The 72,089-nt window shown below is 37.3% G+C and overlaps 2 protein-coding genes and 2 long non-coding RNA genes across 6 annotated transcripts in view; 3 read left to right on the top strand and 1 right to left on the bottom strand.

Annotated features, from left to right (window-relative positions):
* The window catches only part of LOC131530546 (uncharacterized), an 18,950-nt gene extending 1,800 nt beyond the window's left edge, over nt 1-17,150 (top strand). For both annotated transcript variants that reach the window (XR_009268417.1, XR_009268416.1), the window contains exon 3: nt 16,633-17,150. This is a non-coding gene — a long non-coding RNA (uncharacterized LOC131530546). The remainder of the gene's footprint in view (nt 1-16,632) is intronic.
* A 15,484-nt stretch (nt 17,151-32,634) lies between these two features.
* On the bottom strand, nt 32,635-65,512 carry LOC131530543 (uncharacterized). The gene is made up of 3 exons (XR_009268413.1): nt 65,414-65,512; nt 65,254-65,309; nt 32,635-33,224 (listed from the first exon to the last, which is right to left on the bottom strand). It is a non-coding gene; the product is annotated as an uncharacterized LOC131530543 (long non-coding RNA).
* On the top strand, nt 37,754-42,912 carry LOC131530542 (CD276 antigen homolog). Its single transcript, XM_058760872.1, has 4 exons — nt 37,754-38,998; nt 39,974-40,014; nt 40,106-40,432; nt 41,646-42,912. The coding sequence occupies exons 1-4, from the start codon at nt 38,988-38,990 to the stop codon at nt 41,825-41,827; spliced, it is 561 nt and encodes a 186-aa protein (XP_058616855.1). The 5' UTR covers nt 37,754-38,987; the 3' UTR covers nt 41,828-42,912.
* On the top strand, nt 54,277-59,494 carry LOC131530539 (uncharacterized). Of its 2 annotated transcripts, none has more exons than XM_058760868.1 (5): nt 54,277-54,358; nt 54,482-54,805; nt 56,612-56,734; nt 56,929-57,010; nt 57,166-59,494. In XM_058760868.1, exons 1-5 carry the CDS (start codon nt 54,307-54,309, stop codon nt 57,176-57,178), a joined length of 594 nt encoding a protein of 197 aa, XP_058616851.1. In that variant the 5' UTR covers nt 54,277-54,306; the 3' UTR covers nt 57,179-59,494. The 2 variants fall into 2 exon arrangements, with proteins under 2 accessions (XP_058616851.1, XP_058616850.1); XM_058760867.1 differs by having other exon boundaries at nt 56,898-57,010.
* Nucleotides 65,513-72,089: the final 6,577 nt, after the last annotated feature.

Raw genomic sequence — 72,089 nt, 5'->3', positions numbered from 1 at the left:
TCTCATTAATACATTCTATGAAACCTTACAAAAAGAAAAATAATTGCAGAATTAAATTAATCTGCAGAATTCAACAGAAAATCGTTCACCCATGGAAACGTGCATGTGATATTTTATAATATTAACAAATACATAGAAATAAAAAATACATTTATTCTGGCCAACACACATGTTCCTGTTTGAGTGTTTCACAATCTCATTGTTATACAGTAAGAACAAGCAGTGCACAATGATTGGTGTCAGCAAGAGCATAACGGCACAAAACGGTGTAATGCTTGTTTCACACTGCAAGGTTTTTCACTTCCAGCCTTCATGGACAATTATATATCATTTATAAATGATTAAATACAAAATGAATAGTAGTTATTAAGATTGATGTGGTTTGGAATTGGTAAAATGTGCTTGAAAAAAAAAAAAAAAAAAGATCAATATCAATGTGCCTAATAATTATGCATGCACTGTGCTCAATTTACACAGAGTGCACGTGATCGCAAAATCGAAAGTGAAAAGCGAGAGCTCATTAAAATGCGATTTCAATATCCTGCATTTTGATAGCGGCTCCCTGATGTGCGAAAATTATATACAATATTAGAATGTTTGCAGGAGTGGGCGGTAATGGTCAGAAATTCAGCGGGAGCAAGCTTAAGAAAACTGTGCCTTGCAGGGATCTAGGCTGCGCATCAATACACACTAAGTTTTTTCGTACAACCCAATCTCCACCCGCAATCATTAGTGCAGTTTCTTTCTGTCTTTAAGGACAATTTTTGAAATAGTGCCATAAACCAAATTTAATTCAAGCACTTCCAAGGACCTATGTTTGTTTTCAAGTAGCGTGGGAACCCTGAGTTTGCCACGGTTCCTTCTATATGGGAGCTTGAGTTCTTTTTCTCTGCTTACATTTGAAATAGGCTAGAGGCAAAATTATTACAAGTAAAAGGCAAACACAGATCAGTAATATCATCCACCAGTCTAATTGTGTTTTTGGTACTCTTTTTCTTCTTCAGTGGATTGGTTTTCATTTTTTGCTGTTGTTTCTGCAACAAAACAAGATCAGAAAAAAAAAAAAAACATTACTACGCTGTGTAAAACAGTAACAAAACAATTCATATTGTATACAGAAAGATTCAAGCTGTTTTTAATTTAAAACTTCAAACATAAATTAACTATTTTTACCCACCTTTGATGATCAGGTGTACAGACTCCTGTTCATTTGAGGGTGTGATATAGCAGTTGAAGTCTCCTGCATCAGCGTGAGTGAGGTTGATGAGTTTGATGGAGAAATTTCCCCTCTTATACTCGTCAGGGAAAGATTGCGCTCTATTCTTATACCGTGGGTCCTGTGACTCTAAATTATCTGTACCTTTAATTAAATTATAAATAATCTCACTGTCTTTGTCTCTCCAAAACACATCAATGTCTTGAAGTTTAAGATCATGTTCAGCTGAAGAACACGGCAGGACAACAGAACCGCCATTATCAGCCTCAACTGTGACATCCAGAGACACTGAAATGATACAAACTGTAATTGTAAACACATAATCCAGCATTTATACATGAGGCATGGATTTATCATTCAAATTTAGTTCAGATGCTCACCTTTGTTTATAAGCACTGCAAGCACACAGATGAAACAGCAACTGTAGAAACACACACAAAAAGTTATGTTAACTTCCTTAATCTTAGCCAGTACAGCTTGACATTGGAAAAAGGCTTGTTTGAGATGCGCAGAACTGATCACTGTCTGACTAGCTGTGATGTCAATATAAATCACAAGAACAAGGTAGGCAAAATTTGTTTACAAGTTGAACAAACTAAAAGTATGATGGAAAGTCACTAATTGCCATTAAAACTTATAATATCAGTTTTGTGGTTAATTTGCCTGATATACATTGACAAATTGTGTCACAGAAATTGTGTTCATTCCAAGTAATGAAACCCTGCATAGACTTGAAACACTTGTCAAATAATTACTCTTATTCAACCTTGACTTAGTACAAATATAATTTTTATGTGGAAAATTAAATTTCTTCTTTTTATATATATTAATATATAATATTTATAAAATAGACATTAAATGGGTTGTAAATGTTAACTAAAATTTCAAAATGCACACAATTACAACTAAATTAACAAATGCTTCCATTTATGTCCCGTAACACTATACTGGATGTTGTATAGGCCTAATTATTCTGTAGATGCTAAATATGATTTAACAGTAAATGTTGTTGTTCATAAGGGAGCATCTTCACCTGTCTTACCCTCCTGGTAAAATCTTTAATATTTTGAATGCACTGTAAGACTCAGTCAATCGAATTACTATCAAATAAAAATAACAGCACATGCACCACGACACAAAAACAATACAACATGCTAATGCTAATGGCTAAAACAGATAACCTGCAACTCGCTAATGGCTAATTAATCAAACCATAATTAATGCATTAAAGACCTTGAAAGGATTTGTTTGTTTGTTAATGCTAGTTTAAGTGAGGATAGAAATAAACTAGGCCAAATACGAGCGAGCAAACTTTCACTTTTTGTACATATCGCGGCAGATCAGATCTGAAATGTATGGGATGAACGGCTCGTGTGAAAACCGAATATCAAGAAGAAATTATGAACATACCCGATGATCATGTTGCCCCTATATAATTAATTTAGCTTGTACATAATTTCCACGATACTACTTTTCTTTGGAAACAGAAAGTACTTAACTCTGTTACCGTTTCCGGGTAGCGGAAATCGTCATACAGACATGGGTTTAAAAAAAAACAAGAAAAAACTTTTAGATTAGCAAATATAATTTTTTTTGTATCTATTCGCATCAACAACAAAATAAAAAGTCACGACTGATTTTTTTTTTTCACGAAGAGTGGGGAAAAAAAACAAAAAACAAAATGTCAATATACAGTCGCTCCCACAGCCACTGTTTTACCTCTGGTTAGTCGCTGCTGGTAGATGCTGGAACTACACCCGACGGCATGTTTCTCCATAGATAGCCTTTCAAAAATAGACATGATTTCTGATGAAATAAAAAGTCTTTCCTTGTTAGAAATATCATTAGAAAAATCATTAAACTGTAACGCAAAGTAAAATATTAGGCTATAACATAAAAAAGTGCAAGTTTTGAGCTACTCGGACAAGACGTTCATTCGATCTATCTCTCTCACTTTAAATTTAATTTTGAAAAACATTTTTTGAAATTATTTAACCCACAAACCCATCTTAAAATCCGTGTGAACTGGAAGTGTGGATTGAGGGAGCATAGCATAGCACTCGCAAGCACACTTATGAATGCTAAAATGACGAATGGGCCATTAGATGGTCTTGTGGACTTAACGGACACGAGCACGTGGTGGCCATTGTATGTCAGTAAGAGTCGACCAGAAGTGTTCCATTTGGGACAGGGCCCATGTCGCCAGGTTGGACAATTTGTGCTTTCCATGTGCTGAACCAACGTCATTAATGGCTTTTATATTTTACGTGCAACACACGTCGTCCTTGTCATCATCACAGAATCTGACCAATGAGGAAAAAGTGCGTCGTCATCAAGGCTTTCACAGCCAATTTTGAGCAACTGCAGCGCCAGACCTCGGCGGCTGGTCTCGTTTGGCTCTCACAGTACTTTGATGTGATGTGATCATAAGGAGGCTGCAGCACTGATCAAAGTCGGACAAATTTTCTAACCAGAATGCATTGCTTTTGTCAGGTGGCAGCCGTTTTTTTGCGGCGCCGCATTGAAGGCGCGGTCACACTGCACTTTTTGTTCCACTGACTTACATTCAATATGCATGTGAAATGCATCAGACCGGAAATGCAAGCCCATGTGAAAAGTTTTCGCATTTCGCTGCGTTCCAAAGTTCGAGCTTGGTGATCTCTGCCATGCGAATTCGCATCACGTGACACCGTGTGACCAATGGCAGATCGATACGTCACAGCATGACCTTGTAGCTAATTTAAAAGAACATAAATTTAAAACTGCAGTGCTGCGGGAAAGTGTAGTAGATTGTATGCTTTTACATTTTAGATGTATTATTATTTGTCATGTTGAATTTAACTTTTTAAAAAGACGCTGCAGAGCATGACGTCATATAACGACCGTTGCAGCATCTGAGGGAATTTTGCATGCTCAAAGTCTAGTGTGACCGGGGCTTAAAGGGTTACTCCACCCCAAAATAAAAATTTTGTCATTAATCACTTACCTCCATGTCGTTCCAAACCCGTAAAAGCTTTGTTCGTCTTCGGAACAAAATTTAAGATATTTTAGATGAAAAACGGGAGGCTTGTGACTGTCCCGTTGACTGCCAAACGATTTTCACTGTCGAGGTCCAGAAAAGTATGAAAGACATCATCAGAATACTCCATCTGCCATCAGTGGTTCAACCATAACGTTATGAAGCTACAAGAATAACATTACCGTAGCGCCATTTTGGAGAGAATCCGCTGGACACACATAGCGTACGCAGTTCTGTGCCGCAATGCAGCGATACACTGTTTTTGTACAAAGCGTAAATACGTGTAGAAGACGTATCCTTGCATTGCGGCGGACACAGAACTGCGTACGCTAGGTGCATCCAGCGGATTCTCTCTAAAATGGCGCTGCGGTGATGTTCCACTGAAGAAAAAAAAAAAATGTTTGTCTTGGTAATCCTTAACCAAAATCTAATCATTTACTTCCGTTCTGGAATAACATTCCTTCTCTGACGACGTCAGTTTGACGGCTTGGGCAGAATATGCTTAACCACACCCCTCCAACCATTAAATTGCTGCAAGTGAAAGATGAGAGGAGGAGCGCAAAAATAAAACCTTGCTCTCTATTAAATATTCCGTTTCAGTTGGAAATACGCCACTACACTAAAATAAAGTTGGCAGCAACTTCCGGTTCACGTGGACTTTAAGTATATAATACCCACGCCGTCAAACTCACGTAATCGGAGAAGGAATGCCATTGAAAACCAGAGTTGCGACATGTTTTGATCTTGCCACCACATGGTTAAGTGGTTCATGGAGCTCTCAATAGTTCCAAACATCTCTGACCACGCGTTACAGCATTTTATTCTGATAAAGAGACAACATTACGTGTTCTTACACTCCTTTGCAGTCGAATATCGAATGGAATTTTATAAATTAAATATATTAATTATATTTTAATTCAGTAATATTTACTTAATATTTTGAGGAGATTATTTGTACTGAATGACAAATTATAATATTATATTTTCTAATATATTTATTCATTTATAATACTTATAGTATTTAAGGTTAAAAAAGAGAAACCATTTTTAAATTCCAATGCAAAGAAGCAAATTAGAGGCATTTGGTAACCAGAAAAATAATATTCATATGTATAATGCCATGGCGTAACCACTAGATGCCTGTATGGCTATTTAATCAATTATACATAGTACAGCTCTAGTCCAATTGCTCAAAAGAGTATTGCTGGTCATAATTGTTTACTGAATTGTTTTAGGTTCTGCATTTTAATATACATTTAGACATTATCAAACACTCAATTTTGATAAGTTTTGATTTTTCTTTTTTTTTTTGAAGTTACATTTAAAAAGGTTTAATTACTCACAACCTAATGTTATTTTATGATATTCACATACACAAGGGATAATGAATGCAAGCAAATATATAATTTAACCCAAAAAGACGTTTAAAATAGTGTTTAAAATAAACAAGTCAACCAATTGCATTTAGCGAAAGTCTTTATTATTTAAAATATCTAGTGAGGCACTATTTAAGTTACATCAAAGTTATTCTTTGAATGGGCAGTCTTCACAGAAACTCATTCGACCTCCTACAATGAGAGAAGGTAGTAGAAACACTAAAAACTGTTACTGCAATTATAGTCTAACTACCTATTATCTAACAACAAACATTAACTATAACATGCTACATAAAATACCACTACAGGCTAGATTCCCGGGAGGTCAACAAATGCGTTAAAATGTCTAAAAATGCAGTAATTTCTTCAATCTACCAGCGAGTGTCTTTGAGAAGCACTGAAATGAATGGGGTTCAATGCTGGAATTATTGGTTGTTTGGAACTATTGGCTGCACCATGACACGCTTTACTTACACATTCCTCAGTTCTCGTCAAAGTCTATGGGAGTGCTGCAACTCTGATTTTCAACAGCTTTGCACCATAGACTCGGTCGGTGTCTCATCATAGCTGGGGTCATTTCGTGGGGGAAAACAATCCTTTCTCCTGCCTAGAAAAGCATGGTTAACCTAGTATGGCCTGCGTAGAATCAATTCTGCCACTCGACAGAGCAAGATACATAGAAAAAACTGAGCTGTATTGGGTTGGATTGTTTGCAAAGTAATGGACAAACGACCCAATGGAATGGGCAGAGGTGTCGTTTCCTGACAACAATATGGCACCTCAATCCAAAGCTGGTGAACTTGCATGGACAGCAAAGCCCAGTGCCACCAAAGATTCTGCCACAGGCAGTGAATGCTGAACACAATTACTGAGGCACAAGCACCCTCTACCAGGCACATAAATGGAATATGTTTGTGGACTGAACGCAGGCTGACGATCAGATGAATTGTCCCGTGTTAGTCAGTTCTTTTTACAGAAGCGATTAGACAGCAGTCATGCTCCCTCTACACCTTTGTATGTGGCCGCTATTATGATTTTTCATTTCCAAATCAATGACCAGTTAAACTCCCTCCTCATTGCTCACTTGGGACTTGGTTTTAGACTTTAGGACTTTAAGTACTTTGTCATTGCACAATGAAACTCTGGTGGAGCAACCCCCCAGGTGCCCACCCGATACACACAAACAAGCAGTGTTGGGGAAAGTTACTTTTAAAAGTAATGCATTACAATATTGCGTTACTCCCTAAAAAAGTAACTAATTACGTTACTTAGCTACTTTTTATGGAAAGTAATGCATTACGTTACTTTTGCGTTACTTTTTAAATATGAACAGGGCTTGATTGTTTTTAATACAAGAAGTTCTAATTATAGCAAATGTAAAAGCCCTTTCACACCAAAAAGTGTAATGAATAAACCTCAGGCTGAAGGAAAAGTAAATTCACATCTGTAAAGTAGAACGCAGGAGAAGATGGTTCAACACTCTTCAGCAATAAAAAAAAACAATGAAGCACAATTGTTAGTTTATCTAAAGTCATTATTGCTTGTTAGTATGGTTGAACTGGATCATCAAAGGTCAACCATTGGTTAATAAAATGGGATTAGATGCATTTGTGTTGTTTAACATGTTTAATTATTGCAGGTTTGTGTCATATTCTGACACATCTTTTGTGTCATAATTCATTTTGATGAATATTAAATCTGTTCTTTGCGAGTGGGATGAATTAATGCATATTCACATTTAGTCTAGAACTACAGTATAACAGCATGTTCACACAGCACACTGCCAGTCAATAAATGGGGAAAAAGTAACTCAGATATTTTCTTGTAAATTAAAAAGTAATGCATTACTTATAGTTACTTGAAAAAAGTAATATTATTACGTGACTCGCGTTACTTGTAATGCGTTACCCCCAACACTGCAAACAAGTGATGCACCATGCACACACCAAAGACACCACTGATATACGTAATAGGCAATAGAATACGATATACACAATACAATAAACAATATACACAATATGCAGAGCTGGGTAGATTACTCACAAATTGTAATCCGTTACTGATTCCAAATTACATGACAAAAATTGTAGTCAGTAACATAATCCGTTACATTACACATTCAGGTGACACATTATAGGTAATATAATCAGATTACTTTTAGATTACTTTTGATTTAACTCGTTCATCACATTGATTTAAATAGCATTATCTTGTACCATAATGATGTAAAAAATGCAAAGAGTAAGAAAACTTGTTCCATTCATTGTAATTTACAACATGAAGTGCATCAAACATATTACATCAAGGTTTCCCAAACTAGGGTTTGTAAAGGAACTGCAGGGGGGTTGTGAGTTTAATGAAAAGCTGACAATTCATTAAATCATAAAAAAAAATGAAAATAAATTATTTTAAAACAAACTCCCTCTCGAGGAAAGTCTCTTCACTTGGGGGCCATATTTGCAATGCCTCTAGGCAGCTCATACAAGATGATATGAATTAATGAATGGGGGAATCCTGAAATCTCAAAAACTGTTTGCTGAACTCACAATTAAATTACATGTCAAATCCGCAACAAAAATATGAAATTAATTGCCCCATGAAAGTTGTTTCTTATGGTCAAATAGCGTTTAAAAAGCTTATTTTTCAGGCCAGACCGGCCAATGCGCATTCGGAGTCATATGTGCATTGGATGGTCTAGTCAGGATTGTCAAAACATTGCAAAACGTTTTTTAAATGGAAACGTTGGTGCGTTGAACACCCTGTTCTGATGACGCAAGAGTTGCAACTATGGCAGCTGAGAAGGCCATTCTTTGTGTTCTTTTTGAAGAATTTTCGGAGCCTGATGAAATCGGTATAAATACGTGTTTAATACTGCAAAATATGCTCAATGTTGCAGTCACAGCCCTTTCCGTCCATTCTTGTGTAAAGCACTTAATTACCATTGTGTATGAAATTTGGTATATAAATAAACTTGCCTTGCAATGAAGCTAAAAACTACATCATGTTGATATGCTATATTGTTACTATAAAACTCTTACGACAAACATGTCTTCTAATATCTTCAATTGTTGCGTATACCGAGCTGCAGCAGACACATTTGTAAACGACTTTACTTGGACCCATTGTGCGAGCTGTCTCTTTAATACGGCGTGGTTTATATACATGTCGTTCATCCCGGAAACCAGGTTTGGGCTTGAATGTGCCCCATGTTTCTATGGAAAATTTGGTACTATAAGGTGGGACTATTCCTCCATATTGCACATTGCAGTTTCTCCCATTCATAAGTATAAGAGTGAACCGTCTTTGTATTTCTATAGTCTTTGTTTTAAATAAAAACAACACTTATAGTAATAACTATAGTAATAACACTTACTAAAAAATATAAAATATTTTTGTTTACCTGCATGCCATGTGATACTTAATTATTGAAATATTTATTTTAAAATCTCAGGGGTACTTAAAGCAAATATAGGCTATTTGGTGAATAAGGTTCAGATTAAAAAAAACTAAGAAATAATGTGAATATGTGCATTTTAATTAGTCATAATTAATAATACATGGTTAAAAAAATCTACAGAGTAATAATTCAAATAAAATTGAATGTGTTCATCAGTAGATGATGCAATGTTGAAACCCTTCTTAAACCTGAAATGATTTTTGTAAATTCAGTGGTCAAATGCTGTCGCCACCTGACTAATGACTGATCTTTGTGTGAATGTCCACAAAATTGTACTATATATATAATATGTATATAATCGGAAGGAAAATTCTAAAAATGAAAAAGAGAAATTAAGGAGAATCAATGAATTATGAATAATTTATTGCTATTGTGAGAATAATATGTAATCATGTAATCCATAAAAAGGTAACTGTAGTCTGATTACGAGTATTTTAAAATGTAACTTACTCTAATTACAAGTACTTAATTTTTGGAATCTGATTACGTAATCCAGATTACATGTAATCAGTTACTACCCAGCTCTGACAATATGCTATTCAACACAGTACTCAAGGGACAAATAGCACATGGCAACAAATGTGCATTAATGTAAACATTATGTTTATGTGCATAAATGTAGTCATTATGTGCAATTAAGCACATTTTGGACATAAAGCTCTAGCAGTGCCTCCATTCAAGCCACTGCTGACAGCTGAATTATAAGCACTCTCACTGAAGAGACTGTACTACTTCTGCGAAGTGAGTCGAGGACTTGCAAGGACTGTCTACTAACACCACTTGCATGAAATTCATGCCAGTGGATTGTAAAGTTATTCTTAAACCCAAGAAGGGTTAGGTGCCAGAGGTGCTCTCAATACTGTTTACAGCTCAGGTCATAATCTTGTTAGTGACTATATGTGATATTGCCAGCACTGTTGCCATTTGTTTTGTCAGCTTGAATACACTGTGATAGCACTGCCACCTGTTCAGTGCTGATTTTCCTGCTGGATCTTCTACCTGTCCTCTCCTTCCCGTGACTGGATTCTTTATCCAGAAGGAAACATATTTCAGATAACTATCTCCTTGCTTCTATTTGAAATAAGCAACTTAAAGGTTTCCCCTTTTCCAAACAATATCAATAGAGATTCATAAGACTGGCCTGCTAATGAGGCTTATTCCTTTAGTTTTAATTAGCAAAAAGAGACACAATTACAAGAGAAATTAAAGCTGCAAGCAGCGATGAATGGGCCCTCGCACCCGGGCTCACCGCCGACCGGTTGCTTCAGGAGAGAGGGAACCGTGAGCAATATGCATTTAAAAAGGCAAACATAGAGGAATATGTCAAAGTTATTTATATGTGCCAAACCTGCTGCCAGCTGGTGGCGCTATGTCTATAACTGAATATTGGCATGTAGATGTCTTCAGGGCAGCACTTTTATCAAACATATGAAGTTTGATGCAGATTGAAAGTAGTATGTTTGAGTTATTATAAAGCATGACATTTCCTATTGCCAAAAGGTGGCGCTATGATTATAACTGAATATTGGCCTTTAGGTGTCTTCAGGCCATGACTCTTACCAAACATGTGAAGTTTGGTGCAGATTGGACATTGCATGTTTAAGTTAGTGTAAAACAAGCCATTTCCTGTTGCCAGCAGGTGGCGCTATGTATATAACTGGAAATTGGCATGTAGATGTCTTCAGGCCAGCACATTTATCAAACATATGAAGTTTGGTGAAGATTGAACATTGCATGTTTAAGTTAGTTTAAAACAAGTAATTTACTGTTGCCAGAAGGTGGCAGTATGATTATAACTGAATATTGGCCTTCAGATGTGTTTAGGCCAGGACTATTATAAATAAAAAGTGTGAAGTTTGGGGCAGATAAGACATTGTATGCCTGAGTTACAACAACTTCCTGTGTCATGGTATTAATAACATGTTTTAGTATTTAGTAAGTGTTGCTAGCATGTTTGACCATTATTCTAGCATGTTTAGCACACAATGGCATAATTTACAGTGTTGCTAAAAGTGCATCACTGTGTAAAACATGTCACTTCCTGTTGTCAGTAGGTGGCGCTATAACTATAACCGAATGTGAGCATGTAGATGTCTTCAGGCCAGGACTGTAATCAAACATGTGAAGTTGGAGGCAGATTGGACATTGTATGCCTGAGTTACAACAACTTCCTTTTTGATGGAGTTAGTAGCATACTTTAGCACTTAGCTAAGTGTTGCTAACATGTTTGAGCATGTTGCTAACATGTTTAGCACACAATGGCATATTTTAATGTGTTGCTAATAGTGCATCACAGTCTAAAACATGTCACGTCCTGTTGCCAGCAGGTGGCGCTATGACTATAACCAAATACGGGAATGTATATGTGTTCAGGACAGGCCTCTTATCAAACTTGTAAAATTTGGGGCAGATTGGACACTGCATGCCTGAGTTACAGCAACTTCCTGTTTCACTGCATTACTAGCATGCTTTAGCACTTAGCTAAGTGTTGCTAGCATGTTTTAGTATGCTTGTAGCATGCTGCCAGCCTATTTATCACTTGTTGACACTTTTTAATATGCACCTAGGAGTCCATTACAGTGTTAAACATGTCTCTTCCTGTTGCCAGCAGGTGGCGCTATGACTGTACCCGAATACGGGAATGTAGATGTGTTCAGGACAGGCCTCTTATCAAACTTGTTAAATTTGGGGCAGATTGAACACAGCATGCCTGAGTTACAGCAACTTCCTGTTTCACTGCATTACTAGCATGCTTTAGCACTTAGCTAAGTGTTGCTAGCATGTTTTAGTATGCTTGTAGCATGCTGCCAGCCTATTTATCACTTGTTGACACTTTTAATATGCACCTAGGAGTCCATTACTGTGTAAAACATGTCACTTCCTGTTGTCAGTAGGTGGCGCTATAACTATAACCGAATGTGAGCATGTAGATGTCTTCAGGCCAGGACTGTAATCAAACATGTGAAGTTGGAGGCAGATTGGACATTGTATGCCTGAGTTACAACAACTTCCTTTTGATGGAGTTAGTAGCATACTTTAGCACTTAGCTAAGTGTTGCTAACATGTTTGAGCATGTTGCTAACATGTTTAGCACACAATGGCATATTTTAATGTGTTGCTAATAGTGCATCACAGTCTAAAACATGTCACGTCCTGTTGCCAGCAGGTGGCGCTATGACTATAACCAAATACGGAATGTATATGTGTTCAGGACAGGCCTCTTATCAAACTTGTAAAATTTGGGGCAGATTGGACACTGCATGCCTGAGTTACAGCAACTTCCTGTTTCACTGCATTACTAGCATGCTTTAGCACTTAGCTAAGTGTTGCTAGCATGTTTTAGTATGCTTGTAGCATGCTGCCAGCCTATTTATCACTTGTTGACACTTTTTAATATGCACCTAGGAGTCCATTACAGTGTTAAACATGTCTCTTCCTGTTGCCAGCAGGTGGCGCTATGACTGTACCCGAATCACGGAATGTAGATGTGTTCAGGACAGGCCTCTTATCAAACTTGTTAAATTTGGGGCAGATTGAACACAGCATGCCTGAGTTACAGCAACTTCCTGTTTCACTGCATTACTAGCATGCTTTAGCACTTAGCTAAGTGTTGCTAGCATGTTTTAGTATGCTTGTAGCATGCTGCCAGCCTATTTATCACTTGTTGACACTTTTTAATATGCACCTAGGAGTCCATTACAGTGTTAAACATGTCACTTCCTGTTGCCAGCAGGTGGCGCTATGACTATATCTGAATATGAGCATGCAGATGTGTTCAGGACTGAACTCCTATGAAACGTGTGAAGTTTGGGGCAGATCGGACATTGCTTGCCTGAGTTACAGCAACTTTTTATAGCATTTATGAATCTTGGTTAATGATATGTTCAAAATTGACTACTACATTTTTAATTAATTTCTTGTTAATGTACATCAGTTGCAGTACCATGAACTAACATAAATATTTTTTTACTAACACAAAGAAATATAGTAAAATATATGTTGTTCATACTTAGTTTGTTAGTTTTGAATTAACTAATGTTAAAAACTATGTTCTTGAACTATACTAGTTAACATGAACAATAATTACATAATATTTATTAATGTTAATTAATGTTAAGTTAAAAATTTATTAATACATTATTAAAATTTAAAGTTGTATCTTAACATTAGTTTATGTTCTGTGAATTAACATAAAATTAATATTTTTAATGTTAGAGTTAATTAACATTAAATAAGATTAATAAATGATTTTAAATTATATTGTTCCTTTTTAGTTCATGTTACTTAATGTAATAACTTATGTTAACCAAAGAGACCTTAATGTAAATTGTAACCCATGCTTTTTATATTCTATTCTATTCTATTCTGTTATATTCTATCACTATAATATATATATATATATATATATATGTAAAATAATATTGACAGTACAGAACATTTCAGCTGATTCTATGCATTAATTTTCATTCTGATAGACATACAGGCAGCTCTTGAAATGTAATGCTATGCCTCCATCTGGTGGTCATCCTTGGTATTACACCCTTGGTATTAACTAACATTAAATAAGATTAATAAATGATTTTAAATTATATTGTTCCTTTTTAGTTCATGTTAATTAATGTAATAACTTATGTTAACCAAAGAGACCTTAATGTATATTGTTACAAATACTTTTAATATTCTATAACTATTTAAAAAAAAAAGATAATTATATACAGGTGCTGGTCATATAATTAGAATATCATCAAAAAGTTGATTTATTTAACTAATTCCATTCAAAAGTGAAACTTGTATATTATATTCATTCATTACACACAGACTGATATATTTCAAATGTTTATTTATTTTAATTTGGATGATTAGAGCTTACAACTCATGAAAGTCAAAAATCAGTATCTCAAAATATTATAATATTACTTAAGACCAATACAAAGAAAGGATTTTTAGAAATCCTGGCCAACTGAAAAGTATGAAAATGAAAAGTATGAGCATGTACAGCACTCAATACTTAGTTGGGGCTACTTTTGCCTGAATTACTGCAGCAATGCGGCGTGGCATGGAGTCGATCAGTCTGTGGCACTGCTCAGGTGTTATGAGAGCCCAGGTTGCTCTGATAGTGGCCTTCAGCTCATCTGCATTGTTGGGTCTGGTGTCTCTCATCTTCCTCTTGACAATACCCCATAGATTCTCTATGGGGGTCAGGTCAGGCGAGTTTGCTGGCCAGTCAAGCACAGTAACACTATGGTCATTGAACCAGCTTTTGGTACCTTTGGCAGTGTGTGCAGGTGCCAAGTCCTGCTGGAAAATAAAATCAGCATCTCCATAAAGCTTGTCAACAGAAGGAAGCATGAAGTGCTCTAAAATTTCCTGGTAGATGGCTGCATTGACTGTGGACACCAGAAAACACAGTGGACCAACACCAGCAGATGACATGGCAGCCCAAATCATCACAGACTGTGGAAACTTCACACTGGACTTCAAGCAACATGGATTCTGTGCCTCTCCACTCTTCCTTCAGACTCTGGGACCTTGATTTCCAAATGAAATGTAAAATTTACTTTCATCTGAAAAGAGGACTTTGGACCACTGAGCAACAGTCCAGTTCTTTTTCTCCACAGCCCAGTTAAGATGCTTCTGACGTTGTCTCTGGTTCAGAAGTGGCTTGGTAGCCCTTTTCCTGAAGACGTCTGAGCGTGGTGACTCTTGATGCACTGACTCCAGCTTCAGTCCACTCCTTGTGAAGCTCTCACAAGTGTTTGAATCGGCTTTGCTTGACTGTATTCTCAAGCTTGCAGTCATCCCTGTTGCTTGTGCACCTTTTCCTACCCAAATTCTTCCTTCCAGTCAACTTTGCATTTAATATGCTTTGATACAGCACTCTGTAAACAGCCACACCTTTCAGTAATGACCCTCTGTGTCTTACCCTCTTTGTGGAAGGTGTCAATGTTCATCTTCTGGATCATTGCCAAGTCAGCAGTCTTCCCCATTATTGTGGTTTCAAAGAACAAGAGATACCCAGAATTTATACTGTAGGGATGGTCATTTATTCAAACTCAAATGTAAATATTCTAATATTTTGAGATACTGATTTTTGACTTTCATGAGCTGTAAGCTCTAATCATCAAAATTAAAAGAAATAAACATTTGAAATATATCAGTCTGTGTGTAATGAATGAATATAATATACAAGTTTCACTTTTTGAATGGAATTAGTGAAATAAATCAACTTTTTGATGATATTATAATTATATGACCAGCACCTGTATATATATGTGTGTGTGTGTGTGTGTGTGTGTGTGTGTGTGTGTGTGTAAAGAATACTGAGAGTACAGAGCATTTCAGATGATTCTATGCATTCTTTTTCATTCTGATACAAAGACAGGCAGCTCATGAAAAATAAGGTCATGCCTCCATCTGGTGGTCATCCTTAGTATTACACTCTTCACCTTTAAACCAATTTCACTTATAGTTTTAATTGTTTTGTGGCCCCTGAGCATGATACATTTTTGAAACTAAGCATGTTTCCTCAGAATGATTTGTTATATTTATGTAAAAAGTTTTGAAGTGTTTGGAAACTGCACTTTAAAGATATAAGAAAATTACTGCTATTTGTTTTACTGTTACTTTAATAAATCACCATTACCACACCGTTCGAGATATCCTAAATCCGTCCGCAATTTAAAATCTTCAGTATATTGGCATCATGTTGACAAAGTTTGGTGTGAACTACTTGTTTCTGCTTGGAGGAGTATGAGTTTATTTACAGCCTGTTTTCTCAAAAAACAAACATTCAAATAAAAATAGCCGACTTCTTGTTGGTCGTAGCTAATGACTGTAAATTAGAAAGTTGTCCGGCTTAATAAGAACAATTTATGTACCGAGTTTGGTGTCTGTAGCTAAAACTAACCCCCCACTTTTGACAAAAGGTGGCGCTATAGAGTGCCTCTTCCACGCCCATTTATGAGCTTTTTCCGGTGTCTAACTATTATTAATACGGATATGTGTATTGAGTTTCATGGAATTCTAAGCATGTTATCTGCCTCAAAATCACCGGAAAAGAATATTCAACTTTGACATATTACCATGGCAACAATATTTTAGATATCAATATTCCCTTCAAAGTTTTACATCGGCCGTGTTTTGTCATCACAGTAACTCCAAGCCTCAGTGAATGTAAAACATCAGCTGACACTCAAACTAAATGACACGTATCTATGTATTTGAGAACCAGTCTGATCACTATCAGAACAAACTTAAGTGCTATCATAACCATATAATACAGAAACACAACACAGCAATGATATAATACATACAATTCAAAATGCCCTGTTTTTGCATGCTAGGTATTTGTTGGATGAATAATATGTCAAACTGAAGAGACATATTAATGATAATAGATATACAACAAATGTGGGCCAAAAAGTTCAATTTGATTAATGTAACCATGAAGGAAAAACACAAAACCAAATATGTGTGCTGATATGCCTATAAACCAATTTGAATGAAATCTGAATTGCAAATTTATGAAAAGGCTGCATGTTTGACCTTTGATTCTCTCTTTCAGGTCAGAATGAAGACGTCAGATCTGCATTCTTGATGTACTTGACAGTGATGATAAAGACAATGTATTGAGACGCAATGACAGCAGGAATGTTTGAGAGTTCAGCAAAAAGACACTTTAAATATATGACTCTGAACTGTGGCGAGATGCATGGAGAAATTTACATTATACTATGTAAAGTTTTAGACAAAACAGGTTTATGTTTTAACAGTATTGCAATATTGCTCACCCTTTTAAAACAGCTTTTGTCATAGTTTTTCATATTTTTTTGAGAATACTCACATACACAGCAACTGTATGTTTACATGAACTGAATAAGACAGAAGCCAAGAACCTTACTTAATAAATATGTCTGTAGCAATTAATGTTTACTATAACTGAAGTGTTAAATGCTTATCAAATGAGCTTTATTGTTTTATGAGACCCCAAATGACCCCTGACCTCAATGAGCTTTATTTTTTCAACACCTTCTTTAAACCATGAGTACATCTGTGATAAAATTAAACAGAAATACAAAAGTACTATTTTGCATTACTTTGAGTTTGTTACGGGTTTTGTGGTTGTGGTCAATATAACTGAATGCAAATAAAAGACGGGAGAACGAAACGGCTTCAACACACTTTTCCCAGTTTATTACATTAAGATCCCACAAACACAGGGGGGAAACTGAGGACTTCTAAAGGAACAGGAACAAAAGAGCAAACAACGTAATTAAACTCACGTGGGGACAATGACAGATAATTAACTAATGAGGACAGGAACTAAACCAACTTCAGACAGGGCAGACACGTTACAGAGTTTTCATTTTGTCTTTTTTTTTTTTTTTTTGTGCTTCTTCAGAAAACTTTTACCACCAAACATAATAACAATCAAAATCAGGGTAATTATAATTATTAATCAAAAGCCTTTCAGAAAAAAAACCAAAAGCATCCACAAACATTAATTGAAAATAATGTATGTTGGCATGTGTACAGTAATTTTAAACACATCAGGTTTAGGTTTTATATGTACTGTATATTGCAAACCAAAACCAGATTTTCCACTTTTGTTTGTATTATATACTTTTATTAATGTTTTTAATTTATATAAGAATGAATGAAGAAATCAAAGTGCTACACTGATTGTATTTAGACTCATTTCTGTCATTTCAGTGTCTCTGCAGGTCACAGTAGAGATGACCTGTAAACATAATATAAGTGGTGTGCACATTTGAATAGAGTTATTAAAAATAATCAATGTTTGAACTCCAAATAAATGTCCCCTCATCATAACCATCCTCTTTAATGGTCTCTAAGGGCCCCAGTCGTTTGTTGGCCCCTGAATAACATGAACACATGGAAGTGGGCTCTTCTCTCATCCTGCTGTTAAGAGTTTTCCTCTCAAGCACCACTCATTAAATTAAACACAACAGATATTTATCAGACTTCTGCTTTCAAAATTTCATAAATCAACTTGACTTACTTTTTCACACACTGCCCCCTAGAGCCTATATGCAATAACTGCATAACATATATAACACTAAAAATATATCTATATTAAGATTTTGTGTGACTTGTGCTGCTTCTGTTGGCTCAGACTAGATAACTTTAGTTGCCCTCATGCAGTGATGAGTCCAACACCCTGGTTTGTCCCACCACGGACCACTGCTGCTAAATTCTCACCACTGCTGACCTGGAGCAACCCACAAGACTTACTGTTTCAGTGATACTGTGACCCAGGCCCCTGTCAAAGTGGTTCAGATTTTTATTTCTGCTCATTTCTCTTGCATTCAACATGTTGATTATGAGAACTGATTGTTTCACTGCAATATTTGCTTCACAGGTCAAAATGTTTTGGCTTATCAGTGTTTAGTCAAAAGCCAAATTTGATGTCTAGGTGAAAACCTTGTGGAAGCAAGGGTATATCTATCTGTGGCGTATTCCACTTGTATGAACCCAGAAGTGTCTATGATCAAACACAATCAATATGTAAATAATACATTAGTTAATAAAATTGATGGCTTAGTCAGACAGAAAAGGGCTTCATGCAAACACCTCATCCGATCTGATTGAGCTCGAACCAAATGGAAATTCAGTCAGATCGAAAGTGATAGTGTTTCTTGATGCCGTATTGGCTGATCTCAAACAGGTACGTGTGTATCCTGCACAGAATGCACAAAAGCTAAAAACTAGTGGGAAACACATACGCATATTTATATTATGGTATAAATGTGACTGCATGCATATTTACTATAGATCCCTTAAAATGGGATCATCATACCTTGATTATGACCTTCCTGCACAGATTGCCAGGACTTTCCGCACAAGTCCACACAAAAAAAGATCCAACAGAATCAGAAAAATCAGGATCAAGAGAAGAAAGAAGAGGTTGGCCATCTAAGAGACAGAGTGTGATTTCATCACTAGCACTAATGCAGGTTTGAACATTAAAGAAATGGGAAGGGGCAGCAGTTTTATTGGGCTTGTTTTTGGGTCTTGGCATTTTTCTTGATACATTTTATAGGTTAGACTGAATGATACCGTTACTGTTAAGGTGAATCTACAGTACAACTTATGTTGTGTTCATGCTATATTTCTTTAATATAAATGTCATTTGGTTTGAAATTTTAAGTTTGTCTCATGTGTCACTGTAAATCTCAGACAGTTGATTTAGGTTTTTATCCAGTAGATGGCGCCACACAACAGAGAGTCATATACAAACAACTCAGAAAGAGAGACTGTAACTATATTAAAGCAGGTATTATCATAAATGTTTTCAGTTTTCAGCATAAACATCATATTTTGTTGTTTATGCTTAAGAACAATTTGATTGGCTAATGACTTAATTCAAGTAATATGCTCTCTGAAAACTAGGCTTAACATCAACCAATTTTGTTTCTCAAGCGAATTTATCTTGTTTTAGGGATATTTAGACACTTTTACTAAAAAATAAAAAAATAAAAACATGGCAAAGCATGTATGTTTGACACAAGGTCAAAGAGCACATTTGGGATTTCCTTAGAAGTAAAGTGATTTTGCCAAGTAGCATGTGATTCCTTGAAAAACATCCTTGTTGGATAAATATTGGTTGTCCCTATCAATAAATCATATTTCAAGATTGGGTTACAGTCTAATGTTAGTGTTAGGTTAAGGCAAGCTCACACTAAATGTATTTGTTCAACTTATACTGCACATGAGTGTTTCTAACACAGGAAGTAACAGCAGATTTGACATCTTGCTCTTTTCTGACCACCGTAACCAATCGATATTTCTTTTTTCCTGTTTTGTGAAGTATAGTATATAGTATAGTATAGAAAACGCTATCAGTTTTATTTTCTTTTGCTATTGGAGCAAATGAGAATGGTAAAATTGTATTTGTTGTCGTTTCCTTTCACCACTATAAAAGTCAACTGTTACGAGTCATGATAACTTCCACTTCTGAGAACCCTAAAAGGGGGTCAATTAAGTTAGATATATATATATATTTTCAGCAGGTAGCTATAATATATATTACCGAATAAGACTGAACTTATAGAACACAAGTAACAGTTTGATCTGACAAATGTTTTACGCACCTTTAATGAAGATCTCTGGGTCTTGTGCTTGACTTCTGAAGATAAAATACATCCTTCTTGATTCTTTTTCTAAGATGAAATATTGTTTGTTTCTAATTATGTGTTGTACTCAGTGACAAATACTGTAGTTATTTTCTTCAGGTGAAATCTTGCAGATGCCAAAATGTTTCTGTCATCCTGTCGCTCAGGTTTGAAAGTTAAATGGCATCACAGGAATTCAGAACTTCTATTTTGGGAGCATCCAGTTCTTCAGGTTTCGTCTAAAGAAGAGAAAATAGATGATAATAAACTAAATAATAACTTCATAGTTTTTAGTGTGAAATTTCCTTCAAAAACGTTTCTCACCACCATAAATATAGATGACAACAACAGAAATAATAATACATTTAAAAAAAAGATGGAAAATGAATGCTTCCTGTCAATCAATCAATCAATAAAATTGTAATGCAATTTACAACAGTGGGATAAAACTGTTCTTAAAGTAACTCACCTTTTTGCCTTTGCCACATTTGAAAATGAGTTTCCTCAAAGTGACTTGCCGCGTGACAGTAGCGTATATAAATTTGTATAGGGCACAAAAAAAGTGCAAGCTATACACTAAACTAAATTTAAGTTCTATGTCCATTTTTGTCAATGTGTTACATTGGTTTACTTGCTCAATTTGTCAACTCCTGTTTCCTGGTTTGGTTTAGTGATGGACTAAATGCAACAAATGGCGTTACGGTACAGTACAGTACAGTACGATTCGGTACGGGTAACCCTGATCAGGCTTGCGTTTTCACTGCCAATAGTACCCTTACTTGAGTAAAGTAGCAATCGACGAAAAAGCGCGACAATAAGCACAACTGTGCCTCTTTTTGTTAAATGTCAGTTTTAATGAACAACAATAGCCATTATAAAAGTATATGTACAAAGTATAAGAGGCTTATATAAGAAGAAATATAGACAAGCAAACAATTCAGTCAAACGTATGCTACAAAGTCAGAGCTGTACTACGGTAAAGCTCAAAATAAATATAAAAAAAGTTAAACATAAATTTGTGCTCAGCCAAAACGATATGACCAGGAACAAATAATAGATTAATGAGACCACGAATGCCTGTTAAATATAGCCTACCCAAAACCAATTGTATCTCATGTTTAATCACTACAGAGACATCAGAGCCAGCGGCAAATGTTGGAGGGACTAGCCGAGCTAAGGCTGCTCTAGGTGGATACATGAGCACTGAGCGCCCAGTGATCGCCTGGAGCTCCGAAATCGGCATAGCAAATTTTCAAATAGGTGCTATCTTTATAAATAAACTGCAAATAAACTCCCCTCTTGCACCATCTAAATACACCCCAATTTGGAATAACCCAGATTTTACATCTAACAAGAAGCCACTTAATTTACGCACATGGGCAGAAAAGGGAATCACACAACTTCAGCATATCTTTCATAATAATAACCTGGCCTCATTCTCCCACTTGGTCCAGAGATACGGCATTGGGAACAATTGTTTTTTGGAATACTCACAAATCAAATCATCAATTCAATCAAAGATCGACACTAGGACAATTGATCTAGACCTCCCCCCCTCAATATCAGCGCTAATTAATATATCTCCTAAAAAACTACTCTCCAAAATATACAGAATTATATCAAAATCAGACAATACATTAAGTCTACCAAATGCTAAGTGGGAATCAGATTTATCTATTGCTCCCGATGCCGCCTTCTGGACACAAATCTGCAAAAATATTTACTTCATGACGAAAAATGCCAACCTTCAACTAATACAATATAAAGTACTTCATAGATTTCACCTTACTGGACGAAAATTATTTAAAATGGGTTTTACTTCAGAAGCATGCTCACATTGTACACAAAACACCTCAGACACATATTTTCACGCCATGTGGCATTGCACCCCAGTTAAAGAATTTTGGGAAAACGTTACTGAGTCACTATCCAATCTTATGGGATGTCACGTCCCATTATCTCCCTCACTCTGTATATTAGGTGACATATCCATAATCAACTCAAACGATACAGATAGTAAATTACTCCTAGTGGCTCTAACTGTCGCCAAGAAAACTATCCTCATGAACTGGAAATCAAGGAACACTATACATATTACATCTTGGAAAAACTTACTACTAGAGTACATCTCCATGGAAAACCTGTCAACTTCCACTCAAAATAATACAATAGAATTACACCCCTCTTTGTTATCTCTCATAAACTTCCATCAATCATGAATCCGTTGACCCTCTTTGTCTGAAGCCATCCACAACGACACACCATTCATCAATATCTACACAAGATTTGTGGGAGGGGGGTTAGGAGGTGGTAGCAACAATGGCTAATATCAAACTAAATTAAAACTTATGAAAGATTAAACTTGTTCATTTTATTATTATTATTAATTTATTTTCTTTCCCTATCCTTTCTTTCTCGTGTTTTTTTTTTTTTTTTTCCTTCCTTTTTTCCGCTCTCTCTCTCTTTCTATTTCCATGCCTCTGGGCTTCAGTTGGCTGTGGCATCTCAGGTCCTGCCCTGTGTGGTTTGGTTTAGTGGTTGGTGGGTGTGCTGTGGGGCCGGGAACCTTGTGCCTCCAACCTGTACCAGCTTTGCCCGGGTTTTCTTGCCTCTGGCGGGTTCGGCACTACATGCCTTGCTTATTTTAATGCATCACTAGACGATATACACACATCTATTGTAAAATAAGTAAGGGAAAAAAAAAATAAATTAAAAAAAAAAAATAATAATAAAATAAATAAATAAATAAATAAATTTAAAAAAAAAAGAAGAAGAAGAAAAAATAAATAAATAAATGCATATATGTATATCAGACACACACACAGGGTAAGTGAGACGTGAGCATGGGGACCTGGACTTTGCACTGGGCTGGTTCCACGCTGCACGTGACGCTTTTTTAATGCATCATACACTCATATACATATGTGGGGTAAGCGTGGCATGTGAGTGGCGGCCAGGGGTGGGACTTTTGGGCCCCGTGCCCTGCAGCACCTCTCCTTGATGGTTCATTTTTGGCATAATTTATGGGCCCAGAGGCAGCCTTACAATATCTCTCTATTCATAGCTTTATTACTATTATTACTATTATTATTTCATCATTACTATTACTAACATTATTACTACTATTTGTCCTCCTCCTGATTCCCCAACCACCCCCTGTCTCGGATGAATAAGTTTATTATCGTTATTGCTGCTACTATTACTATTATTACTTATAACCTTCCTCATCCTCCATCCTCTAATTTTTGTTATTAATGCTATTATTACTATTATTACTGTTATCATTTAAATTTTTTTTTTTTTTTGCTATTGTCATGTCTGTTGTACTCTCTTTTATTTATATACTTCCAACACCCAGTCACACTTACGCAAACACACCCCCACACACACACACACTTAATCACTCACACAAATCATGTTGGCTGTCATGTATGTTTTGTTGACCTTGGTTATTTTGTATTTGATTTGTTACCTGTAAATAGTATGTTTGTTTGCATAATAAAAAATAAATAAATAAACTGCAGATTACGCAGGTACCTACCTGGAAACAGACATAATTGCATACCGTACCGTACCGTACCGAACCGTTCCACTCAGTGGAAACGAGCCAAAAAGGCTACAATTCAGGCCAAAATTTTCAACATTTTACATGCGACAAAATGTCAGGCAAAAGCATTCATAAAAACAGCTTTTGCAAACCCTTTACAAAGGTTTTATTGAATGATATGCAAGTTTGATAAAGGTTACAAATAAAGGCATCATCTACTCATTTTGTGGAGTGTGGTTAATGTAGTTGTGCTCTTCTGACATCAGTCTGCAGAGCTGTAGCAGCTCTTAACCCTGAGAACAATGATCTGTAATCTTTTCACTCAGGACTCCTGGCCTGTTATTCTTACACTGGCAAGCCACTCAGACAGAAATTCCCAAAAGGATAAAAAAGGCTGGGAAAGTTATGAAAGATAGTTGAAATATAGCTGCAAGCCTGTATAGCTCCAACCCTGTTCCTGGAGATCTACCTTCCTGCAGATTTAAGTTCCAAACCTGCTTCAACACAACTGTGTTTGATTAGGGTTGAAGCTGAGCTCTGGAGACATTTGTTGAAACAGAATTTTACTACAAAACTCAAAATGGTCGACACTCAAAAAGGCCGACATAGGAAAATTAAGTATTGTTGGATTCGTTGTGCTGTTCAGAATCTCCCCGCTATATCAGCAGCAACATTCACAAATGTTTACAGAACCAGCGAGAACCCAGCGTGCCTGTAGCTTTCTCTATCTCTGTTTTATTACGTGATAATATTGAATGATATGCGAAAACGGTTTGGTATATCAAAAACTTTTGATAACTTTTTGCCAGAATGCTCTGAAGATGATCTGAGCCAATTTTGGTGAAAATTGGATGATTTCGGGAAAAAAGCAGATTTTTCAGAAAAATGGTATCCATTTGACTATCTTTTAGACCTTATGGTTCAACAGTTATTAGCAGAAATTAATAATATTAATGGTAACAGTTTCTGAGAGACAATAGTTTCTACACCTAATTGTTTTCAGTGTGGTCTGGTTTTGTCCGATGTACTGTGGCATGTTAAACTGTTTGCGATTGTAAGTGTAGTTGAAATAAAATGTACAAAAAAATAACAGGAAAGAAAATAACAATAAGGAAAAGTCAGTTCCATTGTTTAATGAAGAATGTGGAGAGGCTATACACTTATGGTACAGAAATGTTAAGGCAGCAACATACTGACAGGATTTACAGCAAAAATAAAATAAAATAATGAAATGTTGACTAAATTCAGCTAAAAGTAATTTGCAATGTAGTCAGAAAATGAGAAAAAGTGGGTAAGGCAGCCTGAGCTTATGTTCTCCTGCAAAGCATGAAATAGGCTATAGACATGGAAATTAATACAAATAATAGTGTGGAAACACAGATCAATAATATCGTCATCCAGTCTGACTGTGTTTCTGGTCCTTGGTTTTCTTTGTTCATTGGATTTGTTTCCTTTCATGCTGTTGATTCTGCAACAAAACACGTTCAGAAAATACAACATTACTGCACTGTGATGAAGACAACAGATCTGTCTATAATTCATACTCTATTCTGCAGCATTCAGGCAGGAATTTAGCCTGTTTTTGAACTATTTTAACATACTGTTGATGGTCAGCTGTACAGTCTCAGGTTCATATGAGTGAGTGATGCAGCAAATGTATTTTCCTGCATCAGCATCAGTAAGATTGTTGAGTTTGATGGAGAAGTTTCCTTTCTCATACTCGTCAGGAAAGTTTTATATAATAATATAAGGATTTGTTGTCGATTTGATTTATTTCATTAAGTAGTCATTTAAAGCTTTCTATAGATATATTTATCAAGTCTGTGAGGCATGTATTCGCTGACTTTCGGTTAATTTTTTGTGAAATGAAAAGGACCTCCATGTCCTGCGCTTATTCGACTCTCCTATTATTGGATGCAGCGCACATTTAATCTAGGTTTAACATTTAAACATATGCTTGAACTGTTTCAGTAGGCTATATCTATAGATTTTATTTTAGGCAAGTCGTGGTGATTTGAGAAGGCTAAACTGATCAAACATAGGCTATGATCAACCTGCCGGTCTGCTGCTGGCCGCTTGGTCGTTACTTTAAGAAAGAAAAAAAATTATTTAACGAAAAAAAAAAAAAGAAAAAATGCTCTAAACGTTTTTCTAAATGAACTTAGCCTAATATAAAAGTGAAGCGAAATATAATCGCTTTGCCATTACATACAAAACTGAACTATTTTAATAGCAATATTATAATCTGATTTGGGAGAAGGGGAAAAAAAGACAATGATTTCAGATTTTCAAATGATTTCAGAAGCACCCTCAGTGATTTGAATCAGGAACCAGGCCTGCCTGTATCTGGAGATTATAACTTTATATATTTCTATATTTACCTCATATATTAAACCGTGTGTAGTGCTCTAACACGATATAGCATACTGTATTTTGAGCAACCATGCATGGTCCTCTCCGATACCGTGACCCAGATAGCACACAAAATTTTGACAAAATTATATCCCAGTATATAATTTCATGATGATAAAGTTCCCAGGATTCTGCTATGTCTATTTTAAAAATCATATTTGTATTAAGTCTCTGCATTGTTCCAAAGATGGCTCTAGTTCTCAACTGAACGTGCAGGAGAAGCATTACTAAATTTGGCCAAAGAAAAACTGTTAAAATCTAAATTTTCTATATTGATTTGTGCATTTTTCAAATGTTTATTAAAAGTGGAAAAATTCATTAAAAAAAAAAAAAAAATCTGAAAATAAGTCAATATTTTACTTTTTCGGGTAACATTGTGTGTGTACGGTTCTAATTTCAGTTTTGGTTTTCAGCATAGCATTTAAAAATACAATAAGCTTTCTTTTTCATTTTTTTTTTTTTGGTCTGGGTTAAAAATGAAAAACGAATGGACACAAAAGGTTTGAGTATTTTCTATATATGTTCAAAATGTCCTTTATGTTTATGTTGTATGTTTTATGTTATGCTGTGCAGCACGCCCTTTGTCCAAGCCAAATTTCTCCCATGGGAGACAAATAAAGTTATCCTAACCTAAACTATCACTGCAAATACACAGATGAAGCAGCAACTGCAGAAACAGAAAAAATAAATAAAATAAAATAAAAAACTTATAAGTTCCTGTAACTCAGATCATGACACTAAAAATTAGTTTGTTTTATGTAACACAGATGAAGTAAGATGTCCTCCACCTTCTCAATAAGAGCTTTTTATCTATGAATATTTGTAAGATTTACTCTAGTTTCTATTTCAGTTTTGTGGTTAAATGATTTCATGTCTTGTCATTGAATAATAGTGATTTGTGAATTTATGAGTGAATATATAAGTTGGCATACCCTGGGGTAAAACGGAGAAGAAATTATTATAAATCAATGAGTTTTATATATTATTATTATTATTTGTTAATATGAATATGTGAATATAATCCATCTCAAACATCTTCATTATTTATCAGAATCTATAGCTGAATTGAGCTGAATTATTTAATAGGAATACAGGTTATTGCTATGATAATCTTTTCAAATAAACATATATAAAACAATAAAATATATTATATAGTGTAATTCACATGAATCACTTTGACTAGATTATGTCATTTAATGACTGTCATTATTTAACTAAATTAATTTAAATTAATTAAAAAACATTAATTTTCTTCAATAATATATTTATCATCATCCTGTATATGCTAAACTTATCTTTAAATATAGAACTTAGCAGTAAATATTCATAAGGGGATCATCTTCACCCATCCGATTAGTAAAACATTAAATACCTTAAACACACCGTAAGACTAGACAAATCAAATTAATATCAAATAAAACTAACTGTACAAGCACTGGGAAACAAAAGATGGCAGTACAAAATGCTAATGCTAATTGCTGATGACTTAATTAATATAATAGTTAGAGGTGATTCCCTGCAGGTAAACCTGTTAACCAAACCAAAACAAAATACACTAGGCCTAACGCACGTAAACTACACCAGACCTTCAGTGATACCTGAGAATCGCTTCACAAAATTAATCAAACATACCTCATCATGATTCCCCAATATTATTAATATATTGGATGTAAATGTCTGAAATTAAGATTAAATACTACTTTTTCAAACAAAAGAAAATTAGTCGGATGACCTTAGACATACAACAAATGATCATCAAGTGATGTCAACAGCAACCATGCGCACTAGGTATTTGTTACTCATTCTTAATTTACTTCAGTATATTTATAATATATATATATATATATATATATATATAGATATATATAGTATCTCACAGAAGTGAGTACACCCTCACATTTTGTAAATATTTTATTATATCTTTTCATGTGACAACACTGAAGAAATGACACTTTGCTACAGTGTAAAGTAGTGAGTGTACAGCTTGTATAACAGTGTAAATTTGCTGTCCCCTCAAAATAACTCAACACACAGCCATTAATGTCTAAACCGCTGGCCACAAAAGTGATTACACCCCTAATTGAAAATGTCCAAATTGGGCCCAAAGTGTCAATATTTTGTGTGGCCACCATTATTTTCCAGCACTGCCTTAACCCTCTTGGGCATGGAGTTCACCAGAGCTTCACAGGTTGTCAATGGAGTCCTCTTCCACTCCTCCATGACGACATCTCGGAGCTGGTGGATGTTAGAGACCTTGCGCTCCTCCACCTTCCGTTTGAGGATGCCCCACAGATGCTCAATAGGGTTTAGGTCTGGAGACATTCTTTGCCAGTCCATCACCTTTATCCTCAGCTTCTTTAGCAAGGCAGTGGTCGTCTTGGAGGTGTGTTTGGGGTCGTTATCATGTTGTAATACTGCCCTGCGGCCCAGTCTCCGAAGGGAGGGGATCATGCTCTGCTTCAGTATGTCACAGTACATGTTGGCATTCATGTTTCCCTCAATGAACTGTAGCTGTTTGCGCGCTTTCTTGTGCACCATCTTTAGAAGAGGCTTCCTTCTGGGACAACAGCCATGCAGACCAATTTGATGCAGTGTGCGGCGTATGGTCTGAGCACTGACATGCTGACCCCCCCCCCCACCCCTTCAACCTCTGCAGCAATGCTGGCAGCACTCATACGTCTATTTCCCAAACACAACCTCTGGATATGACGCTGAGCACGTGCACTCAACTTCTTTGGTCGACAATGGCGAGGCCTGTTCTGAGTGGAACCTGTCCTGTTAAACCGCTGTATGGTCCTGGCCACCGTGCTGCAGCTCAGTTTCAGGGTCTTGGCAATCTTCTTATTGCCTACGCCATCTTTATATAGAGTAACAATTCTTTTTTTTCAGATCCTCAGAGAGTTCTTTGCCAAGAGGTGCCATGTTGAACTTCCAGTGACCAGTATGAGAGAGTGAGAGCGATAACACCCAATTTAACACACCTGCTCCCCATTCACACCTGAGACCTTGTAACACTAACGAGTCACATGACACCGGGGAGAGAAAATGGCTAATTGGCCCAATTTGGACATTTTTACTTAGGGGTGTACTCACTTTTGTGGCCAGCGGTTTAGACATTAATGGCTGTCATATAGAATAAGTCATACAGAAAATATTTCTATGTCATGTGTGGACTTAGTTCATCAATAACAGACAACAATTACAACAATTCTTATTTTTATTTCTCATCTTCTACAACATATGTGCCAGTTTCACTGAAAAACAACTAAGTTAGACATAAAATAAGAATAATAGCTGGTCTTTTCAGTAGGTAGCTGCATGAATCCTTACATGTAATGTGATATGGTAAATTGAAATCAGTAAATGTAATCACTTAACTTACTATGAGATTGAGAGTGAACTTAATATGAGAGTGAAGACTCTCAAAACGTAAGAAAACGTAATTTGTATTCTGATCCTCAGTTGAAACATTTCTTCTGAAAGTTGTCTTATATATTCCTGGTTCCAGTGTGTCTCAATAGACTGTCTTGTCTTGACTTCAGTTTATGATCACAGAAAGCAGCACAAGAACACAGAGCTTCCAGTTACATCCTTATATGTGACCTGGAGATAAACTGAAATTTTAGTTAAAAATATTTCAGTTATATTTCAGTCCACAAATGTGCCCAGCACCATGTGTCTACAATGTCCTGATTTGCTGCTCCCTGCCAACAAAATAAAGATAAAACTTACAAAATGCAAAAATACAACTTGCCCTGAGGCAAGGAAGGAAATGAAGGAGAACAAGACGAAGCCTATAAGAACACATTTGTGACTTTCCATATTCCAAGGAATATGCAAATTGCAAAAGAGCTCTTCAGTTTGTCTTGAAACCACGAAGGGAATTAGCATTTTCACTGGCACCCTCAGAAATGTCATGTTTTCTTAGAATGGCAATTCACAATTTAGGAGTAAAATAAGGTCTGCAGTTAACATTACTTGAAAAGACTATCATATGTTTTATACAGCATAGATTACATACAGACCTTGCCTCAGATGTGAATTTTGTGTGTTCTTAAAAATCCAAATTTCTACATAAGGTCTACAAGTGTCACAGTAATATAAGTGTAGGTACAAACATCTACTTAAACTGCAGTTAATGAGTTGTGAATGTGCTTTAAACAAGAGTGTAAACTGCAAGGTTATTTGACAATATCAAAATGGTCATGGAAAGTGTAAATTCACAATATGTTGTGCCTATACTGAAGGTTAAAAGATTAATGCTGCCTTCACGTGCTATCGGAATTATCGTAAATACGAGTTTCCTAATTGGAAATTAGACATGAACGCCTCTCAAGTCGTATTTACTACTGGGAAATTCAGAAATTATTTTGATACCAGAGTTTCAGAGTTGGCGGGCCATAAACTTTAAACATAGTGCAAGGGACAACCATTGCTGCTATCAATGCTGTTCTCACAGCAACTACATCCCTTTGTCTTGTCGCTAAATTAGTGTATTTATAGGCTATATATAATTGATCATTTGAAACATATTGTTTTCTAAGCAGTGAAATAAGCATGTATTTGACCGAAATTCCAGAATTGTCAGCAAACTGCATGTATAGTGCGGTGAATGTTTATATGATTGTCAAACAATGGGATGCTACATTTTATTCTTTCCGACAACAAAGCACTTGAATTCGACAAGCTCATAATCATGATTTCATAAGTGGGAACTTCTGATAGCATGTGAAGGCAGCAAGACACCATCTTCATCCTGTGGCCTATGGGGCCTCTGCTGCCCTCAGGAGGCTACAAGTGGTAGTTTATGTCACTTTACATCATCATGGTCCAGCAGAGAGATTTCTGGACTCACCACTGGGTGGCAGCTGTTACAGTGATTTTCTCTTTTTGTCACATGATTAGTTCTTCACCTCAACTCAACAACCTCAACAATCACACTGTCATGCCACATTCATAGATTCAACAGTATACAAGGTTGTTTGATTAAAGGCCCTCTAGCAGCTGCGGTGTGAATCTGCAAGTCTCTCTCAGAACATTGTTTTGGTAATTATTTAATGTGTTCACTATATGCAGGTGCCAAACATACGACTGTGGCTCTTAAAAGGCCATTAAAAAGGTTGGTTATGATGAGGGGATATTTATTTGGAGTTCAAACATTGATTATTTTTAATAACTCTATTCCAAATGTGCACACCGCTTATATTATGTTTACAGGTCATCTCTACTGTGACCTGCAGAGACACTGAAATGACAGAAATTAGTCTAAACACACAACCTAAATTTGTATTGTTTGTATTATATCATTGTTATATTGTGTTTTTGTATTTTATGGACACAATGCTATTGAAGCCTGGTCAGATTGGTTCATAAATATATAGATTCAGTTTTGTCTCTTTTAGCTTGGAGAGGTATATCACCTGATGCCATTGTTTGATGATTTATATTTACTAGCAAAATAGTGTTGCTGTGGCACCATGGATGGAGATATAAACACTGCCGTGAGTAATAAGAGCCCAGTCCCATTTCTCTACAGATTTCTGCTGCTGAGATACACTTGGGGCCCCATGAGTCATCAAGAGCCTCACTGGGCCCTCAAAGAGCCCCAGTGCATGTAAAGATCCCAACACCATGTCTGTAGGACATTCTGATCATTTTTAAAGCTCTATTCAGTCTGTTCCTCTTTTAATTAAGTGGCCATGTGTTACAAGTTACAAATCGAAATTCAGCAGTTTTCACCAAGGAAGAAGCAGCAGTCTGGATTGAGTGCACTGTCAGCAACAGCTCTCATTGTGAGAGATACTTACTACTAGAACATAAAAATATATATATTTTTTTGCAGAGGTTAATGAAGAGTTCAGGACGGTGCATAGAAGAGCAAATATTGTGACTTTACTGGCAATAGAGCTGTTCAGGTTGTTTTCATAAAACCTAGAAGAGAATTTGCATTTGTTTCCACTGATCACATAAAATGTAAATTAAGTCGTGTAGATGATGTGTTAAAGGTTAAAGATAAGGACACCATTAGAGTGTTTGGTGGGTAATGATATAGAGCTGAAGTCACACAGCACTTTAATATATTCATTCTTGTATTAAATGAACATACAAATATAATTGGAACAATTATGCTGCTCATTTTCATTACACATGTAGACGCTTCTGTGATGTGATATTTTAGACACTTTCAGGTAAAATCTTTTCTGTGTGCTTTTATCATCTTGTGGAACCTGCAAATGAAGGCATTCCATCTGATCTCTAACTTATGAAGACTACACAATCATACGATTAAATAAGTAGTAATATATAAAACATAAATTAACAAATAATAAATTAATAATTTAATTCAGTTCTCAAAGCTAAACTCACACAGGTTTAAATCTCAAATAAGATCCTAAAATGTATCTGAGTGGGTCTTTTATAGTTCTGAGTTTCATGTCACAAACACACAGAAAACAGTGGAAAATATCTTGCTTATGTGCACCTTTATTCCTGGTTCTTTTGTATTTGTTTTGTTTGTTTGTTTCATTAAACACCTCTCATGAATGGAAAAAAAAAAGAAAAAAAAATACAGGATAGAATAATCATAAGACTGAAGGGACATTTACGGCACTAAACACTTTACCAAGACATTTCAGTAACACTTAATGATATACCAGTGAACAATGAAGACAAATTTAATTGTTACAGTCATATTTATTCAGTTTTCTGTCTTATTCAGTTTATGTAAATATACAGTCCTGTGCATGTGAGTATTTTCACAAAATAAGAACAGTTTTAAAAAAAGGGTAATCAGTATTAATTTGATTTAGTAAACAGTGATTAATTGTAAAATAAATAAATCTGTTGCATTGAATTTCACTTTACAGCACTTTTTCACAAGTCTCTAAAACGTTTCATAATATATTCTGTTCATTTCTCCATGCATCTTGCCACAGTTCTTATAGTCACATATTTAACATTTTCTGAAGCTTCACACATTCCTGCTGTCATTGTGTCTCAATACATTTTATCATCACTGTCAACACGTCAAGAATGCAGATCTTCCAGTGACGTCATTCTGACCTGAAAGAGAGAAACAAGAGTCAAACATATAGCTTTTTTACAAATTTGCCATTCAAATATCATTAACATTGGTTTGCTGGCATATGGGTAAATCCTGGTGTTGTCTGAGGGTTGTCCCCCCTAAAAATATCATTGCAAGCGACTCTGTGTATTAAAAATAATATAATGGATATATACTTAAAATAATTGTGTGAGTAGTAAAACAAAATAAATGCAAAAAAAACGTTTTAAGTTTAGAAATGTTTTGATTCCCCCCTCCCTTGCCTCACAGTGGTTTGTTCCACTGCCTGCTTTCCTCTTTTACTGATACACACACGAGTCCAGCCATGGTGGGAGAGAGCAAGTTCCTCGGTATCAGTTAGTTACGTGTAAGTAAGTTAGGCTGTCAAGGCTATTTTATTCTCTTTAAACATTGGGTGAAATGATTCTTTCTCTTTAATACAGATGATGCTGGATCATTAATAAATTAATGACAAAAAAATTATGATATACCATGTTTTTTCTATGAGCGATTATAAGCCTGTGTTGTGAACTGATATTAGGCTAATATTGTAGACCTACCGATGTGTTGGGTTTTGCTCAATATGATGTTATGTGACAGATCAGTGGGCTTAATGCGGTTGAATATCTAAAGAGACGTAGCTACTCGGTTTCAGACGAAACCTAATACTATGGATGAGCAAAATAATAATTATAATATGACCGCGTGGTGAACCATATGAACCGAATTCATATTTAAACACGGTCCATGCTATGTACACATGCTGTGTACGCATAGCTATACTTGCAAGTACAATTTTGGCTGTATTATTTGTGTCCCCTTCAAAAATTGCTCTTGAGAAATTTTATGTTTATTGTCCCCCCCTACTGTTAGATGAAATTTACGCCACTGATGGGCAAACAGATTTGGGGTGAATCCCATTTCTCTGTCTTACCCCTTCCCCTACGTCTTACCCCTAGCCCTTGTCCCTCGAAACCGAGTAGTAAGCGCTAGGGGTGAAAACATACCCCTATGAAATGAGACACCACTTGGTTACGGTTACGTCATCATACACCGTCGCTAGCTGGCTGCTACGTCACCAGAGCCGACAAGTGTTGATCACAAACTTTGGATCGTTTTACAAACTTGTTAAAACTGTAGACATGCATGGAGTCCTTTCAAGGCTAGTCTGCGGGACTGTTGTGCAAATCAGCAATGTAACGTTAGCGTCGCAAACTAGCGATTTTTTTAAAACGTTTCAATTAAGAACATGGTTGCAAATATATATGTACAGGACTGTCTAGAGCACAAAACAAGACTGTCGTAATTTTTAAATAAATTATTTAAGCCGAAAATACTTGATTGTTGCCGGTTGCGCAGTGTGTTCTGGGTACCCCTCGGTTTCAAGTAAGCTCGCGAAAATGCTTGGTTTTAAGGGGTATGTACCCCTTCCCCTTAGCCCTACCCCTCGATCAAAACGAGAATTGGGATAGCCCTTACTCTCACGTGAACGCGCAAAACTAAGGGGAAGGGGTAAGACAGAGAAATGGGATTCACCCTTGGTTTTGTGTGTTTGCTTTATGGTTACATTAATCAAATCGAAATATTTGACCCACATTTGTTTTTATTACTATTCCTTTTAATTGTTATCATATTAATTTGTCTTCAGTTTGACATATTATTCATCTAACAAATACCTAGCATGCAAAAGCAGAATATTTTGTGTTCTATATCATTGTTGTGTATTGTTTCTGTATTATATGGTTAAAATGACATTGAAGTTTGTTCTGATAGTGATCAGACTGGTTCTCAATACATAGCGACGTGTCATTTAGTTTGTGTGTCAGCTGATGTTTGATGTTTCATATTCACTAAGGCGTAGAGTTACTGTGGTGTCTCTTGGCACCAGGATGCTGAAGATATTAACACTGTCACAAGTGAAAAGATCCCACACCCATTTCTCTACTACATTCTGCTGCTGAACGGCTGATGTTATAGGGAATTAATGAATCAGATTTGGTAAAGTTTTAATACTAACAAGAATAAAACAATATATAAAAAAAACTAAATACATTTAAACACAACATGAAGAAGCATATGCCATAGTAGGATAAGGATCGCCCTTTCTAAACTATTAAGGAGGGTTTTTCTCTTTGAACTGTCTATGTGAGAAGAAAAGCTTTTGCTTTTTATTACAGAGGATAATCGGTATTAAGAATGGATGGATGGATTCAAATAGAAGCATGGAGATATTTGTCTGAAATGTGTTTCCTTCTAGAGAAAGAATCCAGTCATGGGAATGAGAGGACAGGCATAAGAACCAGCAGAAAAATCAGCACTGATGGTACTTTGTGAATGAACAAGCTGACAAAACAAATGGCAACAGTGCTGGCAATTTTGCATAGACGCCAACAAGGTTATGACCTGAGCTGTAAACAGTGTTGAGAGCACCTTTAGCATGTAACCTTTCTTGGGTTTAGGAAAAGCCTTACAATCATTTGGTATGAGTTCCATGCAAACGCCAAAAGTAGACAGCACTTGAAAGTCCAACACTTGCTTTACAGAAGTAGTACACTTCTTCAGCGAGAGTGCTCGTAATTCAACTGTCAGCAGTGACAGTGAACAGAGGCACTGACAGAGCTTTTAGGTCCAAAGCAAAGACCCAAGTGAGCAATGTGGAGAGGCAAGAGGGTTTAACCGCCTTGCTACCCTCAGAAAGCTTATCATTGATTTGGGAATGGAAAATAGTAATAGCGGCCAGTCCACATACACTGTAAGTGTAGAGGGCGCACAAGTGCTGTAACAAACTGTAAGAACAACAGTATGATTGACATTGGACAATTCACCAGGTTCACCAATTCACCAGCCTGTGTTCTACACCAGTCCACAGACAATTTTGAATTATGGATATAGGTGCCTGGTAGAGGGTGCTTCAGTACTTGTATTTAACTCTCACTGTGGCCCAATATCTGGTGGTGGATTTCTGCTGAGCAGCCAGACATGCTGGCTCACCGGTTCTGGGTTGGGATGCAACAATGTGGTCAATCAGTTTGAGTTTTTGGCTGTTTGAATTTTTGAATATCCTCCGAATGAGGATAATTTGGCCAAGATCAGATTAGTCTCGCGTAGTCGGACCTTCAAACTGACAGCAGAAGGTCTGGGAAACTTGGTTGCTTTGAATGGCCAAGGACCGCCGAAGAGGCCATATGACTGTCAGGTAAAGCAACCAATCGTGTTTCATTTTGTGCCGCGTCATGTTTAGGGGTGTGGAAATTGCAAATACAGTGTTAAACTCTTGGACGGATTTTAAAGAGTCTATGCTGCGAACTTTACATATTTCACTTGCTTTTGAAAATCCAGCGTTTAGATGATCCTGACAAGCATTCATCGTCACAGTTGTGAACACAACGACTTTCTTCTTCCATAAGGGGTTTGGCGCCACTGCATCTTTGTTTCCAGGCAGAATGTTAAAGAACGCGACACACACGTCTCCTGGAAATCCTGTACAATTCAACCAATCAGATGACGACTTTGAACCTCCTGAAGTGTTTCCAATTTTGCGTGCCATATTCATCAGATGTTTAGCCAACAGCCCGTGGGCGAGATGTCTGAGGCTGAGACTACTCAATGAGGATAATCTGGCCAAGATCAGATAGTCCAAATAATTCAGTACACGCAATTTTAGAGGAGAGAGCCACGTCCACACATTTCATGCATGTGTGTGAAGCCAATGACAAGCCAAAAGTCAGGACAATGAACTGGTTTGCTTTGACTTTGAAAGTAAATCTCAGAAAGTGCCTGTGATGAGATTTATCTGTATATGAAAGTAGTCAGTGGGGCAGACTGCGAATGAACTGCAGTGTGTCGGCTTGCCACTCAGACGAGGGCCTTGCCGCTTCAGAAAGGGTTGTGCTTAACCACAAAGTCTTGGGTCTCACAGCTGCTCAATTTTTCTGCGAGAGGCAAAGGTGGATCTAGAGCTTTGCCTGGTGGGGCTTCGAGCCAAACAGTGAGCTGAAGAGGTAAGTGGTGAAGTTTTGAGTGAAGACAGAAGTTGACTTGAAGGATTAAGTTTTTGAGGAAATGCTATTTAGCACCACCTTATATAACAGTTGAGAACGCATATGTTTGAACGATTGGCCAGTGTACTTCAATCTTCAATATTTCTCGAAGAAAGTAGGAGTTTCTGGATAGTGTCAGCTACTGAATCTTGAACACCGACCATGCAAAGACGTCATCATTAATACTGAATAGATATTTTATGTAAATGACATTGGCACTTGTGTGTGTGTGTGTGTGGGGGGGGTCTTTTTTTTTTTTTTTCATGGTTGGGGGTGTATTACTTTGAAAATATTAACTGCACATGTTTCTGAATATTGTCTGATCTAAATTGTCGACTACTAGTGTAGAAAATGTCGACTACTAGTGTAGAAAAAGTCATTTTCAGATGCAACGAATCAAACGGGAAAAACACAAACACGAAACTTGTAAATAAAATAATTATATATATATATATATATATATATATATATATAATATTTAATAGATATAAAGTTTTATATATGATTAGGGTGTCCGTCAGCTAATCGCATGCCGTTGAAGTTTCCAGTGTTGACAGCTCCATAAAATAGCCTACTGGAAGCGCTGCAGTTGTGCTGTATAGCTACTAACAATATGTAAAGTAGCCTAACACACAAATAATATTTTACGTTACTTCCGTTTTTGAACAAAGAAAGCCTAACTGATGTCATAAATACACAAGCCTGATTTTTTGTTTTAACGCTGGCTGAATTTTAAAATACTCCGTCACGTCATTTTTACGGCATAATTTGAAACTGCATAGTGTTAGCGGTTTGAAGATTCAATAATATTAGCAAAGTTTATTAGAATTTCTTTCTTCGATTCTTATTTTGCTCTGGGACCTGAACGAAAAATATTATTGCTAGGAACGTTTCGCTTTTAATCTATGTATTTAACAGCCTACACCACCCACCCCATCTCGTACTGAGTGGGAGAGCTTCTCAGGTTAGTAGCTTGCTTCACAGACTAAAATCATGGTGCCCACTAAGGAGACAGCACCAGAGGTTAGGGAGCACAGTGACCGAGGTGACCAGGCCGGGCCCCCTGAGGGCCCCCCGGCGGCGCCGACGCAGTGTGTGAACCTTTTATTTTTTACTTTAAACGTCATATTCACATCCGAAGTTAACGAAATGAGGTTATATCTTTATAAATAATAATATTAATAAAAAAGAAAAGAACAAATAATTTAAAAATGTCTTGAAATAATTACATTTTTAGCTTAAAACTTTTCTTCTTCTTTTTTATGTTATAGCCTAACATTAATGTTAGCATTACATTACATTGGTATAAAATTGCGAGACTTTTTTGAAAGGGTTTCTACGGAGAAACCATGGGAGAAACAGGCTTTTGCGGACGGATGGTGTAGTTCCAGCATCTACCAGCAGGGACCAACTTTCTTTCTTCTGAATTCTTATCCTTTTGTTTTTGGTCACACGCTCTTTTGTAAAATCGTAAAAAAGCAATCGTTATTATTATTTTTTTGTTGTTGTTGTTGAAGCAAATGGATACAACAAATAATATTTGCTGTAGCTCCTGTTCATGCTATAGATTTTTTTTTAATCCAGTGGATATGACGATTTCCGCTACAGAGAACCCGGATTACCGGAAACGTGTTCAGGTTTAGAGTAACGTATGCTCTCTTTTTTTTGACAATATTATTTCGTAATATTAAGTAACATATATATTTATTTTATTGGGGCACCATGATAATCAGGTACGTTCATGATTTCTTAACTAAATTCTGTTTTCACAGAACGAGCAGTACTTCCAACACAGCCGTGCTTTCAGTTCTGATCTGCCGCGATACGTAAAAAAGCATCATGTTTGCGCTCGCATTTGTGTTTGACCTGATTTGTTTTGTTCCTTACTTAAACCAGCATTAATAGACAACCCCTGTTAACATCATTAATGCATCGATTATGGGTTGATTAATTACCGAGTTAATTAATCAACCCAATAGTTAGCTCTAACTATTATTTTGATTTAGCCATCAGCATTAGCATGTTGTGTTGTCTTTGTGTTGTGGTGCATGTGCTGTTAATTTTTTATTCATTTTACTGCTGAATCATTTAGTTGTGAATTGTTGCGTTTCGACAAATTAGTGACAGTTTACAACTGGCAAATAAAATCCAGTTAACCCGAATCCCATTTAATGTATAATATACAGTATAATGTTATACATATTTTTAACTGAAAGGAAGATTGTCATAATAGCAAAGGACTATTCATTCAGATTGAATGATTCCACTCAGCTGGTTTTGGTTATGATTAATAACAAAGATGTTATATTACAACAAAATAAAAAAATGATAGAAATCATGCAAACATTACTAGCCATCAACTAGGACAGGATTTAGTGGTTTTAGAATAGAATAGAAGGTGACCAATTACCAGTAGAGACCAACAGAATCCATTACAGTGTCCATTTAAACCAATACAATTCCCATTATAACCAGCAAAACCATTATAAATTCTGTAATGGTTTCTATTTTTTATTTATTTTTTCAGCAGTGATGTGCATTATTATTGGCTGTCACTTCCCATCATGGTTTTAGTGTTGCAAGAGTATTGACATTATGCATGTCAGAGAGCTCTAACTGGCATGATCGCTTGTGATCAGTTTTGCTCATCTCAATATCATGAGATGAGATCAAGGAAGTTAAAGGAACTTGTTTTTCTGTTTCTGCAGATGGTGCTTCATCTGTGTATTTGCAGTGCTGATAAACAAAGGTGAGCATATTAGTAAATTTGAATGATAAATTCATGCCACGTGTATAAATGTCAGATTGTGTGTTTACAATTACAGTTTTTGTCATTTCAGTGTGTCTGCAGGTCACAGGTTTTATCGGTGGTTCTGTTGTCCTGCCGTGTTCTTTAACTCAACATGATCTTAAACCTCAAGACATTAATGTGCTTTGGAGAGACAAAGACAGTGAGACTATTTATGATTTAGTTGAAGGTGAAGATTCACTAGAGTCACAGGACCCACGGTATAAGAACAGAGTGCAAACTTTCCCAAAGGAGTATGTGAGAGGAAACTTCTCCCTCAAACTGAAAAATCTCACTCATGCTGATGCAGGAGAGTTCACCTGCTTCATCACACACACATCTTATTCTAAACATGAGACTGTACAGCTGCTCATTAACAGTATGTAAAAATAGTTTACTTAAGTTTTGAATAAAATGTTCCAGGTGAAAAAAAGTGCACATTCATAACGTACTTAAAGTGCTCTATTTTCACGCATTATTTTAGTTACTACTTGTAGTACACTTGAACCCACTAGTGTATGAAATATGGGTTCAAGTGTACTACAAGTAGTAACTAATTTTTTAATACAGAGATGGTAAGTTAAAAATACATTTTAGTTAATATTCATGGTGTCCCAAAATAGCCCATTTGAGTACACTTAGATGTTCTTAAGATTATCTTAAGTACTGAAGAATAATTTTTGGTATATTAAGTAGGGCTGGGCAAAAGAATCGATTTTTCGATTAATCTTTTTTTTTTTTAATGACGTCGATTCGATATTGCTTCTCAAAAGCCGCGAATCAATCTTTTCCGGTATTTATTTCAGCACACATTTAAAACAAGATCTGATTAATGTGATTCTTATCATTAGTATTCTCCACTAGATGTCACCCTTATTTACCGATGCGCGATGTTACAACAGAAAGCCTGTCATTCATTCAGTGTTCATCATGGCGGAGATACTGTTGATGAGAACCAAGAACAAAGTCATACGTGTGATTCGTAATGCTCAGGTGAAATGCTATAGTAATACTATAAATCTGTGGAAGCATTTGATATCACGCATAAGGCGCCATGATTTCCGCAATGAATGAATGAATGAATGGCGGCTGGTGCGACGCACTGTTTTGTTTACTACACACATACTAAAGCGCGGACGACGAGTTATTGTTTAAGAAAGGACCCTATACAAAAAAAAAAAAAAGAATAGGTTCAAAATACAGGCCTGTGGTTCTTAATTTCTTTTTATTAATTCACCATTTGTAAACTGATGTTTACTGTTCATCTTGTAGAAATATCAATAGCTTTTGTCTTAAAACTATATTCACTGAATATAATAAAAAAAAATCGAGAATAGAATTGAGAGCTTGCGAATCGAATCGGGACATCTGAATTGATACCCAGCCCTAATATTAAGTACAAATTAGTGTGTGAAAATAGAGCACTTTAAGTACATTATGGAAGTGTACTAGTTTTACACCTAGGATAGCCTGAATGCTGCTGTATAGAATATAAATGATGGATCTGTTGTGTTTATCACAGTGTAGTTATTTTTTTACAACATCGTTGTCTTTTTTGTTTGTTTGTTTTTAATGAACTTGTTTTGTTGCAGAATCAACTGTAAAACCTGGAAACCAGTCTACTGAAGAAGAAAAGCATGTACCAGAAACGCAGTCAGGCCAGATGACAATATTATTAATCTGTCTTTGCACTCTTTTACCTTTAATAATTCTCACGCCTATAATAATGTATTTCATATTTTACTGGAGAAAAAAATCTCAAGCTGCCTTATAGAAGAAAAAGTGTCAAACTGAAGGTCCTGTTACACACTGCAAGTGTCAGCAGTATCTGAACAGCCTGTATTTTCCGCACCCAAGTTAAATTAGAAGCGTGAGTGACATGTCATGCACAATCACATTATCTTCTGCAGATTCTCTCTCTTGTTATACACGTGCTGACATAAAACAATGCACTGCTTATTGTTCTTATTTTATAACAGAATGAGATCTTGAAACAGTTGAACAACATCAATCCTGTCAATATGTTGCTGCCTTAACATTTCTGTACCACAAGTGTGTATGCCAGAGTAAATGCATTTTGTATCATTTATGTATTTCTTGATTGTTAATACTATTACTGCATATCTTTTTCAAATCTGAATCATTAATTCCTAGTTATGTACGGTGTGCTCAAAGATAAAACATGGTGCTCAGGGTTGAGATTGTTACACGGCTCTGCAGACTGTTATAAGAAGAGTGTAATTAACTTCTTGATCTGCTGTACTACAGATGCAGAGAGGAAGCCTCTTTATTTGGATGAGGTTACTGAATCTTCTTAAACTCAACACATTTCTAGGAGTGGACCATTTATACTCTGATTTTTGTTTTCTTCTTTTGAAAGTTTTAATAGGAAGTATTATGCCTCTCTCCCCTACAGTTACTCAAAGCCTTATTATGCCGCCTCCAACCCCAATATGTAGTCTTAATAATAATTATAACATTTACACCTTTGTTCTTTGCTGGAAACGTTTAAAATATTACTCTTCAACATTGTCACTTTGTCAGATTTGATTTCAGGTGAGACTTTTCTTTTGTCTTTTTTAGACATTTCTAAAGTATTTAATTCTTTTGAGTACCTTTATTTATTTATTTTAAATCCCAGTGAAAGATAAAGTCACTTATCTGGATACTGTCATTTCTAAGAATATGAGGAGTAAATGTTTTGACAACTTTGCTTGTTATATGAAAAGAACTGCTTTCTAAACCTGAGAGACTCTTTCCTATTTCTTTTCATCTTGATGTTCAGACTTTCAAATCTATCGGCCAATGTTTTATGTTGTGTTTTATTGAAAGAGAAGACGCATTACAAAATCTGTAGTTCAAAAACATTTTGACACAATGTGACAACAAGGATATGCTGTGTAAAATTCAGTTTATCATGACAATTGAGGTAAGTATAATATTGTTTTGGGTAGTCAATGTGTTATGTAATGGTATAACTGTAATTTATACTTTAATGCTGCCCTACAATAAAGTTTTTTCTTACATAGGTTCATTTATGTTGGTGACTCCTGTGATCTCCAAACTGAACATTAATGTTTCAATTGGTTTAGTTTTGTGAATAAACTAAGAGTCTCTGGAAAAACAGTTTGGACATTTGTAATATGATTCCTGATATTTTATGAAGGAAGTTGAATGTTACCTAATCTCATTCTGTTGAAAAGAGTAGCATTGAATCAATAATAAATAGTGTACTCAAACTTACATGAGTACAAGAGCGAAGCTTCCTTTCGTAGCTCCTCTGGGAAAGTGTATTCTGGATCCTGATCCTCAAATGCAACTTTTCTTTGAGCAATATTTTATGTATTGTTGCTGTCGCTCAATACACTGTCATAACTTAAGTTTGTCGTCACTGTATATAAGCAGGAATGCAGAGATACCAGTTACATCCTCATTCACATGAGCCGCGGAGAAACCGAAAGGATAGAGTGATAGAGAACAGAAAACAATAGGGATATAGTTTGGGGGGGGTGTTTCTCTATGTATTTGCCTTTCAAATTTTGTTTATTAACTACACCAGCAGATAGAGCAGAAAAACAGTGGAACAGGAAAAACTCTCCTGAAAAATACTACCAAATACAGGAATGACAAAATGCGAATGTTACGTTAAATCATGCCACGAGTCATTGCTATGATTGACAGTGGCAACGGAATGAATCACCTGACGAGCCGATGTCAAAATAAAGCTGTGCATTAAGTGATTCAGACTAAATTCAGACTAACAAAACTACAGGTCTGTGTTGGATAAAACTTAAACGATGTAGCCTAGTTATTAAATTAAATCTAAACATTTCAAAATATTGAATGCATTATTTATTTGTTATGACAACTTATTTAATTTTTATTTGACTATATAGGTATTTAAATAACTCAGCATTATAGGCTGTGACTTTGTGACTTCCTGCACTTGCTATACTTTATACTTCAGTGCGACAAAGTAGCTTACTAAATTGGTAATAATATTTATTTTATAATAAATCAAAAGACGTGAAAAACTAAGTTGAAATGGCAGCTGCAGCCAATGAGTGATCCTATACTGCCATCTCTTGATTATAAAGGTAATTTCATTTTCATCTTAAAAAGTCTATTTTTCGCCGATACACGTTTTTAGCATATTTCATGAATGAAAAGTGAACCTTTAATAATGGTAATTTTACCACATAGTTGAGAAATAATAAATGCCTTAAAATTTTATAAGATTTTAAAAATGTGTTCATGGCTATGAAGGTAAGATATTGATTATCGAGAATACCATTTAAACATTATTTAAGAGATTAGCCTAACTGCTTAAACAGTTACGATAGCGTTTATTTGTCAGCGTTTAAATGTACAGTTATACTTACGTGGGTACTTTCCTGGGATTACCAGACTCTGCATATAAAATTATATGTTCTTTAATAGTTTCAGTTTCAGTTTATTTATAAAGCACCACTAAACACAACTATCGTTGACCAGGGTGCTGTACAAGTAAGTCTTACAAGTAACCACAAACAAAATTAAAAACATAAGCAAAGTCACAAATAACACTACAAAACACAAGACAGAGCAAATTCAAATCACGAATAATAAGCCAGTTCAAATAAAAATGTTTTTAACCTGGATTTAAAAATGGGTAGTGTAGGGGCGGCTCTGATTTCTGTAGGAAGACTATTCCAAAGTCTCGGAGCAGCTACGGAGAATGCTCGATCACCCCTAGACTTAAGTCTGGTTCTGGGAATCACTAAGAGCCTCAAGTTGGCAGACCTAAGAGCTCTTGTAGGTTGATGGTCTATCAACAGATCCGAGAGGTAAGAGAGTGCTAAACCATTTAAAGACTTAAAAACCAGTAAGAGCATTTTAAACTGGATCCTGTAGCACACTGGTAACCAATGCAAAGACTGAAGGATAGGGGTAATATGCTCACTCTTTCGAGCTCCCGTCAGGATTCTAGCAGCCGCATTTTGAACCATCTGAAGGCGGTTTAGGGAGGATTGACTGATCCCCACATAAAGAGAGTTACAGTAATCAAGCCTCGTGGTAATAAAGGCGTGGATTACTCTTTCAAAGTTAGTAAAAGAAAGAAAGGACTTCATTTTTACCAGGGTTCGCAACTGATAAAAGCTTGACTTCACAACCTGATTGACTTGTCTATCAAGCTTTAAGGCACTGTCCAACACCACACCCAAATTTTTCACGTAAGGCTTTACATAAGGTGCAAGAACACCAAGATTTAGATTTGGAATGTGTGTATTCGACGGGGTAAATACCACAATCTCTGTTTTACTCTCGTTCAGACTTAAAAAATTTAGAGACATCCATGCTTTAACATCCAGGAGGCAAGCGGCCACCGGATCTAATCCATTTTTATGTGTCAAAGGAATATATATTTGAGTGTCATCTGCGTAACAATGATAGCATATACCATACTTCTCAAAGATCGATCCGAGAGGAAGCATATACAGAGAAAATAGCATGGGAGCTAGAGTAGAGCCTTGAGGGACCCCACATGTCAAACGGACAGTGGAAGAGTGAAATTTGTCAATATTAACTGAAAAACTTCTGTTCGTAAGATAAGACGGGAACCAATTTAAAGCTGAACCTCTGATGCCCACTACCTGTTCTAAGCGGGACAGAAGAACATTGTGGTCTACAGTATCAAAAGCAGCGCTCAAGTCTAAAAGTACCAGAGCTACAGAATCTCCGGAGTCAGTAGCTAGAAGAATGTCGTTAAACACTTTTAAAAGAGCCGTCTCAGTGGAGTGAAATGTCCTAAAACCTGATTGGAATGCATCAAAAATTTTGTAATCTACCAAGAAACTTTGTATTTGATGAAAACCACTTTCTCTATAATTTTAGCTAAAATGGAAGGTTAGAAATGGGTCTATAATTTGATACATCAAAAGAATCTAAATTAGGCCTCTTAAGTCTCGGTTGTACCGAGGCATGTTTTAAATAGTCCGGAACAACTCCTAACTCAAGGCATTTATTGATCAAATTTAAAAGTGTCGGACCCATTATGCTAAACACTTGTTTAAATAACCGTGAGGAAGTATATCTAAAGGTGAACCAGTTGGTTTGAGTTGATTAACAATGTCATTTAAAAAGAAAGCGAAATAGACGTAAACTGACTAAAGACACCTGTATATTTTAAATGGCCTGCAGGATCGCCAGCAACTGATTTGATGGTATGTCTGATCTCAGATATCTTATTATTAAAAACTGGCAGAACCACTCACACATAGCTACTGACTCTGTAGGATACACACAGACAACAGGATTTAACACAGCATTAATGATATTGAAAAGGGTTCTAGGATTATTATGATTTTTATCTATAAGAGATGAAAAGTAGTCTGATTTGGCCACTCTCACTGCCTTCTGATACTTAATAAGTGAATCCTTTAACATTTCATAAAAATCTGTAGTTTGTTCTTTTCCATTTCCTCTCAGCCCTTCTACAAGCCTGTCTCAATGTCCGAGTAGTATTATTCAACCATGGTTCAGGAGTTAACTTGTAATGTTTGGTCCTCAGAGGAGCCACGGAATCCAAGATAGTAGTACAGACAGAATTAAAACTAAAAAGCAATTCATCGGGACTGAGCTCAGATGAGGCGAGAGCAATAGAATGGGAAAACTCCTCAAACATAGAAGAAAAAGAAACAGAGGTAGCAGCAGTGATCCTCCGTGTCAGATGAGCTGATACATGAGGTTTTACAGCATTCAATGATAATGGTGTATTGAATAAAATAGGATTGTGATCAGAAAACTAAGATCACATATCTCAATATCACCCATCAAGAGCCCATGAGACATAATAAGATCGAGAGTGTGTCCATGAATATGAGTAGGTCCTTTAACATGCTGCACTAAATCGAAGGCTTCTGTTAGGCTGATAAAGTCTTTTGCAAATGAGTTTTGGGGGCAGCATATGTGAATGTTAAAATCCCCAATAATTAAAAACCTATCAGAATTGGGGATAATTCTCCCCAAGAAATCTGAGAAATCTGTTAAAAAGTCTTGATGTGGCTTAGGAGGCCTGTAGACCACAGCAACAGCTAATGGAGTGTCTGAGTCCAACACAAGCATCTGCAGTTCAAAACTGTTATATGTAATTCTTTGCATGGTCCGACATTGAAAACCAAAATTGAGACCAAACCGCCACCCCTTCTCCCAGAGCGGGGGGAATTAAAAAATGTATATCTTGGCGGTAGAAGCTCAGAGAGAGGAGCCAAATCTCCATTGGAAAACCACGTTTCCGTGATAAATAGAAAGTCCAGAGTTCGTGAAGTGAAGAAGTCTTTAAGAATAAAAGTCTTATTTACCGCAGACCTCGCGTTGACCAACGCCATCTTTAACTGCACAGAGTCTTCATGCAGCTGCGTTGCGCTACGCACCGGGCGAAGATGATGTATAGAAATGGCGCGACGGCGGAGGCGAGGTGAGCGATATAGAGGCCGTTGGTCCTGCGAGCTCGGTAGAATGGGTAAATTCCAGGAGAAAATCCCCGCTGATGAACGCCAGCTAATAGAGCGGTTGCAATCACCTTCCCTCGTAGGCAGATCCCGAATGTTAAATTCGCTGCTTGTCCGAAGCAGAAGCTTGAGCTTGACGGCCACACCGCCCCGCTTACCCCGTCTTTTCCGGCGCTTTTTCTTTGGACGATGGATTGTTGACCGGTGCAGATAAGCCGGCAGGGATCCTAGAAAGGGAGGAGGCGAGTGCCGTGGTCCTTTCTGAATTTGATTAAGTAACACTTCAGAGGAGATCCGAAGGTTTAAAAGCATTTGCCGGTCGTAGACTAAAAGAGACAATACGACTTGCGATAGAACAAGCCAGAAACACATAGACATAAACAAACTAAAAAACGCAGACGACATCAGACGGCAGGCCACACACAACGGCGCCATCTTGTTAGGTGTTGAACATAGTTAGGTGTTCTAATAACATGAAACTGAATGTTAATTCCTGTCACGCCCCTGGACTGTCTTGTATGTGTTTTGCTCCCCATGTGTGCCCTGTGACCCAGTTTCTGTCTCCCTTTGATTGTTTAATTTGATTCCAGGTGTGTCTCCTTAGTTCCTTGATTTTCTTGTCTTTATAAGCCCCAGTCCTTTCAGTTAGTGTTTGTCGGTCTTCAAGTGTCTACCCTACCTGTGATCTGTGTTCCTGTCTGAATATTAAACTCCCGTGTTATTAATTCCTCGTCTCCTCGTTCCTGGTTCCCGAGCTCCCTGTGAGCTGTGATAGAAAGACCGACCAAGACAGTAACCTCCGTGTTTATACCCTCCGTTTTGTTTCCGTTTTTTTTACCCAGTGTTTTTTTTTTCCCTTTGTGTCCCCACGGATCCCCTCGTCCGGCCCGAATTCCTCCTCCTCCTCCTGCTGGAGCAGAGGGAACGATCTCTCGAGGACCACACCAGACTGTTCCTGATGGTAGCTAATGCCACCTGCTACCCGGAGGGCGCGCTCTGCTCGTTCTACAACGCAAGCTTGAACACCGCGTGCAGAGCGCTGTCGTCCGAGGATTGTCCTCGAGAGGATTTCGCCGCCTTCGTGGAGTGGATTCTGGTGAGAAACGGATCACGAGGATCACGTCTCTCACGAGGATGAACTCGCCAGATCCACTCCAGACCCAGAGCCCAGCCCACCAACTCCCAGCGGTACGGAGCATCAGCCCGAGCCCACCGATGACGGAGAGCCATTCCCCGCCGCGATCTGCGAGCCAGCACGAAGCAGAGCGACTGAGCGGAAGATTGCCCCGGGAGTGGAACTCCGCCCCCTGCACCGTGGCTGAGGGTGAGATGATTATCCATCTGGGGCTGCTGGACATGGTGGAGGATTTGATAGACTGGGAAACTGAACTGGAAGTCGAACTGCCCCCTCTCCTCTCTCCGTCATCCCCGCTGGTCCCGTCCAGCCCTCCTTCGTCCTTGGTTCCCTTGTTCAGCCCTGAGAGGGCTTCAAATCGTCCAGTGCCCGCTCCTCGAAAATGCCCACCCTCCCACCCGCTCCTGCCTCCTCCACCGCTGTCGTCTGGCAGCCCCTCTGCTCGCCTCAGCCCACCATCAATGCGGTGCGAGCCCCACGGACTGCCATCCTCCAGCGTCGCCGGGGCTGGAGTATCCTCACCTCCGCCTCCAACCTCCTCGGCCCGACTCTGCCTTGGCCCGTTGACCCAGCGGCTCCACCTCGGCTCCTAGCTCCCTCGCCTCCACCGTCACCCGTCGATCCTCCAGCTCCACCGGGCTCCCTCGCCCCTCCGACTCATCCCTGGTCGGGCGTCGACCCGCCATCGCCTCAGGACTCCGCTCCTCCGGCTGCACCTCGCCGCCCGCCCCACCAGCTCAGTTGGGCTCCTTCCTCCCGCCAGCTCCACCTTGGTCCTCAGTCGCTCCGGGTCCGCCCGCGGATCTCCGGAGCTCCGTCTCTGCCTCGGTCACCTGAGCACTCGGCTCCACCTTGGCCCCCCGGATCCTCGGCATCCCCCTGGCTCGTCGGCTCTCCGTTTCCGCCTCAGGCTCCTCCACCACCTGCTCCGCCGCTGGTCGGCCCCTGGAGTCGGCGGCCATGCCTCCTCCATGGCTCCTCCCTCCGCCGGCTCCACCGTGGCCATCATCATGGCTGTGGCCTGGGTCCTGCCAGGCTCCTCCTGCCCGGGTCCCTCCTGTCTCCTCCTGGCTCCTCCCTCCTTCGTCACCTCCTGGTCTCTGTCAGCCGGCCCCCTCCCGGTGGTCCGTCCTCCTCCTGAGCCTCCGCCTTTGTTCCCACCCCCTTCCCCCCCTCCATCCTCTGTTGTTCCACGGTGCGAGGACGCACCTTCCAGGAGGGGGGAGTAATGTCACGCCCCTGGACTGTCTTGTATGTGTTTTGCTCCCCATGTGTGCCCTGTGACCCAGTTTCTGTCTCCCTTTGATTGTTTAATTTGATTCCAGGTGTGTCTCCTTAGTTCCTTGATTGTCTTGTCTTTATAAGCCCCAGTCCTTTCAGTTAGTGTTTGTCGGTCTTCAAGTGTCTACCCTACCTGTGATCTGTGTTCCTGTCTGAATATTAAACTCCCGTGTTGTTAATTCCTCGTCTCCTCGTTCCTGGTTCCCGTGAACCCCGTGAGCTGTGACAATTCCACAATCACTATTTATGGTGTTGCAATTATTTGGTTTCTCAGTTTCTGATAAGAATGAGGCAGAAGATGTTTCTGTGAGAGTCTCTATAGCGCATATAAAATGAGCTTCACCAGAATATAACGAGCTGGTTTTTCTTTATCCGGAAGTTCTAAATAGCGCTCCGTGCATATGGTCAATTGTGGGGAGAAAGAAACAGTGGAGCATATGATATTGTAAAAGGTATGATGAGAAAAGAAAGGAATTTATATCATATTTAAACAAAAGAGGTAAAGGATTTTGCATATTTGTTAGGTTATGATTTTAATAGAGATATAGGATACAGACTATTAACATAATACATACTACTGGATTAAGTGAAAGGATTTATAGAATAAGGATGCTCTAGCTCCTACGCTTCGGCTGGCCAAGCGGCCTCGGCGCTCCATTCTATGGCGGTCCTCCAGGTCTTTCAGGCCAAACTCCTCTCTTCCATGGACAAGTCTGAGCCTGATCCTGCGACTCTCACGGGAGCTGAGAAGTGCTACTGACCTGGCACTGCGCGCCACCAAGACCACCGCCCAGGCAATCAGGAGGTCCATGGCCAGCCTAGTGGTGCTCGAGCGCCACCTGTGGCTCACGCTAACGGAGATCAAGGACGCAGACAAGGTCCCATTCCTTGATGCCCCGATTTCCCCCAGCGGCCTCTTTGGTCCGGCGGTCAAAGGGTTTGCTGAACGTTTTACTGAGGCACAGAAGTCGTCCCAGGCCATGTGACACTTCCTACCCAAACGCTGGCCACTCGAGTTTATCCAACCCCTCGCCACATGGTAGGCCATCCCCAGAGTGTCAGAGTGGGTTATGGGGATAATAAAACGAGATTATTCACTTCAGTTCGCTCGAATACCCCCGCGCTTCAGCGGCGTGGTCTCCACCTCAGTATGAAGCGAGAACGCCCACGTTCTACGCTCAGAGGTGATGATTCTGCTGGAAAAAGGAGCAATAGAAAGAGTTTCTCCAGCTCAGAGCGAGTCAGGCTTCTACAGCCGTTATTTCCTCAGGCTGATCACATTGAAACAGATCCTCTCGCAGATTCAGCCAGGGGAGTGGTTTCTTTCCCTGGACCTGAAAAATGCATATTTTCACGTCCAAATTGCCCCCCACCACAGACGATTCTTGAGATTCGCCTTCGAGGGAGTGGCTTATCAGTACACGGTCCTTCCCTTTGGACCGTCTCTGGCCCCCCGCACTTTTACGAAGTGCCTCTGAGACAGATGGGAGTCCGCATTCTCAACTACCTCGATGACTGGCTCGTTCTGGCCCAGTCAGAGGTGGAACTTTTAATCGCACAGAACCCTCCTCCTCAGCCACCTAAAGCGCCTGGGACTCGGTCAATTTCGCCAAGAGTAAGCTGTCTCCCAGCCAACGTATATCGTTTCTGGGAACAGTTCTCAACTCGACTCAAATGAGAGCCATAGTCGCACCAGACCGTGCTCTGGCCATGCGAGAACGCGCGACCTCCTTCGAGATCGATACCACTCGCCCTCTCAAGACGTTTCAAAGAATGCTAGGCCTCATGGCCGCAGCATCGCCAGCGCTACAGTTTGGTCTGCTTCGCATGCTGAAACCTCAAGTTGCATCACATGCATGGCGTCACGCCCTAGCCCCCTGGAGAGAACTTCATTGGATGGAAAAAGGAGTGGCTATGGAAATGGTTTGCAGGAGAAAGGTTGTCACGACAGATGCCTCCAACACGGGTTGGGGAGCACTGTGTGAGGGCAGACCAGCCTTCGGACATTGGTCGAAAGCGGAGAAGCAGCTTCACATCAACAGAGGAGTAGACGCTCCAGCCGCAGACGGTTCAGAGAATTTGGGAGAATTTCGGTGAGGCCGAGGTAGACCTCTTCGCCTCAGGAGACAACTCTCACTGCCCGACTTGTTATTCGAAGGTCGAGGATGCGCTGGCCCACGAATGGCCCAACCTCCTCCTTTATGCGTTCCCCCCGATCGCCCTGATCCCGCAGGTTATTGGGCGAATCAAGGAGCGGGGACACAGGGTCCTCTTGGTGGCCCCCCTGTGGAAAAATCAACCTTGGTTGTCAGAGCGGACTCAGCTGCTCGTAGCAGCCTCCTGGCCCATTCCCCTGAGACGGGACCTCCTGTCTCAAGCGAATGGGACAATTTGGCACCCTCGGCCCGACCTCTGGGCCCTGCACCTTCGGAGCATGCTGAAAGAGCATGCTGAAAACCATTTCTGAGGCTAGAGCACCGTCTATGTGATGCTTCTATGCCCTTAAATGGTCCGTGTTCTCCAAGTGGTGCCTAGACCGTGGTGAAAACCCGTCTACCTCTGACTTATCAGTGGTTCTGTCCTTCCTGCAGGAACTGCTGGATAAAGGATGTACCCCGTCCACACTCAAGGTTTACGTAGCAGCTATAGCGGCCTCGCACGCCCCTATAGCAGGTCAATCGCTGGGCAGGGACACTTCGGTTGTCCGCTTCTTGAGGGGTGCCAGGAGGAATTCAGGAGGTCGGAACAGCTCTTTGTTAGCTTCGGGAACCGTGCCAGAGGGCTTCCGGTTACGAAGCAGAGGCTCTCCAGATGGATAGTGAATGCCGTTATGCTAGCGTACTCGTCCTTGGGCCTACAATGCCCCATTGGAGTACGAGCCCACTCCACAAGAGGCATCGCCTCATTGTGGGCGTGGTCTAGTGGTGTGTCTATTACAGAGATCTGTGCAGTGGCCAGCTGGGCCTCACCATCCACATTTGCTAGGTTTTATAACCTGGAGGTACCGGCCTTACAGGCCAGAGTCCTCTCTGCTTAAAGGCACAGTATGCATGGGACATTTCTGATGGAGAACCCTTGACCGCATGGCGCTCAAGCTCTCTGATTGGTTACTTGTATGTTCGGCCCACGGTGTCGTAATACAAGAGGTTCCGGAACGATTATCGCAGTAATGCAGTGGAGTATCGACAGGAACGCATCGGTTACTAAATTATCCTATTTAGCTTTAACCAAAGTCCCTTGTCTTTGCTTTAACTGACCTTCTCTTGCTTTTGTTTCATTTCCTCTCCTGTAGAACTTGTCCAGGATACAGTTATTTGCAAAGAAATTGGCTATCTAATGTGCATTTCATACATGTTTTTAGGCATGAACAATTATTAAGATCATAAAAATATTGAAGCTAAATGTTTTCATAAAGAAGTTATGGTAGCTACGTCAGTAGCGCGAGAGGGTGCGTCGTTATTTCATTTTTACTATTTTTAATGAAATAGGAATTTTGAATAATGAAAATTAGTTTGTTCCTGCTTATTCTATTCATCAGAGTTCAACCATTATTGAAGAAACTGCATTTTCCGTATTTCATTTCTGGGTTAAAAAACTAAAAATGAATGGACGCAAAAGTACAATGGACCCAAAACGTACACGGACCATCCGATAACCGGTGATCAACACAAGATGCATGCCAGTTAGGATGAAATATTGACAGCTAGTGGTCGAATATGACACTGCAATCCAAATTCAAAATATCAAATAGAGTTGCCAGATTGAGGACACAATTTCCCAAAGGAAACACAATCATAAGCCCTGTGCTCAACAAACACACACAAGACTAGACAAGGGTACACAGTCAATGAAGAAGACCAAAAACCATCAATACAAAGCACAAACACAAGCACATGAAACAGGGTAAAAAAAACAACAACAAAAAAAACACCATGTGCTCACAACAAAAGACAGCATGGAGCATGAGCATCTGGATTACGACTAAAACCAAAACAAAGACAAGCATGAGTGTCAGTATCCAGATATCAGCCTTCAAACACACACAACACACTACATGAGCATCCTGAATAGATAATGTGGAGGTTGAACGATAGTTTTAGTGATTTTCAGTTGTGATATGAGAAATATACCAAATATTGACAAGAAAAACTATAACATGATAAACTATCAAACATGCTTAACTTAATGAAGTGATGATTGTGATGAGGAATTGGGTGTTGTGGTGAGAGCAAATTTGTCTTTGACTTCCTCTGCTTGATGTGGGAAGATTTTTTTTTCTTCCTGTCTTTGCTTCAGAGTTGCTGTAGATTCATCTTAAATGTTGTGTGGAAGGAACCAGGTTTTATAATGAACTGTTTTATTCACAACAACAGCATGAGGATCATTCAGCTTCAGTTCTGTGAGTTTATTACATGATCTGAATATATTTACATGTTTTGTAAACTTATTAAAATTATAGGTAGTTTTATGTTGTGCGTTACAGAGTTGATATTATTATTGTAATAATTTTTTTATCTTGTAGATGTATTAATCTGTTGTCAAGCTGCAGTGTCAGATCTACTGACTGATTTGGGATCAAATATGACCATAAACTGTGATCTTGATGAAAATGAGGTTTATTGGATTTTACTGAAAACAGCAGATCCTCCAACAGTGATTCTGCGATCATTCTCAAAACCAATACCACCTTTTTACACAAATGATACATCCAGAAACAAATATTCAGTGCAGTTTAAACATCGTCTGGTTATTAATAATGTGACTGCTGATGAATTAGGAGTTTATTACTGTATGAACACACGCACACCTCCAAAACTCAGCAACAGCACCAGAATATACTTCAATGGTGAGTTAATTTGCTGATTCAGTAATCAAAATATATTGATGATCACCTACTTAAATTATTAAAAACTTTTATATTCATAAGTAACATCATACACTGCCAGGAAAAAAATAAATAAATAAATATGCAATTACTTTTAGGACTGAAACATTTTTTGGAGTGATTAATATGTTTCTGGCATGTTGTATGTTTGGCAACAATTCTTTTAAATCTAACTGATGCTTTGTGTAGCTTTTTATTTTCTCAAACACCCATGTCTGAAGATGTACCATGTACAGATTGCAGAATGACAATGCCAAGATTCATCAGTCTTAATTTGGGAAATATTGGCCATCACAGAGTCCTGACCTAAACCCCACTGAAAGTCTTTGGAATGTGTTGGAGTCGAGTTTACACTTTGAAAACTGAGTCCTGTTAAAATTTAAAAATCGCTCTAATACTTCATTGGATCACCTTTAGCTTTGATTACATTGTGCTTTTGAAGGGACATTGTTTCTACAAAGTTATGCACTATCACAACATTTATATCCATCATTATTTTTTGATTGAGATCTTGTATTGACAATGGCAGAGTCGAACCATTCACTAAAGTTGACTCCAGCACATCTTAAAGACTTTCAATAGAGTTAATATCGGGAATCTGTGGTGGCCGATTAAATCTTGCTATTGTCATCCTGGAATATGTTTTGTCTTCCAACATGGCCGTTTAAGTAATAAAAAGCTACGCACTGCATTGTTGCAAAACATATAACATGCCAGAAACATATTTATCACCGCAATAAAAATCGAATCATAAAATTTACAATATTTGCTTATTAACAGTGAAATATTAACAGTGCTTATGAAACGGTGAAAGCTATGGTGCCCACGAGGTGACAAGGTCGGTTCACTTAGTTTTGTCGAGGCCACGACATGAGAACGTGATAATGTTGTGGCCACGAGATCATTTTGTCGAGGTAAGGACTTCTTATGTCGTGGCCTCAAGATGCTATGTTGAGGGAACGACATATTTTTCTCGTGGCCAGGAGTTCAATGCGTAAACTAACCTGCATGACCATAGCAACCCGGGATTATCATATAGATATTATCAGATAAAATGTTTTTATTAACATTAAACATTTAATTTAATATTTGTATATTATTATTACATTAACTTATAGGGCTATATTTCTATATTTATTGTTATATATGCTTATTTCCCTTTCAATTTGTGTGTCACTTTACCTAGTTAACGTTTTGTGTAATTATGCTATAGTATTTGCTAGCCTACCATATTTTTGCAAATACTGCAGAACGCTTGACAATTATGCCAATAAAGTTTTGACTTTATGATTGTATTTATGCCTGTGTGTGATGATAAATGAGCGTTTAATTTTAAGTTTAATTTATAATATAAATATATATATATATATATATAATAAATATAATTTCTTAATTCTAAATAAAATATGAATGAATCCATCTCTGATAATCCCGGGTTGCTATGGTCACGCAGGTTAGTTTACACATTGAACTCTTGGCCATGAGAAATGAATGTTATTCCCTCAACACAGCATCTCGAGGCCACGACATAAGAAGTCCTCGACAAAACGTGGCCACGGCATAATATCACATTCCCACAAGTTATTATGTCGTGGCCTTGACAAAAAAAAGTGAACCGACCATGTCACCTCGCGGGCACCGTAGAAAGCACAGTGAAACTGGCTTTTTTTTTTTTTTTTTTAGGCAGTGTAAATTATCAACATTTTCAGCTATTGCACTAACAATAGCATCTTTTACAGTAACAGACTGTGGACACTTTTATTACAGAATCAACTCAGCTAACTGAGTGTCACAATCATACAGTGACTGAATATACTGATCAGACACACTGGAAGATTATTACTATCATCTTTGGACTGACTAATGGGCTTCTGGTTATTGTGGTGGTCGGTGAGAGATTTTTTCATCTATTAATATCATGATTTTCTCCATAAGCAGCTGATGATAATTGAATGTATAAATATTCTTTGTATAGGCTTTTGACAATTTAAGTATTGTTGTGCCATTATATGTGATATAAGTATAAATATTCAATCTGAAACACCATTTTTAGGACTGGTAAAGGTTTTTGTTGTTGGAAACAGAAGGTCTACAGAACAATCAGAACAAATTAACACTGATCTACAGCAGACGCAAGTTACAGAACAGCATCAGGACCAATTATATGTAAGAATATGTGAAACCATCATTATAACTAAAATTCATTTCTGTATTTATAATTATTGGAATTCTTTCTGATCTGTATAATATCATTCTATAACACTTCATTTTGGTTCATGTTTGTTTAACTGTAGCTGAAATTGATAATATTGGTCTTTCAGTATGCTGAGGTGAATTTTTCCAAGCTGCGTAGAAATATTCGGTCGAGCCAAATCAACAGCACCTATGCTGCTCTAAGCCTGCCGAAGCCATGAACACATGAGTATGATTGATTTTATACTTCTTTTGTGTATTTTTTCCTGATGTTCTACTCTGAAACTCTGAGAAAAGTTCAGAAAAAATACAGTAAAAAAAAAAAAAGTAAAATAAGTTAAAAATCGACTACATTTGATATGATTCATATTTCACTCTGCTTTCTAAAGACTGGTTGGAAGTCATGAGATTAATCACAATTATTTTATTGAACCGACAGCCAGTTTTATATTTGTGTTTGTGTATATCTAAAAGTATTCTAATAATGTTAAAAATATCACCTGAAAAATATTTACTTTCTATTAAGTAGACACTTATTTTTTAATTGTATGATTATTGTATGAATGTTTTATGCATGAAAATATGTACCTGCATTTGTATTTAAGTGGGTCTCGCAAGAGGTCGGTGGCATCTAACTTTGAAAACCCCTGCTTCAGATGAAATGTGTTTAACTTTTATATTTGCTAGTTGGTCTAGTTCTCTTTGAAGTAGCTGTCTTAAGCCGTATCTGGTGGAAAATTTTGTGAGTGGTTGTAGATGCAAATATGTGTATGAGAGTGGATGGAGAGTGTGCGCAATATTCATTATTATTGTGAAGACTGACTGATTGAGTTTTCAATGCTGTTGGACTGAGAAGAGGTTCATTTTTATAAGATACATAGGACTGCTTCTGTCAAAATGGTTTAATTGATACCTGAATATATTAATCTGTATTTTAAAAAGTAAACAGAGTCAGTTAAATGATCATAAGATGGTAAAGGTTGTTAGTGTGAAATGTTGTGGCTTGTCAACCTACTTTCTCGAACTCAGCTCTCAGGGCTTTTTTTTTTTTTTGCCTTATTGTTTTAACAAAATGTAAGTGCGACAAGTCCATCTGCTTGTTTTTGTGTGTGTTTTATTCTGAGAAAACGTCTGTGAGTATATTTTGGTATTTGAATCAGAAATAAAAAATGTGTTTGCAAATGAACGGCAGAAATATTTTCTAGATGAAAGGATCCTTTTACTTTAAATGTACATATTTTGTACTTTTATATTGACACGACTGCCTTTAATTCCTTATATCATTATATCTACATTAATTTTACAATTAGTTTCACAATAAAGAAATAGTATATGATTAAAAAATAACCATATTTAAAACACGCGCCCAACCTGACATTTATAAAAAACATTTTTTTTAAAAATCAGCCTTAAGATCTACCTTTATTATGAAGTTGCTTTATTGGTATGTAATATTAATAGTTATAATAGTTGCTTCATTATGCTAAATATATATCCTTGTGTATGTCATTCTTAATATTCTTGAACAAAGTTTTTTTAGCTGGTTATACATACTATGCAATTTGTTCAGTAAAAAATATAACACTGTGCAGTGTTATTTTTTATAACTAAACTCATGTGAAGTGTTAAACCAAAACCAGTGCTCACTGGGTTTGGCACTTGACAACCAATGACTCTCACCTTTGTCTAGAGTGGAGGTTAAACTGTGAAACGAGTGCAGTGTTTTTGCAACACCTTTATGTTTATGAAGTTCTCACAGTTGTCTTAACCTCAAACGGAAAGTATGTCGACTTTGTTTGTTTACTAGACCCACACAATGCCCAATTAGCACTTGCCAAGTGTTAATGTATGTAAACCACATTCACAACTCATGCTGAAGCTTTTATTGCTATAGTCATTTCACACGAATCTAGGGTTAATCTTGAAATGAAATAAATTATTGAAATAAAATAAATGATTTTGCACAAATGTCATACTAGAACTGTTGAAACAAAGCCTTTTGGGGAAAAGCAAGTGAACATAATATGAACTATTGAAGGCCTATTGCTGAAAACACAGACAAGTACGAACAGTGAAAAGAGTACCTCTGGGAACTTTTTCGTGAGACGCGCAAATACAGCAGTTTCCAACAGAAATTAACACTAGAGGCAGTAAAACAGCGAACACTTGTAATCGTTTTCCTACACAATTACGATTACAGCTCCATATGTTTCACTTTCCAGATGTAACAAAGCTTGCTCAGTAGGTTGGAAATGTCCCAGTGCTGCTGACCAATCAAATCCTGATCTGAGGGTCAAAACTAACAGTTGTTTAATACAGTATGTATGCAATATTTCAGTATAACATTTTTTTTTTTTTTTAACAATCTTAGTAAATTTTAAAAATCTGTTGCAATGGTTCCTTGTTGTTCAATCCACACCTGTTCTTTATAAAATTTAATGTTTTTACCAGGGACGTGCAGAGAGTTCCTCAGGGCAAGGGCTCAAATGTAAAATAGGGGCAATGTAAAAAAAAAAAAAAAAAAAAAGGTCAAAAGTTTGGATACATTACTATTTTATATTTTTGCAAGAAGTCACTTATGGTCATCAAGCCTGTATTTATTTGATCAAATTTTTAATATACTTTAAAATACATTTTATGCAATTCTGATTTATTATCAATGTTAGAAACCTGTGATACTTTTTTCAGGATTCTTTGATCAATAAAAAGTTAAAACAAACAAACAAAAAAAAACACAGCATTTATTTAAAATGTAACTTTTGTAACAATATATGTTGAAAAGCTTGAGGTCAGTATTTTATTTTATTTATTTATTTATTTTTTAAGAAATATAGTTTTCATTCAGCAAAGATTTGCTAAATTGATAGAAACAGTGATATTAAAGATTTGGTATTGTTAGAAAACATCTCTATTTTGAATAAATAATGTTCTTTTTATTTTTTATTTATCAATGAACCCCCAAAAAATATCACGGGTTCCAAAAAAATAAAATAAATAATAATAATAAATAAATAAATAAATAAATAAATAAATACATACATACATACATACATACATACATACATAAATGAATAAATAAATAAATAAAAATAAGCAGCACAACTGTTTCCAATATTGCTAATAAATCAGCATATTAGAATGATTTCTGAAGGATCAAGCACTGAAGACTGGAGTAATGATGCTGAAAATTCAGCTTTGCATCACAGAAATAAATGATATTTTAAAGTATATTAAAATGGATAAGCATTCTTTTAAATTGTAATAATATTTCACAATGTTATAGTTTTTCTGTATTTTTTATCAAATAAATGCAGGCTTGAAGAGCATAAAACACTTTCATAATGCTGCATAATTATCATTAAATTATTAAATGGTCATATAATAAAGTTCTTTCATGTCATCATTTCGCCAGCCTACACTTCACATAATAGACCTGTAGGTGGCACTTGGGCTTAAATAACTATGATAGTTTCATCAAATAGTAAACGGTGTATATCATACATAAATATAAGTGAATTGAATAGCCTTCCATTATTGCGACTTTTGGCACTGCATGGTTTTGTGCAGTGCTTTTGTAGTCATTTAGCATTCGTTTTCTCTGTGATGTAATTTCATTTATAAAATGAGACAAATCGCAGATCCAGATTGCTCCACAAATAAGCTCATCTGTCCATGTAATTTTCAACCGATTTATGAATAAGAACGGAAAATAACCACTCCACTTCACGTTATTGACTTATTGTCCAATTCAATTTGAACATGTGCCAAATCATGATTGGTTGGTGTGTTATACATGATAAACGGGCATTGAAGAATTATGTAATATTCTAAAATATATAGCCTAATATATGGATTTGTGATTAAATCGACACACTAGCTTTGATTACTGATGTTTTATTTTTATTTTTAAATATTGTTTGGTTTATTATTTTTTTGTTTTTCCTTCCGTGACCCACTCACTGAAAGAGCTATATTTGAGAGCCTATAGGTTTCCGAACAGACTGTGGAATATCAGGCAAAATGCATGCATCCCATAGCAACGCCTCAGATCGACAGATATGTAAAAAAAATAAACAGGAATTTTCCGACTTTTGAGCGATTAGTTACAGTTTAGTACACATTGTCATGTTAATTATAATTCAATTGCATTTTGTTTTATTGACTACAATATCATTGTTATTTGTCTGAGAGGGGCACTTTTGAATAACTTTGAAAAAGGGCAGCCCCCAAAGCCAAACTGAAGCGAAACAATCCGTCTGTGCAAGAAACTGAACATTATTTAGAACAGTATTACCTGTAATCCATAACTGAAGACAATTCAAACTGGTTCTTTTGGACAATTAGCTTCTGTTTAAAATAATTGATTCCCCAGTTTGTTTACATATTCACGCAAAAATGTAACATGCACAATTATACTATTAAAGCACCAAATATGATGTGAAACATGGATGTTTTACATGTCTAAAGCATATAAAGTGAATAAACTCTTGATCAGCTCACCTTTTCACATAAACAATGAGAAACCATAAAAACTTTAATATGAGTGCTCAGTTCAGTTCAGTGAAAAACTGAGACACTGAATGAGTTGGCAAAAAAAATTAAAAAAAATAAATCATATGATCATATACACCAGTATTTTGACTCATTTTGAGGGGGAGTGACTGTCAGGAATGTCCGAAAGTGAGTTCTCCTTCGAATGGGAACTCACTGTGTCCTCTAGTGGACACTTTTGGGAAAGCTCAGCGTGATCAGTGTCTGAAGCCGTGATTTAAACACAACAATGAAGTTGGCCTATTATGGTCTGTGTCTGTGATGTTGCAATCGGCACAACCAATATATTATAGGTCATTGTCATTTAAGCATATTTCATGAGTTATATATATTCTGAAGCACAGTATAAAAAATTAAATGAGATATTTGAAAAAGAACTCAAGATCAAAATTAGAGAACATTTACAGATACAGGTACCTCCCAGTTATTGGTGTTAATCTGGCACCTGGTGCTAATTTCCATAATTAAATGATGAACCCTATTTAACTGGCAGCATTCCTGAGATTTTCACTGAGATTGCAAGATTGTGATCCGTTCCAAAGTGACTGAGACCCTGTGACAGGAGGTTGTCCAGATGAAGGCCAAAGGGATGACACTTTCAGCCACTGCAAGATAAGTTGGTCATTCCAAATCACTGATTTCTCGAAAATTGCAGGTTTACAATGACACTAATTCATTCAAGTCCCCCAGAAAGGCTGGCTGTCCACGTAAGACAAATCCTTGAGAAGACAGGATAATGCAGGGACTTTCAAAGGGGAATCGGTTCAACACTGCAGCTGGAACTGCTTGCCAGTTCAGTTCAGTGCAGTGCAGGGTAAGGACCCGTCTCGGCATGTTTAAGAAAAGTTGGCCTGAAAGTGCACACTGCAGTGATGAAGCCACTCATCAGCAGAAAGAATCAAAAAGCTAAACTCATTTTTGCTGAGGAGGAGCATGTTGTGTGGAGAGAGGAGAACTGGTCCAAAGTTCACTTCAGTGATGAAAGCAAGTTTTGTTTATTTGGGTCTGATTGAAAACCTTTTTTTTGGCTTCAAACTGAGGAAAGACTGAAGCCGAAGTGCATGAAGAAGTCAGTGAAAGGTGGACGAGGAAGTGTCATGGTTTGGGAGATGTTTTCTGCAGGAGTTGGGCCTCTTATACAGCTACATAGTTGATGAATGCAAACATTTATCAGAACCTCCTTCAGCAACATGCAGTTCATTCCCTGCAAGCATCTCCCAATAAGTTCATGCCGGACAATGCCCCAGTCACACTGCAAAACAGGTAAAGTAGTTCATTGAAGCTAAGAACATTGAAATAACGAAATTGCTGGCGCAGAGTCCTGATCTAAACCCTCCTGATCTAAGTCACTTTGGGGACAAAGTTATGGCTAAGAAACCCACTACAGTCACCAAACTGTGGAAGAGACTGGAAGAAGAGTGGACCAAGATCACACCAGCACAGTCTGAGAAACTAGTGATGTCCTGCGGCCGCAAATGTGCTGAAGTCATTCAAAGCAAGGGTCTCTACAATTCCTACTAATTTCTGACAGCTGTAACCCTCCAAAATTTTAGTTGTAATTTTCTTTGTGCTGCAGTCACTGCTGTTCTCTAATTTTGATCACAGTGTTTTCCACAAAATAAGGGTTTTTGTTGAAATGCCTTTATATTTTGTCAAACATGTTAGTAGAACAGTATACCTACAGCTAATATTCCTTCAAATTTTGAGCAATGAAGGTTATTAAGATATTTCAGAAAAAAATCAAGTATTTACAGATTGTTGTCTAATTTTGGCGGGGGTAATATTTGTGGTTTACGGGGACACAAATTTGTTTAATGACATGGGTATGACAGAGGTATTACAATTTGAAGGTGCTTTATGAGGACACTGCCTATGTCCAATAATTCAAAAGGCTTAAAAAACATACTAAATGGTGTTTTTTTGAAAATCTAAAAATGCACAAAGTTTCCTGTAAGGGGTAGGTTTATGTGTAGGTTTAGGTGTAGGGTTGGTGTAGGGCGAGTGCACATACAGTTTGTGCGGTATAAAAACCATTACGCCTATGGAGAGTCCCCATAAACCACAAATACCAACATGGGTGTGTGTGGGGGGTTGGTTCTGCTGCAAGGACCCCCGCAAAGATTGAGATGGGGTCCGTCTTCTCATAACTGATTTAACAGACGATGCCACTGTCTGAAAGTGAATTCTATTGTAAGTTATTTGCTGTAAGAGTGTACAATATTAACACTAGTGGATCTGGTAATTTCATTATGAACTAATACATCTCCTCTGTTACCCCTTACTTTTATTGTACTGGTATGGTCTCTGTAAAGAAAGACTTTCTGATTTGCCCAAGTCTTTTCTGAATGCTTTAGAGCTTCTCTGCTGCTCTCTGCAGGTCATTCGTCATAGCTCGGAATAAAGTATCACTAAAAAAGTTCAGCAACTACATCATCCTCCCAGACTAGACCAAAAGTAGTCATCTTTACAGATCTTTACCAGCACTGCCACTTTCATCAGCAGCTGCATAAACCCTGGTCTTGTAGGGCTGTTTGTTTTTTTATATCTTTGTATTTTCATTGTGCTTTATACATTTAAGTTCGACTGAAATAGTATGAATATGGTATAAGTTAGACTGAATTGTGCTGTTACTGGGAAACTAAGGACAAAGTTAATCTAAATTACCAGTTACAGTGTGCAATGTCACTATATACAGTATTGCAAATATTTGATTTAGTTGTTGTTGTTGTTTTTTAATCCAGTAGATGGCACCACACAACAATGAGACACAATACAAACTCAAAAAGATGCTCTTTATAATAGAGCAGTAGAAAGATTGCAAAGACAGTAAATTCACTGTATTTCTTTAGGCTATATTGTTGTAGTTTAGAGCATAAACCTCACTGTATTTTGTTGTTTATGCTTAAAACAAGAACAATTTTGTTTTCTAATGACTTAATAGGCCTACAGGTAGTATATTCTCTAAATACATCTTATTCTTTTAGGAACTTTTACTGGAAAACATGGCAAAATACTTCATATTTGACGTATGTATATTGACATAATTCCCTCAGTCAACATCCTTGTTGGTTCTGGATCAACATTTCTATCGACCAATCAGATTTCAAGCTTGGGGTTACTTAGGTTAGGCTTGGGTTAGAGTTACAGGCTTGCAGCCGGCCCAAGGTTTAAGCAGACTAGGGGGCTGGTTAGGGTACCCGTGGCCACCAGGAGGCCCTCGAGAATACATGAAATGACAGCTTTATTAATTAATAAATTTATTGTGTGTGTGTGTGTGTGTGTGTGTGTGTGTGATATTATGTCAACGGACAATGGTAATTATATATTTTTCTATATCATGTCTACACTGTCATTACCATGCACTGAATTTTCACCATTATTAATATTGAACATAATTCTGATCTTACTCTGAACCTACCATCTCCAAATCATCTGTCTGTCATGTCTGGACTTTAATTAATCAATAAATACATAACAAAAGTTTTAATTTTCATTTAAATGGTTAGACCACAAAGTATTGAGCTAGTTTCATTAAAAAAACAAATTTGATATGTATATATAAGTTGGTCTTTTCAGCAGGTTGTTACAGACATCTTTGCATTTGATCCAACTGATGAAATGTACAGCAGTGAATTACATGAGTAAATAAATATACACAGACTTACATGCAACTGAAGCTTCATTTCATGATCTTATATGTTCCTGCTGTCCTCATTCTGACCTACAGAGAAAAATGAAAGAGACAGAATTAGGAAATACAGCCTGGAAATACAAACTGACCTGTCGAATGGTTTTAAAAAACACTTTTCAACAACAAGAAATTACATGTTTTCTTTTTTATATGTGGGCTCAATCCGAAAAGATCTGCCTCATAGTTCCTCTCTCTTGTTTTGATCTTGACAGATTGTTTGCTGTGAGACTCAAAGGTAATATTTACTCACGGTCTGATCATGGGAGGAGAAAAGGGTAGCTCTCAGACTAGATGAGAAGGCAATTGGCCACAACATCCTCATTCTGACCTATAGAGAAATTAAACGAGAGAGAAGCAAAAGTCTCACATTCACAGACTTGTCATGAAATTGCCTTTCAATCTTTGCTTGTTTATAGGCATACTACAGTATCAGCATGTTGGTTTGGTTGCTAATTTCAGTTCAACTATATTTGAATTTGAATTGAAATGTCCAGTTTAAAATGTTTTTAAAACATTTTTCTTGGTTATTTGAACATTCTGAAACAAGTAGTAACATTTAAACATCCAGCTAAATGCTTCAGGTATAATTGCTCCATGAATATTTTGAGAAACAGAAACTTCTTAAAGACCAGAATGTCTTTGAACAAATGTTACTGGAAGAATGTCTGTTCATTACTTTGAGAGAATCTTGTCAAAATGTTAACTAAAGTTGTGAGAATGCTTCCTGTTAGCTGGGTTGTTGTTTCTCTCTGTATTTACAGCTCATTCAATGCAGAACATCTAGTACTAGTATCTGAACATCTCTTCTCTTTCTTTCTGTTTAGGTTCTTTTAAGTTTTATGAGACTAAACAAACCCACTGTCTTGCTGTCATCTGCCTTAACACAAGCAAAACAAACACGTAAACATGCGCACACACACAGTGCAAGTATATTCATAGATTCTCATCCTGTTGATTTTTGTTGTACAGCTAATATAAAAGTATTTTTACAATAAACCATTTTTTTTTTTATTCAGAGTATCAGTCAATTTGAATCAATCTGATTTACTCTCGTTTCAATACTTTTTATTAACAGATCTGAACGTAACAGTAAACCAAAGATCAGATGTTGCACAATAAATATCATTAAATGAGATCAATGAATCTGTTATGAGTCCAGGAGAAAGCAGACTGAGGCTTAGATCTATGTGCAGGTTTTAAAGATGAGAAAACAAAAAAATAAACAATAAGACACTAGGAAAACTAGGAATAGAAACACAAGCAAAACCATCTCCATAACTTTCAACAACTAACAAAGCACAAGGGAAACACAAGGGCTATCAACACACAGGATAACAAAAGGAACCAATGATTAGCTACAGTATGGGAAATAGCAAGGAATGGGTGTGGTCCAGTGAGTGTCTTGGCACACAGCAGATAGGGGCAGAACACACACAGGAAACATGTAATAGAACTGACAGAAGCTAAAAACATGAACTCACCGAATCATGAAAACACACCGCTCTTGTGTCTGTTTCTATGATTAACCTCTCACAGTTCATGCAGCTACTGAATGTTATCAGATGAGATGTGGCCCATGTTCGTGCTAAAAAATTGTTTCATATCTGTGTGTTTGCTTAAACCCTCAGGACATTTACTGTAACTGCACAGGAATGCCATTATCATAAAGATTCCTCAAATTCTACTAGATAGCGAAATCAGAGATAGGGGATATGAGATGTCTGGATCTGTATGTCTCATGATGTCAGGAAACACTGTAAGGTATCAGTATTCCAACTATATGTTTTAAAAATATGTTGCTAAAAGTTCCCATTAAGTTGTGAAATCATTCCTTAATATTCTCTGAAATGTCCAGTTTTTATGTCCAGGAACATTACATTTGAATGTTCTCTGAACATTTTGAAAAAACGAAGAAAAAAAAAGTAACAATTGAAAAATGTACAACTCAATTTTTTCAGGCAAACATGCTCCATTAGCGATGCATAAATAACTTATTTGTGCTTTCTTGAGCTTTAAAAAGCTAACAAAACAAACAAAATCATGTTAACAAAAAATCATCTCTCAGTGATTCTACAGCATTATTGTGTAAGATTTACACAATAATTTACACTGGACATTTAGCTTTTCTTTGATGTCACCATTATTGAGATGTATTTGCTGCTTGTTGATGTCTGTGTATATGAATAACATAGTAGTTAAAAACTTTATTGTGCACAACATGTTTTTAAAAATCCTTACTAAAACTGGATTGCTGCAGCACTGCTGACTTTCATGCTGCAGTGTCACAGGTTTAGTGGAACAACACACTTACGATCAGGCTTCAGATGAGATCAGTGAATATTACGTTTTTGGCACTCTTTGATAATGCAAATGTGAAGGTGAATGCTGAACACTGAACATTAATCTTCATAATGGTGACTATTCAAATGAAACTATTATTTTCAATAAAACATTCTCATTAAGAATTTTTATAGACAAATGGTGTGAAATAAGTGTGCGTGTTTTCTCTTTTTTTCTGTTCTTGTTATCCCTGTGTTCTTCAGTGAATCTGCTTTTAACAGGCTTGTTAAGGCTGAGATGATATCAGAAATGGGCAAACTCAGTCCTGGAGGGCCACTGTCCTGCAGAGTTTAGCTCCAGATAAAACTCACCTGCCTGTGGCCTTCAAGTAGTCCTGAGGACATTGATTAGCTTGTTTGTGTATGTTTAATTAGGGTTAATTAAGGGGAGGCGGCCGTTCTGTCACAACAGTAAATTTAGTTTCATTCATTCACCATATGCCTAAGTTTAAAATATTATTTGAAGTGATATTATGTAGAACATTTTTGGCTTTCTCTGGCTCTCTGCACTGGCATCAGGCAAAACTGGAAGTGTCTATGCACACACTTGTTAAACTGGAAATCTAACATTGTATCCATATGCAACTAGCCCATTAAAAATGCGTCTCCCTTTAAAAAAAACATACTGGTATCTATTATAGCATCTTGAACAATGCATAAATGTTGTAATTGTTATTAAGACATGTTGCCTTTGTTACTTAATGACTTGAGTAATTGTAGGGGAAGATTACACATGCATGTCTATGTCACTAATTTCACAACTAGGTAGCAAACTCAGAAGAGGAACTATGACTTGTGGAAAGTAACTGCAACATCATAACTTTGTAGAAGAGATAATAGTAACTTTAAGACTTTAGTTTAAGGCATTAAGAGACATTTTACGATTCAGTCTGACTTCAAAAGCATCTCAACTGTTATTCAAAATTAACTTTTAAACTGCATATTTGGTATCTGTAAGGAAGACGTTTGTCATGCTGAGATATTGAAATTTTCAAATGAGCATTTTAACATTTTAACATTGATGACTGGCTAGAAATACATTTAAATTACCAATAATAGTCTAATTTTTGTTTATTCTGTTTTATAATATATTATGTACCTTTTTCATATTACGTACCTTCTGCATCCCAAAAATCATCTGAGCCAAAGAGGTCATTTAGATAAACTTTTTTAGAGATTTTTTTTCTATTAAAAATATGATTTGTTTGTTTGTTTAATTGTACAATACTGATAATAACTTATCAGTATCACTGCTCACAAAAGGGCATTTGTGACAAGCACTGTATTACTGAACAAATGGAATACAGCTAAGTATTTGAATATTTTACACACCTTTGATGAAGAACTGTGCTTGATTGGTGAAGATGGAACACATCCTTCTTGATTCTTCACTTGATTTTTGAAGAGGAAATATTGTTTGTTTTATGTTTTAGGTTGAATTTGTAATAATTTTCATGTAGTCCTTTTCCGTAGGTTCTATTTTGGGAGCGTCTTGTTCTTCAAGTTTCTCGTAGTGACCTGCAAAGATTTAAAATAGTGAAGAGAAATTAAAAAAAAATACAAATAAATATATATATTATAAATAAACAGAGGGATGCCACTTACTTTAAGGTCATTTTTTGTTTGTTTGTTTGGTTTTTGCCTCTCCTGTCTCTTTCTATCCCATCTCTGTGTTAAAGAGTTGTTTACTCCTGCCAGATGTCTGAGAGACTGTGCAGGTGAGGAAAAAACAACAAAAAACAGAGAGCATAGTTGGGATGGGAGGAGCAGAATCCACATGACGACAGCTAATGAAAACTATTACAGGAATTTCAAGCCATTGCCACTTATACAGAAGCACAGTTTCTTGTTTTGAAAATACCAATTTATTGGAAGGGAATAGTGCTATTGGTGTTATTTAAAAAAATATCCAAATAAGAACAGTTCTGGCTGAAATACCAGGAAGAATATGAGGGATTCCTGGCTATTATTTTGACAATACGTTTTAAATACATTTTTTGTAATAGGCCTAGGAAAACTATACTCTTAAGACTCCAGTAAGAGAAACTCATATGCCCTGAACAAGATGGCTCAAATTAACTGAAAACTGGAAACCTGAATGCAGTTCAAACTACCAAACTAACTTAACCATTGCATTTACAATTATGAGATGTAAATGAGAAAAAATAAAAATAAATAAAAATAAAAACAGTTCCCAAAAAACAGTGTTTAGTAGACTTCTGCTACTTTGTGGGTAAGGCAAGTTTCATCAAGACTAGTTTTTAATGAAGAGAGACAAACAGAGAGAGAGAAGTGTGACAAGCTTAGTTTCTGTGGTAAAATGGAAACAGCACATAATAAAGTCAGCACAGCTTAATGTCCATTTTATATATCAGTCTAATGAGTTGTGTAATCTGATATCACATATATTGATTTTTGTGATTCATTTCATTTGGATATTCATTGGGAAACTTTTTTTTTTTATTATTATTAACTGTATTTATTGGGTCGGTTGTCCTTTGTTCAGCCTACAGCCTTTGTATTGACAGCCTTGATTAAACTTTATGTTTCGATTCACAGCCAAACTCTGGACTATTCCCATCATACTGCCCTCATTAATCTGGGCCGAGCCCATACCCACCACGGACCCTGAACCTGAGCCCACTGCAGACTCAGAGCCAGAGCTGATGCCCACCATGGACCCCGAGCAAATGCCTGCTGTCACGTCCATTCCAGACCGGAAGTTGTCTGACCATGTCTGTGTCGGGTTGTACTTCTGTAACTGTGGGAATCTTAGGTGGAGCTAGATGAGGAAGTAATAATCATGATCAAAGCAGTTCATCTGAATCAGAGAGTTCCAGTAATCCGCAGCCCTCCAAGTCTCCTATGTTGGTGCTCCCACTGCCCCCCACCTCCTCAGCCTGTTCCATGTCAGCAAAAAGGACCATACTTGAATTGTATGTCTGACTTGTGTGGCCACGTTGATCTGCCTTGGTCTGCCCTGCTCAGCGCGGCATGGTTGACCCTATAGATCAGATTGGAGTAGACGTCACAGTTACTCCACTTGCAGCTGTGCACGCATTGTGGTGGCAGAACAAGTTAAGGGAAACGGGTAAAATCCATGGAATAAGAAAAATTTATTGTTGTGCCTTTGGAGGTAAGAATCAACAATTGCGAGTTTGTCAATTTTGAGGGAAAAAGCCAGAAGTGTGGGATATAAACTCATGATTCTGAGCTGAAGGGAAAAGAGAGAATGACGAGTTGATTTTTGTTATCAGAATTGTGAGAAAAAAGTCAGAATTTTTAAATATAAACTCAAAATTACCTTTTTTAATTTTTATTAAAATGTTTTATTTCATGGCTTCCATAGACTGCTACTTTAAAACTGTAATTTTCTGCCACCAGATAGGCTCCGCCCACAAAAAATATAATTGCTGAAATTGGTCTATAGCGCCACCTAGGGCCTCAGTGCACATCACTCCTCCTAGGTCTGTTGAGCAGTCAGTTCCACCTTGGCTCCTCGCTCTCTCTGCTTCACCTGGGACCATTATCCCCTTGGCTCCACCAGGCTTCCTTGTCCCTCCGGCTCCACCTTGGTCAGTCATCACTCTGTCTGCATTACAAACTTACGGTCCTTCATCTGCACCTTCAGCTCTGTTGGGTTCCTCTCTCCCTCCAGCTCCGCCTTGATCTTCAGTCGCTCTGACTCCTCCTCAGCCCTTCGGCACCCTGGTTCAACCTCAGCTTATGATCACTGCAGCTCTGGCCTTCTCTCCAGGACATTCGTCACTGCTCGGTCCCTTCATTCTTCAGTCTCCACCTCTGTCAGCTCCATCTTGGTCAGTCGTCTCCCTGGGTCCAGAGGCCAAGCCTCCCCCAAGGCTCCTCCTTTCCTCGTCTCTGCTGTAGGCCTGCTCCTGGTTATCTTGATGGGGATTCCTGCATGGCTGCTTCCCCCATAGAGCCAAATTTACTAAACAGGGCAAATTAGCATTAGAACGCAATTCCATAAAAGCGCCGATGGGTAGGGAAAATTCTGCATATAATTTATTGACAATGCACATATTAAGGAACACAGAAGCAGCCAGATCATTTCCATAATGACCAGCGCAAATTAGCGTCTGCTTTAACACATGCTTTTTTTGGGGCGTTAAATAGTGGTGCAAATACCAGTCATTTTGAGGAGCGCAAATGTTAGTAAATCATGTTGCATGATCCATTTTAATACTCTACTCCCATATAGTTTGCTCCTGAGAGGGAAATTCTTACAAATGCATATTCAATAAGTTCAGATGCAAAAATAACTGTGTCCACACCTTTTTCAGTGCTAATTCTTCACTGCACATCTTTAATAAATCCTGTCAGTACTATTTTAATGCCAAGAGACGGTTTGCACTGGCGCAAGCTGTTAGTAAATCTGGCCTAAAGTCTCTGCCCTGGCTCCTCTCTCTATCTACTGCACCGTGGGCCTGCATCCTGATTATTCTGCTGG

Source organism: Onychostoma macrolepis, chromosome 22 (genome assembly GCF_012432095.1).
Source record: "Onychostoma macrolepis isolate SWU-2019 chromosome 22, ASM1243209v1, whole genome shotgun sequence".
Classification (NCBI taxonomy): domain Eukaryota; kingdom Metazoa; phylum Chordata; class Actinopteri; order Cypriniformes; family Cyprinidae; genus Onychostoma; species Onychostoma macrolepis.
Note: the sequence above shows the minus strand (reverse complement) of the source record. Positions and strands in the feature narration are given on the sequence as shown.

Coding starts and splice junctions, on each gene's coding strand:
- LOC131530539 (XM_058760867.1), top strand. CDS start 54,307: ATGAACTGTTTTATTCACAACAACAGCATGAGGATCATTCAGCTTCAG. Junction 54,806..56,611: donor CACCAGAATATACTTCAATG/GTGAGTTAATTT, acceptor CTTTTATTACAG/AATCAACTCAGCTAACTGAG. Junction 57,011..57,165: donor AGCATCAGGACCAATTATAT/GTAAGAATATGT, acceptor TTGGTCTTTCAG/TATGCTGAGGTGAATTTTTC.
- LOC131530542 (XM_058760872.1), top strand. Junction 40,015..40,105: donor TGCAGTGCTGATAAACAAAG/GTGAGCATATTA, acceptor TTGTCATTTCAG/TGTGTCTGCAGGTCACAGGT. Junction 40,433..41,645: donor TGTACAGCTGCTCATTAACA/GTATGTAAAAAT, acceptor GTTTTGTTGCAG/AATCAACTGTAAAACCTGGA.